The sequence below is a fragment of the Nycticebus coucang genome, chromosome 2, assembly GCF_027406575.1.
Source record: "Nycticebus coucang isolate mNycCou1 chromosome 2, mNycCou1.pri, whole genome shotgun sequence".
Taxonomy (NCBI): domain Eukaryota; kingdom Metazoa; phylum Chordata; class Mammalia; order Primates; family Lorisidae; genus Nycticebus; species Nycticebus coucang.
Genome location: NC_069781.1, coordinates 56,229,434 through 56,301,522, shown reverse-complemented (window position 1 = coordinate 56,301,522; position 72,089 = coordinate 56,229,434). Strand labels below are relative to the sequence as shown.

The 72,089-nt window shown below is 37.3% G+C and overlaps 1 protein-coding gene and 2 pseudogenes across 2 annotated transcripts in view; 1 reads left to right on the top strand and 2 right to left on the bottom strand.

The window, feature by feature from the left end:
• Positions 1-37,437: 37,437 nt before the first annotated feature.
• LOC128580061 (uncharacterized) lies at positions 37,438-37,537 on the bottom strand (annotated as a pseudogene).
• Positions 37,538-53,278: 15,741 nt separating this feature from the next.
• Positions 53,279-54,324, bottom strand: LOC128567194 (calcyclin-binding protein-like; annotated as a pseudogene). The gene has a single exon (XR_008374817.1). The product of XR_008374817.1 is annotated as a calcyclin-binding protein-like (transcript).
• Positions 54,325-68,100: 13,776 nt separating this feature from the next.
• The window catches only part of DMRTA1 (DMRT like family A1), a 5,897-nt gene continuing 1,908 nt past the window's right edge, over positions 68,101-72,089 (top strand). The window contains exon 1 of the mRNA XM_053571051.1: positions 68,101-69,067. Coding sequence (XP_053427026.1) covers positions 68,413-69,067 — 655 coding nt within the window. The 5' untranslated portion in view covers positions 68,101-68,412. The remainder of the gene's footprint in view (positions 69,068-72,089) is intronic.

Below are 72,089 nucleotides of genomic sequence, written 5' to 3'. Positions count from 1 at the left end.
CTTTGAGTAAACAGAAGCAGCTGGACCTTACTGAAGGAGTCAGGCAAGAGATGTGTTAGAAGAACTAGACTAATATAACGAGGAATCATGGGGACAGTTGGAAAATAGTATTCACAGCTTTGCTTTCTCACCAACTGACCAAACATTAAAGATGAAACCCAATATGTGGCAAAGGCTCCCTTTATAGCACTCTCTCCAGCATCTTCCACATTTCCAGATTATTTGTTTGAGGAGCACACTTTGTGCTTTTTATTAAACATGTGATCAGGCTGTATTAGGAGACTTAATTTGCCAGTGAACTATAGCTTCAGGTTGGCCATCTGGAAAAATAAACTTCTCAACAGCCATGTAATTTGTCTTTTGTCTGGTTCCAGGCGGTGGATTTGGGGGGATTAGTATCGAGCAAACAGCAAGCGGGTGCTTTTCTGGCTGCTTGAAGCCCTCTCCCTTCTCTTAGGGCATCTTGCTAAGTTACAAGTTAACAAATGATGCTTACTCCTATAATGCTTTTGTCAACACTATGTATATATGAACCTAATTTTCAATAAAACAAAACAGCTTTCCTTTTCTACTCAGGGAGGCAATGCCATATGGACCAAAGCCTGAGGTCAGAGAGAGCATATTGCCTGGAAGGCAGGCTGATGCACCAGCTGTGCCCTTGCACCAGAAGGTGAGGGGGTGACAGGAGGAGACCTTTCTTTCTCAGCTCATAATGCATACCTCCCATCCCCTCCCACCCTACCAAGTCACTAGCCTGGTTATTTGGGAAATGTCATAGGAGACAATTCCCATGTTTTCCTAAAACTAATTGTAATTTTCCCTCCATGCGTAAATAGCAGATAGCATTTAGCAGAGCTCAGCATGTAAAAAGTAGAGCTTAACAAGCCAGCGTCGAAAACCCTGTGTGCTCGGATAAACACCACAGTCCCTGATAACCTGCACTTGTTACAAGTCCAAGTATAGCTGCGGAATTATTCTCCCCTTTCTTTGATAAAAAAAAAGTAACTTAGCAGTGGTTCTCACCCTTCCTCATGCCTCCTAATGCTGCGACCCTTTAATACAGTTCCTCATGTTGTGGTGACCCCCAACCATAAAATTATTTTCGCTGCTACTTCATAACTGTAATTTTGCTACTGTTATGAATCGTAATGTAAAGATCTGATATGCAGGATGTATTTTCATTGTTACCAAGGGGTCGCAACCCACAGATTGAGAACCGCTGAACTGAGAGACATTCTAATTGCAGTTGAAACACAGGCACAGGGGCAACATAGACTGGGTTCCTTGCCTGGTTTTGCCACTTATCAGCTAAGTGACCTGTGCTGAATTATCCTATGCTCTAAGCCTCAGGTTTTGCCTTTGCATGATGGAGATAATATAACTAATAATCGTGGACTCCTTTTCAAAGGAGGTCAATGTAGGCATATAAAGGTTCTAACACAGGTCTGGTACAAGAAACTTAACACATCATAAAAGTAAGTAGGCCAGATTTACATTTGTTAGACTTTTACCACATATTCCTATACACTGTGCTAGGGTTTTAATCTAATAATCATACCTAGACTTTAAAGTTGTATTCTGTGTCAGGAACATGGCCAAGGACTTTATAGTTACTATTTCTGTAATACAGGAATTGTTGAAACTCAGAGGGGTTAATTAGTATTCCTAAATTCACTTGTGGAGGCAGGATTTAAACCCGAATGCTCAGCCTTTGTTTTTACCAGATTGCTAAACACTGGACTATAGGAAAAAATACATAACTACTTTCAATTGCATTACTCTTTAAACAGTGATTTAGTAATTTCATGATATTTCGTAGAGTCTTCATAGAACAATAGCCACAGGGACTGTAGCCAGTACCCCTTTTAATCTTCACTTACACTGTATGATGCGCATCTTTATCCAAGCATAGTGCCTAAGAAATCAGCTACCTTTAGATACTCTATCAAAGAGGTTCACCATCAAAGTCAAAATAGTTGTAGTCTATAACTTTGTATTACTGTACTAGGGCTGCTATCACAAAGAACCACAAACTAGTGGCCCCAATAGCAGAAATTTGTTGTCTCACAGACCTAGAGGCTAGACATTATGAAATCAAGCTGTTGGCGGGATTCGTTTCTTCTGAGAACTGTGAGGGAAGGATCTGTTCGGGCCAACTGTTGAGGCTTGTCCATGGTTGTCTTTTCTCTATGTTTCTTCACAAATCTCTGTGTCCAAATTTATCCATTTTATAAGGACAGCAGTCATATTATTAGTATCCATACCAATGACCATACTTAGCCTGATTACCTCTATAAAATACTATTCTCCAAATAGGGCTACATCCTGTGCTACTGGGGGTTAGAACTTCAGTATGTGAATTTGGGCGAGGGGACATACATCAATCTATAAGAAATTCATCAGTGGGAGTGTGTTTTGTCTGTTGCCAAGTTTAACGTGTGGATTAAAATAGAATGAAGGACCCCATCAGCCTCAATCATTAACTTCAGAGCCTATTTTTATTGCTTTCTTGCTCTTACTTTGTCACCTCTCCTCCCACCCAGTTTCCAAACTTTTCTTATTTCTATGCAAATTCTTTTTACTTGACACTTTCCATTTCCCCTTGTAACTCCTTAGGGAAGGCTCTCATTAAACTTTCTGGTAGAGAATGTTGGTTGCTTACCCTAAAGCCACTTTCCCCCAAAGTCTCTTCCTTATTGGGACAATTTGCCAAAAAATGCCAGATGAATGTTTCCCTTTTCCCCCCACGGCCTTTTATTTTGCAATATTTAGAGGTAAGATTTCTCAACCTTAGCACTATTGAAATTTTGGAACAGGTTGGTCTTTGTTGGGAGGGCTGTCCTGCGCACTGCAGAATGTTTAGCAGCATCCCTGACTTCTACTTACATAGCTAATGGTAGCAATCTCCTAGTTATGACAAGTCTTTGCAGACATCAATAAATATGCCTGCAGAGGTGGTGGTGGTGACAGGATTGCTGCTGTTTGACAACCACTGACCAGTGAACTAAAGAGTTAGAGTATAAGCAGGTGATACGATCTAGCAGCCTGGAAAGGACGTTGACTGAGATGTTTCTGGAAAGGCTTACATCCCTTTGAGAAGAACCTCATGAGAGGCAAGGCCCCTTTACGTTTTTGCTAGAAGAGGTCATGTCTGCCCAGGATGACTATAGTCGTCTTGCTATCCTAAGGGGAGACACAGTCATCATACTGGAGGTGGCAGGCTAGGAAGACAGAAAACACCTGTGTCCCTGCTGACAGTTGTCTGATGGCATTGTCAAACAACTGAACTAACTCTGTAACTGTCCTCTCTCTCGACTTCTTAACTATGGGACCTGATAAATGCCATTATTGTTTAAACCCAGCTTAATTTGAGTGTTCTATTAGTTGCAGCCAAGTACATTCTAAATGATATACATATATCCCAAAAGAGTAGTTGTAATAACTTCCTTTTGTAATCCATTCTATGTGTTTCAGCTAAGAAACTATATATTTGTAGCCATTTATACATAAAGATCTAGCAGAATGTGCTCTTTGCACTGATTTTTGAGAGTTGGTGATTGATTGCTACTTACCAATCCACAACATCTTACTTTTTCCCTTTAATCAAGAGCAAACATGGTCTTTGTGGTGAGCTTCAGGAGATTTGGTCTGTCTGATGCACTCAGCAGAGTTTAGTTGCCATAAATAGAAATGAAACCTTGGGCCTTGCTATGCGATATTATTCAGTGATATATTAATTTTATCAGGGATTCAATTGTAGACAAACCAGACTCCTAAAGTGTAGCTTTAACTCACTGTCTTCCTTTTGTAACATTTCTGTACCATTTGAAACTATTGATCATTCCTTCCCTCAGAATCTCTCTCACCCCTGAATTTCATGACCTTGTATTTTTTTGTTATTTTATTACATTTCTCACCATTTTCTCCAGTCTCTTTTGTTGTCTCTTTGTCCTTTGAAGCAAAAAGATAGAGGATAAAGACGATGTGTTTTGAGTAGGCTATGTATGTTATTGTTTAACAACCTATATAATAATCTGTATTATTACATTAAAGTACATATATGTTTGTCTCAACTTTGCTCAACTTTAGTTCTTCACTTGGTAACAAGGGGAAACAGCATGTCTCCCTATAGGTATTTTGCTTGGAAAGAATGAGGCAATACATGGTGATTGTAGGCACGCAATAAATATTTTCCTTTCTAATGTTTCCGTAACTTTGGATATTCTCCAAGTCTCTGTTTTCAGCTTTAATTTTCAATGAGTTTTTCCCCCTAAAAGTTAATAACATTGTAGATGTCCAACTTCATCCTCAAAGAAGAGCTGTTGATTTGTCCATGATGACTTCTCCATGCCCTACTAGACATTTCTAGTAGATTTTCTAATTATCACCTTAAACACACCTAAATGAAACTCACAATTTTACTTACTAAGAAATACTTTCTTTTTTTTTTTTTGAGACAGAGTCTCACTTATTAACGCTCTGTAGAGTGCATGGCATCACAGCTCACAGCAACCTCCAAATCCTTGGGTTTAGGTGATTGTCTTGCCTCAGCCTCCTGAGTAGCTGGGACTACTACAGGTGCCTGCCACAATACCCAGCTTTTTTTTTGTTGAAGTTTGGCCAGGGCTGAGTTTGAACCCACCACTCTCGGTATATGGGGCCGGTGCCTTACCCACTGAGCCACAGCACCACCCCAAACACTTTCTTTCTTTCCTAATCTCATTATTTTAAATAATGGAATCACTTTCATGGCCACATCAACTTATGGAGCCTAAATACACACAGCACTTTAAGAAATGTCACCTTTGGTGAACTTGGTTCCACATTCCACCAGGTGTTATGGCCAAGTCATGTAAGGTCTGAGCCCATTTGTGCATAGATAGCTATAGTTGTGAGGCATAGGAATAGTATATATTAAGTGAATGACACACTTATGAAAACATTAATAAATGACAGAACTCTTTTATTTTTAATAATGAGGCTAACAGTTTTATATATAATGGAATAATTTCCTGCTTATTGTCATCTAAAAGCTGATGTAATGAGCAAATTATATATTAAAAACATCAAAGCATGGAGGTAAATTCAGAAAGAATAAGAAACATTAAGTATGTGTGCAATTACATATACTGGTTATTTATCATACAGTTATCATGTGTCAGGAAGAAACTGAAACTTTACGTATAGGGTCTTGAAGCCTTTGGGGTAATGGAAATAACACTAAATTGGAAAAGCACACCTAGTGCTGGCAGTAGTTATGTGACCTTGGACACATTTCTTAGTCATTATGGGTCTTAGCTCATTATCCACAAAAATTGGATAATGTCACCTACTTCATCAGGTGTGGTCATGACGGAAACATAAGAAAGACAAAGCATTTTGTGCGAGTACCAGAGACTCACCTTTAGCTAAGTGGTATTCTGGCTGAGTTCAGAGATTTAACCTAAACTATGCTGTAACAATGGGCCCAAACACTTGCTATTGCCTATTTCATCAATAAGATGGTCATGGTAGCATATCTCAGATCCATCCATGTTAGCCCAGACCTGGGGAATCTTAAATTACAAATAAAATGTTAGAAAACACTCTCAACAGGATGTTTAACACTTGGTCTAAGAGGGTTTAGGGGCAACATATGTGCATTCAAGATAATTCACAAATTTTCTGGGAAAATCTTGAGTATCCCAAAAGCTGACTCTTCTTCCTCATAGATGAGCATGGAGCATGGAGCAAGCCCACCTCTATGTACCACCCAGCTTTGTTATTCCTTGTCACTCACTAGTATTAGTGCTAATTTGGTGGATGGAAAACCTGTTATTTCCTGCTCTAGCACTTGTTGAAAATTTTGATGTCATTTGATATTTCAATGTAAGTTCCACTTAAGTAGGAGAACTCCTCTCCTGTGAATTGTGTATCGACTCTTCTAATTCTAATTTAGTTCAGAAAGTACAATGATTGGACAACTGTTCCTACATTCTGAAGTTGGGCACCATCTGGAAGTGAGGCCACCATCTGGAGCTCTGAGATTCTCTGCCTAACTACTGATTCTCTTCATTCAATGTTGCCTGACATCTCCAGGGCTTCAAGATATTTTTAAACCCAGAAGGTAGTATTGACCACCCCATAGAGTGTGAGGAGGAACTCTTAGAAGGCCACTTCTTTTGTTTGAATAAGCAAGAGAACAACATGGGGTTATTGCCACCACAAGTCCCCCAGTGCATTTGGAGTGAATCTTCAGAGGATTTGCCAGCAGGAAAACTTCATCCTGAGCTGTGAAAGCAAGTTTCTGGAAGGAGTGAGATTTGTTTGAACCTATATGCTGATTGATTTCTCAAATGGCATAAAAGCTGGGGGTTGGTGGACAGCAGGGAGTGGGACGGTAGAAAGGCCGCCTTTCTGATACTCGAGAAAGCCTGTTGCTTAAGGGCATGTGCCCAATTATTTCTGTTTCACGCATCGGTGCCCTGTTTGCTGAAGGTGTTATGAAAAGTTGCCAAGAGATAAATTCAACTGTTTATGAGAATCATTATGTAGTTCAGTGTTTATTTCTCTGGCACCCTGCAAGATCTATAACTTGGAGCTGACAGCTGTTTTCTGGTGCTTGTAAACAGAAGTATTTAAATATATCTTAAACACATTGTCTAAAAAAATGTATATAAACCAGGATGCTTTTCTAGCATCAGGGAGTATATAAGAAAGAAGCAGGAAAGGAAACTTGATCATCTGACTACTGCTATCATTTATTGTGTGACTGGGATAGTGTTACATTCCCTCAGTGCTGGTTATAAAGATTGTAATTAAGTGGGCGGTCTCTGTGGGCCAACTGAGACACACTTCTTCTCAGGTTTCAGCTGGTGCCTTTCCTAAGTGGGAGTAGGAAAAGCAGAATAAGAAGACCTTTGAAGCCGCACAATGTCTGGTCTGTTCAAGCTAACTGGGTTGTAGTATAAATGACATACAGCAGGTAGCAAGATAACTCATGTCAGAAATAATACAATTCCATGTTTTATTTCTAACAGATAACAGAAGGCACATTGCCATATTTCTGGGCAACCACTTCCTCACTGAGTAGAGAAAATGATGGCTTAGTCAACTATTGACCTGAAAGCAGAATCAAAATAGCCGTTGTGCAGTCCTAGTTCATCAATGTAATATTTAAAAAGCTGAGCCTTTTAATTAAAAAGGTAAGCTTAGATGTTCCTCTTTTCCTTTAATAAGCTACTAGAAACCTGTCTGTGACTCCTAAAATACCATCCAGTCTGGTTCTTCAACATATATGTAAATGGGTAGCCAAAGCCTAGCAATCATCAGAGTGGGGGTGGGGAGCCTATGACTTACCTATTAAGGATGAATTTGTGTTTATCTGAGAATTCACTGTTCTCCCAAATTCTTCAGAGGGGAATATTTCTATGCCTCTGGCTAGTTGGAAAGATAAAGAAAGAAATGAAAAAAGGAAGTCAAGTTTGCCATTCTTTTGCACAAGAAGAAAAGGATTGCTACAACAATGGATTTGTGGAATAAAAGTATACAGACTCAATTACCTCTCTAATAAACTTATTAAACTCCTGAGTTTTGCCTCAGTGCCCCTTTTGAGACAGAGAATTTCAGTTTGGATCATTTAGCTGGATCACTAGATATAGGTAGGTATATAGCCTCCTCTGTATGGTTCCCAGTCTCACAGATTCTTGAGATATCCTGAGGGCATCAGATTATTTTTAGTCCAGAAGTGTTTGCCAGGACCCAAAGGAAAATTTGCTTAATGTCAGTGACCATTATAGAAGCCTCTGTACCCAGACCCATTTCAAACCAGTGTTCAAGTCTGCAAAATGGCAAATGCCAGCCTGACGATGTATTGTGCTAAGACCTAACTAAATCCTTTCATTCAAAAGGATGAAGTTAAAAGAAAGAAACCAGGGAAATCATCCCTTCCTCAAATCTAATAGAAGGTTGAGAGGAATAAAGGGAAATTTCAATAGCTTGGAAGCCTAGTCCTTAGGAAAACAATGGCTAGGATCTGGAATAAAAGAAAGCGAGCCTTGCTGATTAGCTCTCCCGTGGAGAAAGTCTCTGCCACTTGGCTTCCTTTGATGAGATTACAGACTTCTGACACTTGTTTCCACCATGAAGATAGATATGTTGAAAGAACATCCTTTGTAAGTAGGCAGGGAACCCCTTCTCCATGCTTGGGAAGCATAGGCTGCTTGCACTCTTGAATGACTTGATCATGTTTTCAGCCTTGAAATCAGAGGTGCGCTGCAGGAGGTGCTGAACCAAATTAGTCTAAGATGAAGTTTGGATTTATATGGGGAAGTTGCAATCATCCAGGCAGCCAAAATCATTGTATTCTTATCTTCATATAATTCATCAACAGGGTGAAGAGACCTTAATGGTTTTCTTACATTTCTTGTCCTTGATATCTCTCCAATTGTTATATCAGTACCATGCGCTAACCAATTACACCACAAGAGCACTCTCCAATTGTATTTTTCCATGACTTCCTCCTCCCCACTCTTCCACCCCTATTTGGGGAAATACCCAAGCTAACATTTTACGATTTGAATACTATAACCTAACTAATCATTTCAGTCGCAGGAGAACTTCTTGGGTGACCCTGAACCTGCTTTGGTACATATTGTCTATAATGCACCATCCTCCACACACTCCTCTCCTTGTTTCTCTCCTTATTCCCTCCTCAAACCTCTTTCAAAGCCTAATTTAAATTCTACTATTTCGTAGGACTGAAGATGGTAGTATAAATGTATAATTTAAATAGAATCATAAATCATAGCATCTTAGTTAAAACCAAAAGGAAGTGTAGAAATCTAGTTCAGTCTCTTTATTTTACAGCTGTGGAAACTAAAATTATGGAGGTCTTATTATTCAGTAGGCCATACCCTGTATTTTGACATCCTTTTCAATGCAGTCTTGAATAATATTTATTTTTTGAAACTGAAAGTATGCCTATATTATTTCTCTCAATTGCCATCTTCTTCAAAGCAAGGATTGTTGTTTCAGTGTTTATAATTTGCATGGTGGCTTATATATGCTAAGTTACTCCAAGTGCTGTCCAACAGAACTGTCTATGATGGAATCAATGTTCTATCATCTGCACTGTCCAATGTGGTAATCACTAGCCACAATTGAGTACTTGAATTGTAGTTAGTACAACTGAGGAGTTGAATTTTTTAAAATTGTTTCATTTTAATTACCTTGAACTAAATTTAAATAGTACCATATTGCTAATGATTACTGTATTGAGAAGTATAGTCCTCATTAATTTGTTGATTTACAGCAAGGAGTTAAAAATTAAAGTATGTTTGTTGATTTGATAATGCCCTTTAATATCTTCAACTTAGAATAATGTGAGTCTAAAGATGAAAGGGGCGAAGTCTCATCACTTCAATTAATACATCCACAAAGGTGAAGGCATTGGTTCAATGTCACATGTTAATTAGGAAAAAAGCTGGCAACAGGGCTCAGACCCAGCTATAGTTTTTTTTAATTCATTTTTTTCTTTTTTGTTAACAATACCTCAGGGAAAGTGGGAAGAGGAATCAGTTGGTAAGTGGAAGGAAAACATAAATTGTATACATATGTGTATATATAATTAAATATATATTTTAAATATATACATACATGTATTTGTCGTATATATATAGAGAGAGAAAGGTAGGATGAATGAGAATGGTAGAGAAGGAAGAAGAAAAGAAAGAAAGCCATGCAAGACTAGAGAAATTTGTCAGTACGAGGATACGAAGAAAGAAAAAAAAGCTTTACTTTTATCCATGAGCTTGGGTGTAAAGGAAGAATTTCTTTTTAGAAGCAAAACAATGTTACTGTAATAAATCAGGAAATATTGCAGGTTACACAATGAAGAGAGCTTAGTGGTAATTGAACCATAACAAAGTCTTCATACTAATGAATTACATTCCTCAAAACCCTTGTCAAATCAATCAAAGAACGCTCTCAGAATGAGCATGGAATGTTAACATCTGGTTCACCAAACAGAGATAACAGTTTCATCCAACTTAAAAGCCTTAGTCAAGGCTTTATCCTGCCGCGGACCGCCAGTCGAATGAGTCTCAGTCCGAGGGCTTTTCAGGGCGAACGGCTCAGGTTGATTGGAAGGTCGACGCAGGATGATTTGACAGACTACTAGACACCACAAGTGATGATGAAAGCAGCTGTACTTTACTGATTTTTAGGCATGGTATTTATACATTTTTGACAATGTCTTACAAACCACAAAAGATATTTTTATGACTTGCTGATGCTTACAAAGTTCTTATCGAGTTTTGTAGATGGGAGTAGTCAACCGTCTTTTCTTAGACAATGTTTTTGCCCGTAAGGGGGAACAAAGGACTGCTGCTTATCAGCAGTTACTCTTTTACTTCTCTTTATCTATGTTTAAACCTTCTTTCTTTGTAAAACTGCTTTGTTCACATATTGTATTTTTATATTTTTATATTTGATTATGATTTTTATGTTGTTAGTGAATTGATAGTGAATTATGTATATGTTTTAAGTGTATAGTGACAAAATTATAGAGAAAGCAATTTCATAGAAAACTTATTTCAAAGAAACAGTTTCAAAGGGACATAAGGTAGAGATAAGAGACCGGAGGGAGTGGGTATCTGGTAGGAACATCTTAACTTGTCATTCCTGCATTCTCTTGATACATTGTTTCAATTAACTGACTTTTATGGTGGGAACGTGTTCCCTTGGAGACATTTAGTCTCCATTGTATAGATGAAGTCATGGATTAGTAAGTCATTATGTTTATTCTTAGTTTCTGAGGACATTCAAGCAACAATTAACCATTCAACTCAACAAACAAGTTTCAAACAGGTTTCAGGGTAAAGGTTATTCAGGCCTTTATGCCGCACCTCATGAATTCTTACGTTCACTAAAAGGCATGCTAGGCAACTTATGCGCTGCTGTCGCAGGCCAGGGGGACCGGGGGCAACGCTCCGGGGAGCACTCACCGCCTTACCACAGTTTTTACAACGCGGACAGAGCCATCCCACCACGGCTTGATGCCGGGGGTGCGGCATTTCCCCCTTTTTTGTTAATGAAACGTAGCTCAAAGAGGTCTTGGCGAACAGCCTTTAAGGAGGAAAAGACACAACGAAGGAGACAAGGTAACAGTAAAACAACACAGAATATCAAGCATCCAATAATGACAATAAACACAATGTACTGAATCCAGGACACAGGATTTAAAGATTTAAGATTGTCAGAGAGGGATTGAGCCAGTGAATCAAGAGAAGTGCTAGGTAAATGAGCTTCACTGATGGCAGTGATATCTTTTTGAAGAGTATGTAAATCATGTGTAATATCATTGTCCTTCCAGACACCCTGTAGATGAGCTTTAGTTTTGTCCCAGGAAGTGGACATATTAACTGATTAACAGTATGTAAAACTTGTAAAGCAGAATTATCATACCAAGGATCATCTTGTAAATCAACAGGTAATAGTATAAGGTAAAGGAGTTACACAAATAGCAGGAAAGGCAGAATGACATCTGGTTTGAAGTTTATGTTGTATAAACTTTATATCTTGTCCTAAGGCTAAAACTACTTCTTCTAGGATGTTAAGTTTTGCTTCAAGTTTATTATCTATGCTGGCTTGAGTCATTAAAGCTAGAGTTATGTTGCTGCTGAGAGAATTAACAAAGTGAGCTGTGTGAACTTCTTGAACCAAAGCAGTAGTGGCTACCGCAAATGTTGTAACTATAGAAATTCTTTTAACAATTAAAACAGAATTAAACAAGCGTTCATTGAATAAATCAGTAGAAGTAAGACAATTTGTAACTTTACAAGCGGTACAAGAAATATGATAAGAGTTTTTAGATTGTGTAATAGTTAAGTACTTATTTGAAGCTAAAAGTAGAGCATACGGATATCCAACACAAGTTCTTACTGACATTGCATTTGGTTTTGGCATATTAGGTTTTTTTTCTAAAATTAAGTTGGATGCAGCAACAAGTCTAAATAAATCATAGTGTATTTGAGTTTTATTTTTGTCTTGAGCTACCCATATGGGCTCAACTAGACCAGGTGTGAACCATCGTCGTATTGGTTGGGGAGTACCAGACCACTGATACTGATGAAATTTATCTAATTGGTTCGAGAAATATTTATTATGATCAAAACAAGAAGTAGGAGAATAATCCCAGATGACTGTGTTTGAATTTATAGGAGAATGCTTGTTGGCAGCATTTGGGAATCCACAGGAAAGCCAAGTAGGTGTTTTAGTCAATGATGATTCCCAGAATTGATTTTTATCTCTATATTTTTCTTTACAGTTAGGGAGAGGTAATGAGTTAACAGATAAACAGGTTTCATTATAATTAGGACTTCCAATAGTTTGTAACTCATATTCCCAAACATAACGTCTATTTGCATCATGAGGATCTGGAGCATCAGTTAAAAATACCCTGTAGCTAGTAGGTAAACAAAAAGGAGGTGTGTTGCCTCTTAAAGTAAAGCAAATAGGCAAGGAGTCGGCTTTGCCAGTGAAATTAATCAAAGCCGCAGCATGATGTCTGGATTCTGAGTCAGTTAAACCTCCTAAGCGGATAGAATCATTAGAAAGAATTTTTATGGGGTCTGGATCTAGCCAGCCCACAGCGTGTAGCAGTGGAGGATTAGGAACATAAGACCAATAAGCTGCAGTTTCTACCTTAGGAGTAGAGATTAGTGATAGAAACGCAAGAAAGTACATTGTAGGAGTTAGAGGGTTTCCTTGAGATATGAGAAGCTGTTTAGCTTGTTTCACCAGGGCACGGATCTGTGTCCATGTGGTCTTGGAGGGTTTCGGTGAAACTTCCACAGTCGTCCTCATTTGTGCAGATAGGATCTTCATCCGCCGCAGGCGTTGTCTTCTGCGCCGGGGTCTCCGGAGGAGCCGGTTTGATGAGCCGGTCTGGAATCCAGATGGGAGAGTCGGCATCCTGTGGAAATATGCAAGCATAGCCTCGTCCGGAGGTTAACAATACATCAGGGCCTTTCCATTGGCCCGATAATAAATCTTTCCAAAGAACTTTAGGAAGGGTGGCAGCCGATTGTGGCTGCCAATGGGAGAGAGCAGGGGTTAAATTGTTGGAGTTTACATTAAGGTGATTTAGGACGAATAAAGCATGGGTTAAAATATGATGAGGAGAGAAATATTTATGAGCCTTTTGTAGGCGTTCAATTTGTAATTTTAATATTTGATTAGTTCTTTCAACAATTGCTTGACCCTGAGGATTATACGGGATCCCCGTAGAATGAGCAATTTTCCATTGTGTACAAAATTGTTCAAATGCTCGAGAGGTGTAAGCTGGAGCATTGTCCGTTTTTAATTGATGAGGAACACCTAGCTGCTGAAAGCAGTAAAATAGGTGCTGTACAACATCTTTATAAGCCTCGCCAGATCTCGCAGAGGCACAGATATAATGAGAAAAAGTATCAACAGTGACATGTACATATTGTAGTTTTCCAAAACTAGACACATGTGTTACATCCATTTGCCATAATACATTGGGGCGTAAACCCCGAGGATTGACACCGAATTTTAAAGGATGATGAGTAATAGGACAGGCTTTACACTTTAAGACTATTTGTCTTGCCTGTTCTCTAGTAATTTGAAACATTTTTCTTAATGCGTTAGCATTTTGGTGATGTAAGGCGTGGCTTTCTTCAGCTTCAGCCACTGATGCCACCATAGTACGTGTTAACAAATCTGCAGTGGCATTTCCTTGGGCCAAAGGGCCAGGTAAATTAGTATGTCCTCTTATGTGACCAATATAAAATTGATTATTTCTTTGCTGAATTAAAGTTTGTAGTTTCTTTAATAAAGGTAGAATAGTTGAGGTTCCTGTTAAAAGAGCAGTTTCAAGAGCCGGAAAAAGAGAAGCAATATATTTTGAATCTGTGTACAAGTTAAACCTTTGTTTGAAATTATTAAAGGCCGAGATTAGAGCCCATAATTCTGTTTGTTGGGCGGAGGCTTGTGTAACCTCCTTAATAAGAGGAGACAGACCTGGACTAAAAACTACAGCTCGTCCTGTAGAGGAGCCATCTGTGAACAAGGTTATTGCGTCAGACAGAGGCTGTTTGGAACACATAAGAGGAAATATAAGTGAAACTGTTTTTGTAAATTCAATTAAAGGATGTTTAGGATAATGGTATAAAATTTGACCTGCATAGCCTTGTAAGGCCAATACCCAATCATCATTATTTTGAAATAGTTGTTCCACTTGAGTTTTATTATAAGCAGTTACAATTACATGAGGATCTTTACCAAATAATTCCCGTGATCTTTTTCTTCCTTTATCAATTAATAAAGACACCAGGTATGGATAATCAGCAACAATCTTTGTCTGAACATGTGGTAAATGAATCCATTCTAAAATACCTTCCTGCCATAAGCAAGCTGTAGGAGTATACTCAGTAGAAAAAATGAGTAGAGACCATGGATTTTGATAATTAATTTGTTTAACCCTAGCTTGAGTTAAAGCCTGTTCAACAACTTCTAAAGCCTGCAAGGCTTCTGGAGTTAAATGTCTAGGGGAACGGGGATTAGAGTCTCCCTGTAAAATAGTAAACAAAGGACTAAGGGTTCCCGTAGTAATCTTCAGAAAAGGTCGAATCCAATTTATTTCTCCCAGTAATTTTTGATAATCATTAAGAGTTTGTAATTTATCTCTCCGAATCTGCACTTTTTGGGGTGCAATATAGTCAGAGTGAATCCATTGTCCCAGATAACTTAATGGTTTATCTCTTTGAATTTTTTTCTGGGGCAATTACTAAACCAAATTTAGTTAATTGTTCTATAGCTTTTTCCAGCATTAGCTGTACTTGTGGTAGCTCAGGATGAGCTAGTAAGATATCATCCATATAATGAATTATGTAAGCACTAGGAAATTGTTTTCTCAGTGCTGCCAATGCAGCCGCCACAAATTTTTGACATAAGGTAGGGCTATTTTTCATGCCCTGTGGTAAAGTTTTCCATTGATATCTTTTAAACGGTTCCTGTAAGTTTAGAGAAGGAACACTGAAAGCAAAACGAGGACAGTCATCAGGATGTAAATTAATAGTAAAAAAGCAGTCTTGTAAATCAATAATTATAAGTGGCCATTGTTCAGGTACTGCTACAGGAGATGGGAGCCCAGGTTGAAGGGAGCCCATGTCTTCCATAATGGCATTAACTGCTCTTAAATCTTGTAAAAGTCTCCATTTGCCAGATTTTTTCTTAATGACAAACACAGGAGTGTTCCATGGACTAGTGGATTCCTCTAAATGACCTTTATCTAATTGTTCTTGTACTAAAATTTGTAATGCCTGTAACTTTTTTGTTGTTAGGGGCCACTGACTAACCCACACAGGAACATCTGTTAACCATTTTATCTTACAGGCATAGTTTTCTGCAGTGGCCCCTATGAAAAACACTGATCGTTCAGCTGATCCCCTGTAACTAGTTTCATATCTAGAACATGTAAAAGATCTCGTCCCCACAAAGTATAGGGTAGAGAGGGTAACACATAAGGTTGAAAGTAAATTTTCTTATCCTTATATTCACATAATAAATGAGATGTACTCCGCATAACACCAGAAACAGAACCTAAACCAACTAATGAAGACCCAGTCCGATGTACTGGCCAGGATTTTGGCCAGTCAGAAGCTGCAATGCAAGTTACATCAGCTCCTGTGTCCATTAACCCTTTAATAGGCCTGCCCTCAACTTTCATTTTCAACATTGGTCTATCATATAAATCATGTATGAGAGCTACACAGTCCTGATCAGTAAATCCAAATTGACCCTCTCCTCTGGCATCATGTAAGTGATAGGTGGGAAGTGGTATATATGGCAACAACAATAACTGAGCAATTCTTTGTCCCTTATGAATTTGTGTAGTTTCTACTAAAGACTTTACCATGACTTTAATTGTATTCTCAGTGTCAGAATCAATAACTCCCGGAATAACTTCAAAATGTTTGGTATAATTGGAACTGCGACCTAAAATAACACCCACTGTGCCCGGTAACAATTTTCCTTTAATTCCAGTAGGAACTAGAGTAACACCATCATGTTTAGATATAATTATGTCTTTAGAGCTGGCAAGATCAAGGCCTGCACTGCCAGGAGTTCCACGCGGGAGGTCATGAATTGTCCATTCTGGCGGTATACAATTAGTGGTAGATGTAGGTTTTAAAATAGGTTGTACCGTAGTAGGCACAGTTATTTCTCCCTTGGGGTCGGGGCTGGGAGAATGCCCCTTACCTAGTTTTTTGACCTATTGTCATTATTAGCATTTGCACCCTTGTCAGACAAGGGGGTTCCATCTTTATGAAACTTAGATTTACATTCATTTCTCCAGTGCCTGCCCTTCTTACAACGAGGGCATGGTCCCGGGGGAAGCCCACGGGACTTACTATTATTATTATTAGCACCAGTGGATTTCTTACAATCCTTTTGCATATGACCTGGCTTCCCACAGTTATAACAAGTGGGTAAATCATGTGGGGGGTTACACCCAAAACATGTATTACTGGGGTCTCTATCAAAAGCACTTTTAACATATGAACTGAATTTCTGACCCCGCATAGCTGCAGCAAACGCCATTCCTTGTACGATTGCTGGTGAGGCATCCATGCATGCTTTAATATAATCTTGTATTGTACCCGTTTTTCTGAGTGGACGTATTAAGTCCTGACACAGCGTATTTGCATTTTCCCAAGCCAACTGCTTGAGTAATAATGCTGTGCCCTCAGACGGTGGGAGCATTCTATTAATAGCTTCTTCTAGGCGAGAAATAAAGTCAGGATAGGACTCTTCCATACCCTGTTTTATGCCTGCTAAAGTTGTGCCCTTAGTACCTGGAGGAGGTATTCTGCGCCAAGCAGAAACTGCATTGTGGTTAATTATTTCTAAAAATTGCCGTGGTAGTTTAATTTGATTTTCAGAGGTGGCAAATTCATCTGTTCCTAAAAGCATAGATAACGTGGGCTGTGCCTTTCTACCTACATGTTGATTAACGCTTTCTCTGCATCTATCCTCATATTCTGTTCTCCATAAAATATAGTCACCTGGGGAAAGCGTGGCCTTGGCCGTTTGTTGCCAATCATACGGAGTAAGCCACTGACTACTGATTGATTCTACAATTTGTAAAGTATAAGGGGCAGAAGCTCCCGATGTACGGACAGCTTGTTGCAATTCTTTAAGTGTCTTTAACGACAGAGGTTCCCAGGTGGGTGGTGCCCTTTCCTCGGTAGGAAAGCGTACCGGGAAAGCGAAAGTAAAATCTCCCTGCTGACGGGCTTCTCGCACCGCCGCCTGAAAGCCTATGGGCGGCGGGGGGAGACAAGGAGGCACACGGGGAAGTGGAGCCCGCAAAGTTGGCCTGGGTGTAGTCATGGGAATACGAGCCGCCGGATAGGCTCGGCGAGGGTGAATACAATCATCCATTCTGTCCCTCTCATCTGGTTTAGTAAATTCATCGACCACATCCCACTCGTCACTGTCAGAAGAATTATCAACCGGCGGGAGTGGCGGTAGAATGTCCTTAAGCGTTGGTGCCGAGGGAATTACGCTCTCAGCATTTAATGCCGGCTCAGGATCTTTAAGAGCCTCTGGGGAAACCTTATCGTAAATGGGTGCCACCTTAGTTTCAGGGCTTTCAGCCTCCGAATCAGTTTCTCTTATAAATGCTTCTAAGAAGGTATTGTCAGCCAAAAGTTCTCTAACCTGTAACCATAAAGGAAAAGCTTGTGGGGGCAAAACCTGCTCCCCATGTTCCTGCATGTAATTCCGCATTTCGCGTCCCACTCTCTTCCAGTCGGAGAGAGAGAGAGAGCCTTCCTCCAGAAACCAAGGACTAACCAACTTTATGAAATGCATAAGCTCCTCCAACCGTTTGAGAGACACATGAAAACCATTTTTCTCTAACAGACGCTGTATCATGACACTGAGCATGTGTTCCTCTTTTGCTAATGTATGCCCCATGTTGTCCTGCGGATTACTCACACTTAACCGGTCAGCCTTTACCGGCGGGACTCGAGCTCCCTGGTGAGAGTCGCCTTCAATCTGAAAAGAGAGGAAAGAAAGAAAAAGAAAGATCACCTGTCCTTCAGGTCCCTGTTCGAGGGCGCCAGCTGCCGCGGACCGCCAGTCGAATGAGTCTCAGTCCGAGGGCTTTTCAGGGCGAACGGCTCAGGTTGATTGGAAGGTCGACGCAGGATGATTTGACAGACTACTAGACACCACAAGTGATGATGAAAGCAGCTGTACTTTACTGATTTTTAGGCATGGTATTTATACATTTTTGACAATGTCTTACAAACCACAAAAGATATTTTTATGACTTGCTGATGCTTACAAAGTTCTTATCGAGTTTTGTAGATGGGAGTAGTCAACCGTCTTTTCTTAGACAATGTTTTTGCCCGTAAGGGGGAACAAAGGACTGCTGCTTATCAGCAGTTACTCTTTTACTTCTCTTTATCTATGTTTAAACCTTCTTTCTTTGTAAAACTGCTTTGTTCACATATTGTATTTTTATATTTTTATATTTGATTATGATTTTTATGTTGTTAGTGAATTGATAGTGAATTATGTATATGTTTTAAGTGTATAGTGACAAAATTATAGAGAAAGCAATTTCATAGAAAACTTATTTCAAAGAAACAGTTTCAAAGGGACATAAGGTAGAGATAAGAGACCGGAGGGAGTGGGTATCTGGTAGGAACATCTTAACTTGTCATTCCTGCATTCTCTTGATACATTGTTTCAATTAACTGACTTTTATGGTGGGAACGTGTTCCCTTGGAGACATTTAGTCTCCATTGTATAGATGAAGTCATGGATTAGTAAGTCATTATGTTTATTCTTAGTTTCTGAGGACATTCAAGCAACAATTAACCATTCAACTCAACAAACAAGTTTCAAACAGGTTTCAGGGTAAAGGTTATTCAGGCCTTTATGCCGCACCTCATGAATTCTTACGTTCACTAAAAGGCATGCTAGGCAACTTATGCGCTGCTGTCGCAGGCCAGGGGGACCGGGGGCAACGCTCCGGGGAGCACTCACCGCCTTACCACAGTTTTTACAACGCGGACAGAGCCATCCCACCACGGCTTGATGCCGGGGGTGCGGCATTATCCCTCCCTGCTGGCCGTTGATCCCACTTTATCCTTGCTTTTATTTTGCAGCTGCTCAAAGGAGATACCTCACCTAAGAATGGTGAATTCAGTACCATTGAAGAGATTGGGGAAGTAGAGCGTGCCCAAAAGTGAGTAGTTTGGAAGAACAAAAAGGGCTCCAGATACCCTTTTTCCCTATTGGGTTCTGATTATCTTAATGGCTTCAACAGTTTCCCCAGAGAAATTATTTGTGTGGAGACTATAGCTTATTTTGAAGTAAGAGAAGCAACTAGTTCCCAAAAGCTGAATGATGGTCAAACCAGGATGCCACTTTGTTTGTTTCCCAATATTTTTGATTCAGAGAAGGAAGGAAAAACTAAACTGAAATTTGTGAAATCATGATCTGTAACATGCGTTTCGTTTCCTTATATTTTTTCCATTTTGTCAGGGGAGCGAAATGACACTGGGATTTTCTCAGAGTGCGTGGCTATTTATTTTCTCACTAATGTAATGGTTGTTTGGATAGGTCAAAGGTATCACAAGTGTTTCTTTCACATCACGAATGCTACTTTATCTGTTGATACAGCACCATTCTCAAAGTTACAGACACAGATTAGGGTTTATTCATTTAAGATTGTAAGGTGAGGAGCAATCAGAAGTACCTTTCAAATCTCATTTTTTCTCCCCTCCCTCTACTTTCTTCTGAGTTCCCATTTTCTTATTAAAATTCCCACTAATCCTGATCAACTATGGGGTATTTGGCTGTCCCTTTCTCTTAGGTCCTACACTGATTTCTCCATCAAACTTTCTTTCAAACTGTTTTACATTTGTACCCCTTTTGATTTAACTGCTATCCTGAATCATAATGTTGCTCGTTTTCTATTTTGTTCACTTACAAGTTACATGTTGTGACTTAATAAATTATTCTAAACAACAGGATTAATTGTATTACTCAATAGCTCAAAGTGTCTCAGTGGTGTCAGGTAATTAAAAGGAAGGAAAGAAGAAAAAGAAGGAAAGGAAGAGGAAGTGAAGGAAGGGAAAAAGAAAGAGGAGGAAAAGGAGGGGGAAGAAGAAGAGGAAGAAGAGGAGGTAATTACTAGAATAGAATAGAAAGTTAGGCCATTTTATTATATATAAGAATCAAATACAAAGTGCTGATGACAATTCAACTCAATGGGCAAACTATATTTAATGCAATAGTTGTGAATACTCTACTTGCTTTAAAACAGTTAAGTAGGATTCTTACTTTTCAACATATACCAAAACAACTCTTTGATTAACTAGAATGCTATGTGTAAAAAAGTTCTGAAAATACTTGAAAAATGTCAGAAATAATTATCTAATACCAAGATTAGACTGATCTAATACAAAAGAATGGTTAATATCACTAACCACCAGTGAAATGCAAATTGAAACCACAATGACTTACCACCTTACTCCTCTCAGAATGGCCATTATTAAAAAATTAAAAAACAAGAGGTGTTGGTATGGATGCCATGAAAAAGGAACACTTATACACTGTTAATGAGACTATAAATTAGTGTAGTCTCTATGGAAAACTTTATGGAGATTCCTCAAAGAACTTAAAATAGACCTACCATTTGATCAAGCAATCTGATGACTGAATATTTATCCAAAAGAAAATAAGTCATTTTATCAAAAAGATACCTGTACCCAAATGTTTATCACAGTACAAAATACAATTGCAAACATATGGAATCAACCTAAGTGCCCATCGACTGATGAGTGGATAAGGAAAATGTCATATGTATATATACACACACACACATCATCGAGTACTACTCAGCCATTTAAAGGAGTGAAATGTCTTTTTCAGCACTTGGATGGAACTGGGTATCTCAAGAATATAAAATCAGATATCATATGTTCTCACTTATAAGTGGGAGCTAAACAAAGAATATAAATGGTCATAAAGAGCCATATGAACTTAAGAAGGGCTGAAGGGAGGTGATGGATAAATATCTACCTATATAGTACCTGGTGCCAGGTACCCCAAAAGCCCTGAATTCAGTTTGATACCATTTATCAACATAACAAAAAACACTTGTATACCCTAAAGTTTTAGAAATAAAAAAATGTTTGACAATTAAAGCTTGTAAAATAAAGTAACTTAATCACTTGGAAAACAAGTCATCAGATTTGCACATTTTTTCTCTGTGTTTTTCTGATGTTTTATACATATAAAATCTCTCCTCATTTCAAGATTAGTCATATTTTTCTAGCTCATATTTTTTTTTGCATTCAATCTTTTAATTCACTTGGCATTTCTTTCAATGTATGCTGTAATATAGTGGACTCAGTTCAAAAATAATCTTTTCCTTCCTTCCTAGATTGCAAGCTTCTTGAGGGCAGGATTGATGTGCTATGTATTTTCTTAGACCCTGTAGCAGGTAGTAAGCGTATGGTACACAATCACCAAGTTAGGAGAGGTAAGTTTTAAGATAGGAGTTATCTTTTGAGGTTAGCCTAAAATGTCTAAAGTATATTAAGTACTGGTTTTTAATTTTTTAATTTTTTTTTTCATTTTGTGTGTCCTTTTTGGGTCAAACATGGCTTAGAACCAAGGTAGTATGACATGAGAAAAGGAGAAGAATTCTGAAGAAAGACAAATAAAGATTCAAATTCTGGTGCTATCAATCATTTGTGTTGCTCTGAACCTTGTATTCTTCTTTTGTAAAATAGATATGCTGATTGCTGCTAGCAAGGTTGTTAGGAAGGTGGAAACAAACCTCCACCTATAAAGCAATGAGCATATTGATTGTCATTCTCTCCTTAACTACTTAACTTTTGTGCTCTTCTCAAGGAACACTTTGCATCCCTTAGCCTCTTCTTTCTGTACTGAAGTAAATGTATGGTAATGGATGAGAGAACATGTAGCCACTAGATGGTTTCCAGTAGCATAAAATACAATGAATTTAATATTTTGATATATTTAAGTATAAATTTCTTGCTATGGTTTTGTTAATGATAGATTGAATGGAAATGATGTTTTGATGAGAAGATTTAGAATAGATCAATAGACATTAGGAAACAAATTAGCAAAACTAAATGTGAAAAACAGAAATTAAAAAAATTCTACTGAATTGGAATCATGTAACAGAGATGGCCTAGACTTTGGAGTTATACAAACATGAGTTTGAGTCTCAGCTTTGCCAACTCTGTGAAACATTGGTGCAGTTACTTGCCCTTACTGGGACTCAGTTTCTCTACCTGTCAAGCTGGGATTAATAACATTCCCACAGCAAGGGCCTTGTGGGGGCCAGTTAGATAAGTAAATAAAATCATATGTCACAAGTCCAATATTTGATGAATGCTTCTTTTGTGCTTCTTTTCTTTCCTCTCAAACTAAATGGCCAGCCTGATTCATCATAATACCTCTGGGTATTTAGGTGTTTAAAAGACCTAAATATGATTTGTTAAGTGCCCAACCAACTACCAGTGACTGACTTAGGCCTCAGGGAGAATAGACCCTACTTTTAAAGATTCATTCAGACTTGATTTCTAGTTTACAAAAGGATTTTGGGATCTATGTATGTCTTATGACAGTCAAAAGCTCTATGTGTATCAGTTAATCACCCCAGTTGTTCTTTCAGGTATATGGCTACCATTTTGCTCCTGGGAAGCCTGAGAAAATCTTGTCCCAGTTTCTTTGTTTTACAGGGCTATCATTCCGTCTTATGAGTGCCTGCTTTGTAAATTTTGTGAGCTGTAAAATGAAGTACTATATATTCCTGGGAAGTTTTTTCCCACTGAGAGCATTTAAGTTGAATGTCTTTTTAATAGTCTGGGAGGGCAGATTCTGGCAGTAAGAGAAAGCATTTGAAATTTAACAAATAAGAAGTACATTTATAACAATTGTATAGGGATCTTACTAGTAATTAAATATATTATAGAATACTATATCTAGAGTAAAGCTTGCTAATCATTATACCCAAGCAATTTTTTCTAGTTCTTCTGTTGTTTTTGTAGAGACAGAGTCTCACTTTATGGCCCTCAGTAGAGTGCCATGGCATCACACAGCTCACAGCAACCTCCAACTCCTGGGCTTAAGTGATTCTCTTGCCTCAGCCTCCCGAGTTCTTCTGTTTTTTAATGAAAGAATGCTTATATTTTAGGATGAATAAAGCAAGACTTACTACATTTTCTTTGGTTTATTTAGAATAACTGGATGTAGTGGAGTGCTTACATTGCTACTGTGTCATTCAAGTTGTTAGTTAAGAAATCTGATTCCAGCTTCTTTGTGTATTCTCTTTAGATGTGGCTTTGAATGAAAAGAAGTAATGCCCTTTTTATCCAATGATGAAAACACACTCTCCATACTATTTTCCCTTCCTTTCCTAGGCTTTGGAGATAGGGGTTTGCTGTTTCCTTTACCAGGGTCATAACGTTTTCTGTCTAGGAAGAAAATTTTATAATTAGATACCTGTTTTAATCTCAGATTTGTTTCTCATTAAAAAACAGTTTGTTTTCAGTGTAGAAAACAGTTTATAGAAATTATCTCATTTAATTACTTAATTTAATTAATAGGAGTTTGATTGTCTTCATTTCATAGCTAAGGAAAAAGAGCCCCAAAGAGTTTTTTCACCAATTATCCCACATTCTTATGAGTAAGTGAGCTAAAATTATAACCTGGAACCGGCTAGCTAAAAACTTAAATTATTTCTAATATAGTAGGCTATTAGAATTTTACATTTATTTGCCAGAGTTTTTAAGTGGTTATTTTTGTGATGAAAAGATTTTGTAAGGTTGATGATTCATTCTTCTTTTATATCCTATAATAGGAAACAGAGATGGAAGAGGAGGCTGTTGAAGGGAGAGATGAGAGCTTGGTTTTTAACATGTTCCTCTTCAGGTTTCTGTCATGTACAAGGTAGAGTTGAATACCTGGGACCTAATCTCCAGAAAGAATGACTAGAACTGGAGAGAGGAGTTTGGGAACATCAGTGACATGTAATAACAGATGCAAAGCACTTGTAATTTGGCTTCCTTTTCTCCTGTTTGAGTTGTTGATGGGATTATGGAACTAATCTGCATGGAGGATCTGATTCATGAGATCTATACTGTTGGAAAAAGCTTCAAAGAAGCAAATAAGTTCTTATGGCCCTTCAAGTTATCATCTCCATAGGGTGGAATGGAGAAAAAGACAACCCACTTTGTAGCAGGTGGAGATGCTGGTAACAGGGAAGACCAAAGCAATAGGCTTATTAGAAGAATGAACTAAGGTATCTTCCCTGATTGTTTTTGTAATCTGGTCAGTTAATAAACAGTGACTGCTTTCAAAAATGAAATGAAATGAAAAGACTGGTTTGATAAGTGGGAGGCTCTGCTCTCAAGACAGATCAGCCAGGATATCTAAGAGGCTATGCCATTATGAGATGTGGATACATGTCAGCCATGTTCTTAAAGATTCTAAGTCAGAGATTCTCAAACTTTAGTATGTATCAGAATCATCAGAGAGTAATAAAGAATAGATGCCAAGTAAGGTAAGGACAGGATCTCTGTGTTTTTAACCAAGTTCTAGAGAAGGTTCTGATAGTCTTTGAAGCTTGAGAAACACTAATCTAAACCATAGTTTGAAACTCCTATCTCATAATAATGATTTATAAAAACCATTATATATCCTTTTTTGTATAACTTTGAGAGATCTGTTGTTAATTTGAAACTTGAATTGAAAGCTTTTAAAAACATATTCTTTGCAGTTATTTGAGCCTGATAAATACATTGACACGATAAAGTCTTTCTGCGATAATTCTACCTTGGCCCTTTTACAGAGGGTGAGGATGAGCATGTCCAGGCCATCTAAAAAAATTCTTCTTTTCAAATTTGGCTTTCCCTATGGGAGAAAAGGTAAGGAAAAGAAAATGAGTCCCAATCCTACCTGGAGGGAATGCTTACATGCATTTTGGAATCTGAGGGACAGCTGCCAATTTCACCTTTGGGCAGGAAGTACACACCTGTTAGTCACGTGGTTTTTAGAAATAGAGTGTACTTGGCCAGATTACAAGGAACACTTGTTCTGCCATCAAAAAAGGAAGCTGACTTACATGCAAGTAATCATTATTAAAGGGGATTTTAGGAAGCTGGACACTTGAGAAAAGCAGGCAACTATGAAAAGAATATCTCCTGCTTACCTTTGTGCAAACCAACAATTACCCCCAAATTAGGTTGGGATTAGATAAGGCAATCAGTTGTAATAGAGTTGATATCTGGAAAGGGGGAAGTTTGAGTCATTCGGAGATAAACCTCTTATTATCCTCTTCCTTGATGATCTTTATCCTTCCACCCCACCCCTACCTTTATGCATAGTGGTGGCTGGAGGGGTGAGGAAGGAATGACTTTGGAAGTGCTCCTTAACCAGCTTTTGTATGCATTGTCCAAGGCTCCCGGCTTTCTCATCAGCAGGCTTTTCTGCCCTGTCATTAAGCCTAGTGGCAAAAGAGCCCCATTGTCATGAACTGACCCATGCTACGAGTAGGTCACCTCGGATGGAGGCTCGCTGCTTATTCAGAGGTTTCTGAGATTCCCAGATGTTGAAACAAGATGCAAATATGGAGAAACGCTCTCACTGCTCCTCCATTTGAAATGGGGTTCTATCTGATGCCCGAATGCGTGGTTTCATAGGGGCATGGTGGAGTCGTACCTTTCACAATTGCAATTGCAATAAGCTTTTCTTTGTGAGAGCAATAGTTAATTCTCTTTGAATGTTACTACGGTTTAGGGAGAATACGTACTTTTCCCTCTCCTTTATATTTCCCCTTCACTTATGCTTTAAAACAGATAATTGGAGCAAAGCTTGGAAGTATAATCTTGCCCAAAGGCTAAGCTTGCCACCTAATGACACACGGGGTTGTTCTTCTGTATTGAAGCCTGTCTTGCACTCATTATCTCTACATTAGTTCCTTTTCTCCTTTGCTTTATTATTCATTCAGCTCCTCCTTTTTCATTTGGATTTGAACCATGACAAAGTGTGTCTTTGTGAGGTGTGTGTCTATGCAACAGTGCATCTGTGTGAGTGAGTGTGCCCCCACCCGTGCCCCTCGTTTACATGAAGTGTTTATTTAAGCTAAGGCGGTGGAAAATTGACAAAAATCTTTGGCATTGATTGCCTCATAATGATCCCACATCAATCTGGGGAGAAAAATCTAGCTGGAAGTGGAAAAAGCGAAAACTCACTTGCAGGGTTTCCCTTGCCAAGACCAGATGCAAGCAGCTCAAACTCAGAGAAAAGAAGGGAAACAGTTTTTAATGACATCTATGAGGGCATTTGGGTAAAAGCATAATTAAAACTTTAACATCTTGTTCTATCAAAAGAAAAGTTTTATGTATCATTTATATGATATGATATCCAATTGGACATATAAAGTGAGATAAATACAAGAAAATACTGGAGTGGCTTTCTTTGTTCAAATATGGGTTAGAATCCCGAGTTTACCCCCAGGTAACCTAGCAGTGCTTAGCCATTCTGAGCCTCAGTTTCCTCACCTAAGATAGGGATGATAACCCTGACCTCACACGTTTGTGGTGAAGATGAAAGGAGATGATATTACGAGTGCGGGCTACAGTGTAATAACAAATTAAACATTGGCCATAGGTCTTATTTCTCTTATAATAAACTGAAATGTAGCTTAGAATGTTTTGGCTTAATAGTCTGAGAGTAGGGGCTAAGATTTTTTTTCCTTCTCTGGGATCATTTCTTTCTTCAGTATGAAAGGTGACTGGCCATTTCTACTACATGCCTGCCATTCTACTTGGCAGTGTAATATTATCTATTACTTGAACAAACTCCGCAAAGGCTTAATGTTATTCCCATATCACAGAGGAGTAAGTTCGGAGAGGTTTATAACTCATCCAAGGTTTCAGATGGAGCAGGAAAACAAACAAGGATTTGTCAAATCTCCAAATGGGTAGTACCATTGAAATTAGAGTCTCTTTTATTGGTCTAGGTCTGTTTTGAGTCAGTTACTTCCCAAATAACAAAATCTTCTGAGTCAGAGGGTTAGTGGACTTCTTTATTCTTAACAGAGGAGGGAATACCAGAAACTTTCCTGACTGTTTGATTACTAGGGTAAATACGTGGATATGTGATATGTTATATATATATATTTTCAAGATATTGAAGTTACTTTTCATATTATTGGATAGATTCAATTACTTCCTCTTTACCAAGATGAGTTCCTCCAGAGAAGCATCTATTTCAGTGTAATCTTATCAAATACTGTACAATCTCTGCAAAGACTTGTCATTTCCATCTTGTATGGGAGGTCCGCATCTCATAATCACATTTTATCCCCACTTCTTTATACTGCTTTAACATTCCAAAGGTAATCATCTCTCCTTGCCTTCACTGTGTTATAGCCCAAACCTCCTTTCTCTTCATTGGCCCATGGGTTCCTTGGTGTTCTTCACCCTGGATAGCACTGGTAACCCTGGGTTGTTGCTGTGGTCTATTACTCCGTACACATTATCCTCTTTCTTATCCTCAAAGTCACGTCTTCCCCTCCACTTTTTATCCTTTTTTGCATGAAACCAGAGTTAGCTGGGAGAGAATGCTATAGAGTATCTGGGTATAGGGGGAAATATCTATATATTTGTAGATATTTGTGTCAAATACAAATATCTATATATTTGTATATATTTGTGGTCACCCAGTTCTAGCTGGGTGACCTTTGTAAGCAACTTAATATCTCTGTGCCTCAGTTTCTTCACCAATACAAACTAATGATCCCCTTGTAATTTTCTGTGATTCTTTCCTTGCCATGGTTCAGAAGGCTGCAGATATAGCCTTTGTGCTATCATGATAATCCCCTGCTATCAGAGCTATGGCATGTTACTAAAGGACAGAGTTGGTAGAATATATATATTTGTTTCTTCCAGCACAAGGACTTGGGCCAGGTCATCTAGCCAGTCAGTAACAGAGTCAGGGCCTGAATGTGGTCCTCTCCATTCTTAATCTTGCATTGTCTTCCCTGAACCTACCTTAGGTGCAGGAGGTAATCTGGGGAGTGGGGAGAGGAACTCAAAGGTTTTTGTGTGTGTCTCTATGTGAACTGTGCAGGAGTTTATGGGTAGTGTGAACTGAGAATAGAAAATTTAAAGGTAGAAATGATATAAAATTTTCAAAAAGGAAAAAACCCTTTCTGATTAACTATTGTTTCAGGCCTTATAAATATCTACTGGACATCAATAAGAAGGGAGTACGCTAAGAGTGAAAGAGAAAACACAACTTCAGCTTGAAAATCCGAAATATTTAATTTAAAGAACTCAGAGTCACAGAATGGGTCATTAAACAAACAAACTCAACACTAAAAAACACAATGCAAGCTACCATAGTGGCATAGGAGATTTTCTATGCTTTCTGGATGGTATTTTTCCTAAAATGAAAAAGATTCCTTATTTTAAAAACCATTCTATAGTTTGTTCCAAGATTAGTTTATACGGTCCCTTGAGTTACAAGGCTGCAAACATATAACTTTTTTTTTTTTTTAATGTCAAGATCAATAGCTCCTGTCTTGCCCTTGTGAGATAAATCAAATTTAAATCTGTCTATTGTGTGTTCAGTAGCCTCTTTTGGTCTTAAAAGAGTTCATTCTCCATTAAAAGGACAGTGACATTCTAGATTCTTTCTGAAAGAATCAAATATATCTCTCTTTGTTCAGGAGATAATTTGTTAGTTGGGAATGTGAAAGGGGAACAGGGAAATGCTGGGTGGTTTCATCATGTGTCATAGAAGTCTAGGGTAATGCATGTGGCCCAGCCCTTTCTCATTTAAGATTTAAACCAATATTTATTTTTGAAAGGAAATTTAACCCACATATATCTGCCTCAGTAGCCTTGCTGGCTTTTATAGCTAGGAATCAGGAAATTACTTTTGCCAACCTTACAAAAGGCCTAAAGATCAAATGAATTTTAATCTTGGCAAATGTAGCTTTCACCCTGAAAGGTGGAACACAGGTTCAGGGTAATAACAAAAGAAAGATAAACATCGTCCTAAGTGTCTTCCAAGATAAGAAGGGCAGAGAAGATTGAGCAAGTTCTAAGAATTACTGATTGTTTCATTTTGTCTTAAAGCCAATGTAATTTGTTCTTTAATTCAGATTCGTACATGTGTAGATGTTGGTACAATTTGTCCAAGCAATTTCGACTATAAAGGCTAAAACCTTAGTGTAAAAATAAAAAGAAATTACTATCATAACATCTTTGATTTGGATTATTTGTGCTTTTCACAATAAAGTTATATACACATGCTGTTTTTCCTGAGGAGACTCAACTGTTTTGATTTGTATTTTTTAGGTAAAGTATAAGTTTTGGGGAACAGAAGGAGATTTATATCACCCTGAAAAACAAAAAAAAATCTGCCTTATACTGTCTTTTAAGTTGATTAATTCAAGAAAAAATTGTGTCACAGAGCATATGCACTACTTTTTCTCATCTACTGTATAGATTTGATGCTGTGAATTGTTCTGATTTTGTGTTTTGCTTTTTCAGCCTAAGATTAATCCATGGAAAAGTGTGCTCTTCAGACTGACTGTCCTTGGCCTAAATAAGGGACCCCAGGAGTGATGGGAATATTGAAAACAGACTTATGCAGATCCAGTGCCACACTGATTATCTAGTGCAGAGAGACAGGCAAAAAATTCAAAGCTTCGCAAAGGCGATTTGTGGCATTCAGTTGGAGCAGGAGTCCTACACCAGAGGCAGTTAGAAGGCGAGGTGCATGGTGAGAACTTGAGCATACAGTAGGTCTTATTTCTGGTTGGAATTTAGCCAGGATTTGAAAGCCCACTTTCCTTATGTGCTCTGCCCAAGTAGACTATTCTCAGGATAGTACCTTCTTTGCAGATTCTAGAAGCATCTAAGCATCGAAGAAAAAAATTCACATTGTAATAAGACTTTCTTTGGCTAAAGATATTTCTCTAAGAAGTCTTTCTTAAAGTGTAGTTGTTCAGACCAGTAACATCAGCATTATCTGAAGAGCTGTTAAAAATGCAAAATTTTGGCTGGGCATGGTGAATCATACTTGTAATGCTAGCACTCTGGGAGGCCGAGGAAGGTGGATTGCGTGAGTTTGGGAGTTCAAGCCCAGCCTGAGCCAGAACTCATCCCATTTCTACTAAAAATAGAAAAACTAATGAGGCATGGTGGTGGGCACCTATAATCCCAGCTACTAAGGAGGCTGGGGCAAGACCACTTGAGCGCAGGGGTTTGAGGTTGCGGGGAGCTATAATGCCACAGTACACTATCCAAGGTATCAGAGTGAGTTCTGTATCAAAAAAAAAAAGCAAAATATTTAGGTTTCACCCAAAAAATAATCATAAACTCTGGGAACTGGGTTCAGCAATATACGTTTTAACAAGCCCCTCATCCAGGGAATTTCAGTGCATGCCAGAATTTGAGAATCACTTCTTTAAAGTAGTTGACATCTTTAGGTCTTTGGTATAAAACTGTAATGTAACTCACTTGTCAAAGAGAAAGTGAAACAACATACTAGTGTATAGTTGCTTGAATATGCAAATTTCTATGAACTTAAGCACCAACTCTACCTGGGCCATTAGTTATCAACCATGTTTTAAAGTGATGTATGACATAGTTTTTCCCTGGGGGCCTTAACTTCTGACTCTTTGGTCAGTTTAATCAGTTCAACCAGTGGTTAGTTACCATTTATGTGGGATTAGGCTGCTTAGATACCGCCTGCCACATCATTCCCCAAAACAGTCACACGAGTTTCAGGTGGCCCAGCATGGCAAGGGTATCTGATGATCTCTTTGAGGATGTTCTGAGGCAATAGGTCAGGTGGTTATGCTATTGCTCCTGCTGTACCTTCTTGGATTCCCAATGGAAGTTCTTACTCTCTTTAGGTAAGAAAGAGCCCAGATTTTCAAGAACTCAAAACTCTTGGAATAAAGCTCAGCTGCTTCTCCACTACCAGATTGTAGAGTAGATTGCCTGGAATATTCAATAGAACCTGTAATCTTTAATTTCCTTTTCAATAAAATTTCACTGAAAATTTCTTTTTGTCTATTTGAGGTAATGGCAAATGGCTTTCAACTTTCTATTTGAGGGCATATTCTGTGCGTCTGTGCTTATATAGAAAAGCCACTCATCTAAAGAGGCATAAAACTATTCTCACTACCACGCTTGCATCAGGGTCACTCCTGACACTGATGGATACATATTCTTCAGATTGTCACTCCAGGAAGAGGAATTCTTCATGGCTAGTTGGGCCTTAGTGCCAAATTCCTATATAGCCGTGTGGCTGCACAAGAAGGGCAATGCCACCTGTGAGCTCCAGGGATCGATTCGGTGGTTCTAGCCCAGGTTTTTCTCCTACTCTCAGAACCCACCTTGGCCTCCAGTTCAGCTCTTAAGAGGAGAGAAATCACCTTTAAAAAATGTGATCTGAGCAGCAGCCAGCCACCAAGCAAGACTGCTATAGGGTAACCATCTGATAGAAGTATAAACTTCCTGCTGGAACAAATCCCACCAGCAGCCGTTTTAGGCAGAATCTACTCAGTGGGCATACTTAGTTGGAGTGGATATACTCAGAGAGAGATCCAGATCCAAATACTTAATGGTGATACTTAATGGTGATTTTCAACCATAACATAAACTCAAAGAATTGCTTGTCAAGCATATATACTTTATATGAGTTATTTAATTTAACCCTTGCACCAACCCAACGAGGTAGGAATTATTAGAACCTCTGCTTTGCCAGATGAGTAAACTGAGGCTTGCAGAGGTTTGGTGACTCACTTGTCAAAGAGAAAGTGAAAAAAAACTGCATTCTAATCTTGGATTGTTCTTTATAAATCCTGTGCTATTAACTTCTATAGCAGTGGTTCTCAATTTGTCAAATCAAATACTCCCAAGTCCTTTAGAGCAAGTATTTGAAAGATCCCCTTTACTGTCCTGAAATAAAAGGTCACCTATCCACATGTAAAATTTTAAAATTTATAGAATACCACTCACAATAAAAAAGAGCAAACTACCTACACAAAGCAACTTGAATAAATCTCAGAGACATTGTGCTGAGTAAATTTTGACATAAGAGCACATTCTTTGGATTTCATTTGTATGATATTCAAAAACAGGCAAAATCGATCAATAGGATTAGAAATCAGAACACTGATTACCTCTAAGGGTGGAAAAGGGAGAAGATTGATAATAGAGAAGCACAAAGTGAGTCGAGTGAGAGAAATGCTTTATTTTTTGATGGGTTATTGAATGTATGATATACTTTTTTCTCAAAGCTCATCAAAATGTGCACAAAAGCCTGTATTTTCTGTTTGTAATTATAGCTCATGAAAATTAAATATAAAACTATTAATAGTAATTTACAAGAGAAACAGAGGATTTTAAAATGATATATATTTCAATATATAAATGTTTTGGCTAATCTACTTTGAAGACGCAATGAAATTGTCAGATATTCATATCTACTACTTTGAGAAAAGTTCAAAAAAATTTTAAGCCTTTCCTCAACTTACCCAATAGTTTTAATTCTGGAAAATTCAGTGAATAAACTATGCACTAATTTTTGGCTTATGAATAAAACAGAATTGAATTTAAACATTAGATACATTGGGTTTTTAAAATGCTCATCATCCCTAATCATCAGAGAAATGAAAATAAAAACCACCATGAGATATTACCTACCCCTAGTAAGATCAGCTCATATCATAAAATTCCAAAGCTGCAGATGCTGGCACGGATGTGAAGAGAGGCGAACACTTTTACACTCTTGGTGGGACTTCAAACTAATATAGCCTCTTTGAAAAGAAGTATGGAGAATCCTCAAAGATCTAAAAATAGACCTTCCATTTGATCCTGCAATCCCATTACTAGGTACCTACTCAGAAGAAAAAAAAATCATTTTATTATAAGGATATTTGCACTAGATTGTTTATTGCAGCTCAGTTTATAATCACCAAGATGTGGAAATACCTATATGCCCATCAACCCAGGAATGGATTAATAAACCGTGGTACAGTGGTACATGGTGTGGTACACCATGCAATACTATTCATCCATAAACAAGATGAAGACTTTACATCTTTTGTATTAACGTGGATGGAGTTGAAACACATTCTTCTCAGTAAAGTATCACAAGAATGAAAAAGCAATTATCCAATGTACTCATTACTAGTATGAAGCCAGTAGATAATCTGATGCATGCCCATATAGGAGAAAAACACATTTCAATTCAGGTTGGGGGGAGGGGTAATGAGAGGGGAAGAGGCTTGGAGTGCTCTCACTGAATGGGCTTGGGTTGGGGGTGTTTGGCACACCTTTTGTGTGTGGGCCATAACCATAAGAGGGACTTTACCTAACAAAATCAAATATTTTGACCTGGTTGTTTGTAACCTCACATTAATCTGAAATAAAATTAAAAACATATACAAAAACAAAGAATTTCCTGATTTTAAAAACTGTGTGAATTGCAGAACACATCGTCATTGTGTGGAATCTCCTCTCATGATAGAATGTCTGATATCCCTAGTCTGTCAAATGCAAAAAGCACTCTGGCTAATCACTGGGACGGTTCCAAACCCCACATATATTCCAAATTCCATAGGTGGAGTGGTACTAGCTGAATTGAGAGCTCTACCCAGACAGTACTACAAATGTAAAGATCCTTCTCAAGCGCTACCTCTTGTGCTAAGTCGTCGTTAGCTTTTTCAGGCTCACTAATACATCCTTTCCCATTCTTGCATAATCACAAGGATATTTCTATCTTAGAAGTAATCTTTTTATTGTCAGTAATTGTTAGTCTACTTTTCTATGTATTTTCCTAAATTAAAACACTGGAATTGTTTTTATCTCTAGCACCAGCATAGTTCATGTATGTGTTTGTTCAAAGCATGCATGATAGATTAATATAATATGAACACAGATATCAAATTACTGAGTCCACATGATCCAGAGAAATGACTGAATTTATTTTCATTTTATTTTATTGTTTATTACTTATATAATGCCAACTATTATGCTCCAAAAGCTTTTACAGGATTAGAAGAAACTTAGATTGAGAAACAAATAATTTTTTCAATAAGATCTCTTTTTAAACATGGTACTGGCGTTTAAAAGGTAAGTGAGTAGGTATATTTTATATAAAGACATCATTCTTTTCATTTCCTTTTACTGAAAATTAAGATGTGATGTTAAGTTCTGTATCTGTTTTTAACCCCAAACTACCTCACTATTATGCACCAAACAACAAATGAGGCAAGATTTCATAAAGAAATGTTATATGTATTTGAAAAAACCAAATGTGATTGTTAAGATACTTCTGTGACCAATGGAAAAGAGTCCTGCACAGATAAACCCAGAAGGGCAGCTCTGCTCCCTCTGGAGCTGAAGCCTTATCTGTGTTCTTACTTGTTGTTATTCATAAACAAATTCAAACAGGTTGGCATTCATAGGTGCTAGGGATATAGATATGGGACCTTCCTACTCATGAAGTGGGCTCTAAAATTGTGATTAGACAGACTTGCCTGATTTCCAATCCCTCTCACTGTTCGGAAGACCAAATGTCTTTTCAGACCTCTCAGCTTTACGGAAACAAAGAGGTACAGTGTAGGTATCCACTAAATCTCAGGCAAGCCACCATGACTTCACTCTACAAATAGGAGAGTTGGACTGTGTATGTTTATTTTTCTCATAATAAGGTCTAATAGAATTAAGATTCCCAGAAAGACCCAGGCTTTGATGTATGTTTTACTATAAATGTGAACAAAAATAAAACACTGGAGAAAGATCACAGTTATACTTCTATACAGTTTCTTCAGAAGATTTTCTTTTTCTTTATATATGATCTGGCTTGGGGAAGCTAAAGGCAAAGGCCACCTTGTTTACAATCTTCTATATCATTGGAATGGTAGGAAATTACTGCATGTTCTTGAATATAACTGATAAAGTCTTGTCTGGGGGCATTTTGGGAACAAATTTAGTGGACCCTTTGGAACATATGCATATTTGTACTCAGAGCTAGGATATTCTAATTTTGTAATTGTATTTGGGGCATTTTACTAAGAAGGAATCTTTAAAAATAAAAAAAATGACAAAATGGAAGGAATCGTTAGAAGTCTCTTGAGGGGGTCGTGCTAGGGCCAACTGAGAACTTTAACAAACACTTACCATATAATGAAAAGCCAAGCCTCTCCTTCCAAGAGTTCAAGACAGTCCTTGTTCAGGCATTTCATTTTCTGTGCATGGGTTCTTCACCCACAAACATTTGTAAAGAGTTTCAGAAGGTAAATTGAAAAATATATGTATGGCATCTCTCAAACAAGGGGAGGCATTCTTAGAATATCTTTTTTCATATACTTCATATTAGTAATGAAACTTGTAGGAGGAAGAAAAAAATGATCTTATAAAATTAAATAAGACAAAGAGTTGTAAATATACAATCACAGGATGAAAAGAAGAAAACAAAAGGTACTACAAATTAACTAAGAGTAAAATAGACATTCCAGAATGCTCTCCAGTGACGTGACAAACTAAGCTGGTACAGATTTAACCTCTCCATCTATACTACACTACACATAGTCAGGCTCAAAATAAAAAGTGGGCAAGTCACAGGAACCAGAAATTAAAAATGAGCTCAGAGCCAGAGCTCCAGGTGTGCAAGTTGGTGCCATAACAGCCTAAGATGATGCCCATGGTCTCTGTATACCACAGCACTAGAGACTTGGGGTTTCACTAGGGATTTGGTCCTGGTCAGCAAAATGTGGGGAATTGAAACTAGGACCCATGTATAAAGCTGGAAGCCTAAGAAGTTTCACACTTTTAAAAAGATTTCTAAGAAAGGCTCTTCACTTGGAGAGAGAATTAGGGGGTTGGGTGTTGATGGGGAGAAAAGAATTTTTCCGCAAACAATCAAAGCCCAAGCACAGTCCACAAAAGGAGCCAAGTTCACACTACTTGTATTGTCTGGGAGTTGCAAGCCAAGAAATCAGCATTCATTCCTGAACCAGTGAAATCCCTAGGGTTTCAAACAGAATTAAATACAAAATGGGGATGTTTACATAATTCTAAGTCACAAAAATTTCATAGAAGAGGTAATCGGAACTGAAGATGAGTCCAAACAGCAACAACAAAACACAATCCACATAAGGAAACACTTTAATATAAAGGAGAGTGAGTAGACACAAACCAGGAAAATTAGCAACTCTGAAAACATGAGGAAAATCTAACTTGGCATTGTGGCAGGTGCTTGTAGTCCCAGCTACTCAGGAGAGTAGGGAGATCATCTGAGCCCAGGAGTTTGAGGTTACAGTGAGCTACTATGATGCTATGGTACACTGCCCACAGAGTGAGACTCTATCTAAAAAAAAAAAAAAAATTCCTATGTTTCTATTTCTCAATAAAATATTTATGGAGCACATTCTATGTGCCAGTATTCATTAAATGAGAGCCTCATTACATGGCTACATTTCCACTTAGGAAAGGTAATTCCTGATCCAATCCCCACAGGTGGGCAGTACATGAGTAACTGTTGTTAAATTAGTAAGACTGTGCTTTTTATTGGGAAACGTATTATAGAGGGCAAAGTTAGTCCACCCCCCCAATTTGGGGGAGGTGGCTCATTTCTCATCTCTGGATTTATAATAATAACTCTAGTTGCAGTAGGTAAGGCAAACATTTCTGCTTCGATCAAGTACATTGCATGTCTTTTAGATCTAGACCCTCTGTGTTGGAAGAGTGGCAGTCTCTAGAATCTCTTTCAGACACTGGAAAAGTATGTCAACTCACTACCTCCATGCTGCTTTCCACAGAGGGTGTGCTAGTTTGCAGTCCCACCAACAGTGAATGAGTGTTCTCTTTCTGCACCCATGCCACCATCTGCTAATTTGGGGCTTTCTGATGTGAGCTATATTCACTGGAGTTAGGTGATAGCACCTTGTTTGATTTGCATTTCCCTGATAATTAGAGAGGTTGGGCAATTTTTTCACATTTTTCTTGGCCATTACACTATTTTCAAATGCAAAATTTCTGTTCATGTCTATTTCCACTTTTTAAGGGAGGTGTTTGATTTTTCCTTGCTGATTTGCTTGAATTAGGGCGCCAGCCCCATATGCCGAGGGTGGCGGGTTCAAACCCAGCCCCGGCCAAACTGCAACCAAAAAATAGCCGGGCGTTGTGGCGGGCGCCTGTAGTCCCAGCTGCTCGGGAGGCTGAGGCAAGAGAATCGCGTAAGCCCAAGAGTTAGAGGTTGCTGTGAGCCGTGTGATGCCACGGCACTCTACCCCAGGGCGGTACAGTGAGACTCTGTCTCTACAAAAAAAAAAAAAAAAAAAATATAGAACACTTTATGAATTTGTGTGTCAGCCTTGTGCAGAGGCCATGCTCATCTTCTCTGTATTCTTCCAATCTTAGTCTCAACAAATTTTTATTAACTATCCATTACATGCTAAGTGCTAACAATACAGTGGTGAATGAGCTAGGTTTTCTGAAAGATTAAAAACGTTTGGACTCCCCCGCCCCCCAGAAAATTAAAAGTAGTAAAAATGGAACAAAGTCAAGTGATACTGAGTGTCTGGGAGCTCTTGAAATTGCACATTTAAGGAAGAACTCTCTGAGTAGTGTGACATTTAAGCTGCATCTTGAATGAATATGGAGGAAATATATAAGGGAAGCTCTAGAGAAAGAGTAACATTGGTAGAGAAAAGCTCTATCAAAACTCAATGAGCTTAATGTAGTAGAAAAGGTGACCAACAAGTGTTTAGCTGAGTACAGAGATTTAAGGGCCCCCCTAAAGTAATTTGTAGTATTATTGTTCTCTTCCCTTTATATTACCTTCCTGTATTTATTTCCTGTTATTACCTCCCAAAACTGATTTCTTTCTTTGTTTTGAGAGTCTCAATTTCTACACATACAATAAAACTCCCTGATATAACTATTTTTTATGGAATATAATTCTTGTGCATTGAGTCAGAATGAGTCATACTTTTCTTTCCTGAAGGATAGAGTGTAATAATACGTATTTTTGGAATTCAATACTTATTTTCTTCCATATTGCTGAATTCAAAGTCATTATATCTGATATTTGAACGCCAGATGTTCTCTGTTTTAGAATACTTTTTAAAAGAAGTTCTAAAAAGAGCTACACATTTTAAAAGATCTATGGGCTATTTTATGAAACCCGCGCTCTTCCTTGTACTTTCTATTATACATAACATTTTCGGCTTGCTTTCTTGTCATTAGCTTTCTCTGCGTTTTACTGTAGTTCCACCAATAGTCATTCTTCTCAACAGTCACTCTGCCACACAACTGCAGCAACTGATCCTTAACAGATTCATAACATTTACAGAATAATGGTTCTTTATCCAATTATTTCCCAAAAGAAAACTAATCCTTGGGTGTGGAAGTGGGATTCCTCAGTTCAATGCAGGCTGGGCATAGACAGGTACTTAGACAGTTGTTCCACGACTGAACATTGTCTGAGTGCAATGCCTCAGCATTCACGGTGGTCTTAGAGAAAGTAAGAGGCAGCTGTCAGGATCTTCCAAGCAGTTCAGCTTTCTAATCTGACCATCTAAATTCCTGAGCAAAAGATAAGAAAAAAATCCTGCCCCACAGGGCAGTCACTCATCAGTAATAAAGCAGATGTTTAAACAAGGTACACTTAGTCATGTCTGTCAGTCTGTCATTTAGTGAAGAGGTGGAGGTGCGGTGGGGAGAGGAGGGGAGAAGGAACAGATGAGGGGCAGGAAGCAGACAGTCCTCCCAGACTCCAGTTGTCAATTGATTTCCAGACACAGAGGCAAAAACTTAAAATAACAATGTGCCGCCTAAGACATTGTTGTACTCCGAAACAGTAGCTGCGATTTATTTATTCTGAAAGATGTTCAGAGAAAAAGACCGAGTCAGTGCTAGTTAACCTGATGGAGAGAGAGGATATTTTACACTTTTTCTTTCATATGCATGACTTTGGTGGGCACTAAGGGCATTTGGGGATATAAGTTTTTGTGGTGAATATCCAGAGAATATCCTAAGGAGCTACTTTTATTTATTTGTCTGTGGTGTAATGAAAATAATCCATTTGGTGTTTGACAGTGGGAAAAATCACTCTGTCTTTCAGAGGTTCAATGTTCTCATCTGTAAAATTGGTGGCAATAATACTTTGCTGTAAGAACTAAAAGTTAGGTAGGTAAAATGCAGGACAAAGATAGCCATCATGAGTTTTGTTATGTGTTCCTCTTGGTAGTTGAGGTTGCTATTGATGTCTTATTTTAAGGATAGTGTGGGAGCCTGGGACCCTTAATAGGAGGAATCCTGGAGCTCTACTCAATATCTCTGGGATAAGAGATTGTAACTATAGAACCACTGCCCACTGGAGTGTCTATTAAGGTTTATTTGCCTTTAGGGATATCTAAGCAATATGCTGGGCTGCTTCTCAGTTCATTTTTCCAGGGGGATGCTCGTGTTTTCTAAGTTGATGAATACGCATGAGGAGGAGGCTGCATCTGCCTATATACAGGCATCTACTCTATGCAAACTACTTAATTACCTGTAGGAAATTCCAAATAAAAAAGACATAAGAAAACTTTTAGGTGTATTGTCACATTCAAGTCAAGCTTTTACAATTTGCTGTTATTATAGCCTTAGAGGATCCACAGGAAGGCTTCAGAGGTTCCTTGGAACTCATAGAAATTCTTTTATATTTGCATTTGTATAGTATTGAATTTTTGTAGTTTCTATTTTCAAAAAGTTTTGTGATCATAAAAGTTAAAAATGTCTGTTTTATGTTACAGAATTAAATACAATAAAGAAAACCGACTTCAGTACTTTTAGATGTTTGATGTTGGTGGAGAGGTATACTCCTTCAATTGGATCTGTTGTCTCTGAATCATCATCCCCAGCAAATCAGTAGCAGTAACCAAATTGTAACATACCAACCTGAAATTTTCCCTACAGTTTATACCTACTACTTTACTTTTTTTTTCAGACTCCTTCCTTTTTGTCTGATTCCTCTTTGATTTCTAAATTTTAAAAATTCAAGTATGAATTGGGTGAAACTGAAGATGAGTCATATAAGAGCAATTGGAATAAAAAGAGAGTTAGCTGGATGAAAAGATCTCTAGAGAGTTTTGTGGGAATTTATGAAAATAATCTGTGACATTACACATTAAAATAGTTCGAGGGCTGATGAAATAGGGCTGACTCGCAGAATTACTCTTAAAGAAGCAAAAGAAGTCCTTCCTACATTATGATCGTGGGGGAACTAGCTGGGCATTGTGGTGGGTGCCTGTAGTTACAGCTACTTGGGAGGCTGAGGCAAGAGAATCACTTAAGCCCAGGAGTTAGAGGTTGATGTGAGCTGTGATACCACTGCACTCTACTGAGGGTGACATTATGGGACTCTGTCTCAAAAACAACAAAAAACAAAAAGGAATTTAGCTGCCATGTTTAAGGACCTGCAATTTTTTTATTGCCTTGAGAGGCAGTAATACCCTGTTTCCCCGAAAATAAGTCAGTGTCTTATTTTAAGGTGTGCTCCCAAAGATGCACTAGGTCTTATTTTCAGGGGATGTCTTATCTTTCCTGTAAGTAGGTCTTATTTTCGGGGAAACAGGGTATAAGACATATATGAAATTATCTTATTTAATTGTCACAAAAACACTTGATTTTATCCTTATTTTGAAGTTGAGGAAATTGATAACTGAATAGATGAGGCACCTTGACAGACGTCCCATCATAAATTGTGGAATCTGAAATCAAACTCGGTTGGCTCTTTACCCACAAGTGACTATAAAACCTTAAACTACATAAATAGCTAAGAAACATAGTGTATTACATTGACAACTCATATCAGGAATGCCAATGGATAAAGTATTAGCTGTAAGATGGCAATAAAATTAAGAAAATTGTCTAGCAATATGATGTTCAAAGCAAAGAGCCATTAATGACTCTGTGCCTTTCTATGTTTACAGCTATCTCACCTCCCAACTGTGAATACCATATTTATTGTTTCTAATTCTCTTCCTGGATTTAAATATGATTTTGTTAATTTTAATCTGCTCTAACAGTGTTTTTGTAAAACACATTTTAACAAGTTTACAGGTAGCTGCAATAAATTTGGCAGGTCATTCTAACCTTTCTTTTTGGTCTTGGGAGGCATGTACTCTGAAGTCTGTGGGAGTGACTGGAATCACAAAGCAAGAGACCTACACCTAATGAAATACAAAGGTAGTGAAGTGTCACATTGTTCCATTAGAGAATACTGGAGAAACTATTATCCTTTGTGATTGGTACAAGGGATATGGACATCTTTCATAAAGAAATACTAATGTATTTTTTATGGAACCAAAATATTGATTCAGAAGAGTATTTTGAAGCTTTATTAAATATGCAAAAAACCCAATATATCTGCAGACTCCAAGCAATAAAGCAGAGTTGAATATTTCATTGACTATCTTTAATATCAATGACATCTGCTTAATTTATTCTTACACTCACAAGTTCATGAGCACATGTTAAATGGTAAGACCTTTTCAAGAATATCTCCAACCTCTTTTTTCTTTCTTTTCTTTTTTTTTTTTTGTAGAGACAGAGTCTCACTGTACCGCCCTCGGGTAGAGTGCCGTGGCGTCACACGGCTCACAGCAACCTCTAACTCTTGGGCCTACGCGATTCTCTTGCCTCAGCCTCCCCAGCAGTTGGGACTACAGGCGCCCTCCACAATGCCCAGCTAATTTTTTGTTGCCGTTTGGCTGGGGCTGGGTTTGAACCTGCCACCCTCGGCATATGGGGCCGGCACCCTACTCACTGAGCCACAGGCGCCGCCCCTATTTTTGTCTCTTACTTAACCGGTTTTCATAGGGTATCCAATATCCATTTACAACTAATCCAAATCTATTTTCAAGCAACACTATGCCACTTCATTTGTAGTGCAAGTACCTTATGATAGCCATACATTTCTAATTACTCCCTCCTGCCCTTTGCATCATTGAGCCATAACTTTCAAATACATAGCAGCTGTTACAACTTTGAACAAGTTATTTCCTGTTGGATTAAATAAGAAAAATTAGAAATAAGAAAAATAAAAGTTTTTATTTTACCTTTACTTATACATTCTCTAATATGCTTCCTTTTTGAAGATCCTAGCTTCTGATGTATATAATTTTCTTCTCTATTGAATAACGTCCTTTGGGATTTTCTTTAAGGTAGATTTATTAGCAACAAATTTCTTTAATTTTTGTTTGCCAAAGTTTTTATTTCTCCATTTTTAAGGTTTAGTTTCACAAGATACAGAATTCTAGGTTGGTGTTTCATTCTCTCAACATTAAATACTGAAATCTGTTCTCTTTCTTGCTTACAACGGCTTTTGAGAAGTGAGATATGATTTTTATCTTTGCTTCTCTATAGGGAAGGTATTATTTTACTTTGACATATTTTATGATTTTTTTCCTTTAATATTATGGTTTTAAAATGATGTAACTAGGTATGCTTTGTTTTCTTGCTTGTTTTGGGGAACAATTTTCTCTGCTTGGTATTCTTTGAATTTTCTGGATCTGTGGTTTGTTATCTAGTATTAATTTGGGATAATTCTCAGACATTATTGCTTCAAATATTTCTTCTGTTTCTTTTCTCCTTCTTTTTCTTCTGGTATTCCAATTGCATGTATGTTGCACCTTCTGTAGTTATCTCATAGTTATTAGATAGTCTGGATTTTCTGTTCTATCTGGAAAATTTTGTTTTACCTTTTTCTCTTTGCTTTTTAGTTTTGGAAGTTTAAATTGATATAACCTCAACTTCAAAGATTCTTTTTTCAGTCACATTCAGCCTACTAACAAGTCCATCCAAGGCATTCTTTATTTTTGTTACAGTGTGTTTGATGTCTCTTTTTTATTCTTTCTTAGAATTTTCATCTCTCTGCTGACATTATCCATCAATTTTTTCATGTTACCTTTTTTTCCCATTAGAGCCCTCAGCATATTAACCAGAGTTGTTTTTTTTTTTTTTTTTTGGCCTGGGCTGGGTTTGAACCCACCACCTCCGGCATATGGGACCAGCACCCTACTTCTTGAGCCACAGGCATCGCCCAACCAGAGTTGTTTTAAATTTCCATCTCATAATTCCAACATTCTTGCCATATCTATATTTGGGTCTGGTGTTGGTTCTTTTTCTTCAAACTGTTTTTTTTTTTTTTTTTTTTTGCCCTGTAGTATATATTGTGATTTTTTTTTTTTTTTTTAACAGTAAGACATGATATTCTGGGTACCAAGAACTTCAATACATAGGCTTTATTAATGTAGTAGTTAAGTAGTGGGGAAAAGTGTTCTGCAGTCCTTCAGTTAGGTCTCAGTCTTTTGGTGAGCTTGTGTGCCTGAGTTGTGAATTTCACCTGTGCTTCTCATCTTTCTCCCCTTCCTTCTGAGGTAGAATAAGATGGCTAGAGGTGCTGGAGTTGCATATTTCTTTTCCCCCAGGTTGTTTAGGCATTGAAACCCCAGCAGGTTAGGTGCTGGTAAAATATATAGTTTCTCTTTAGGGTAGACTTTGTTAATAAGAACAGAATGCTCTATTGTGTTTCAAAATAGGTATGCCCCCACTCCTCTGGAAAAAGCAACAGAAGATTTTTCTCAACTATTCCTTGTGTGAACGTGATAATGCTCTTGGAGGTGAAACACACAAAAGTGTGCTGCCCTTCTGAGAGTGTTTAACTCTCAGACTTGTGTACATTGAGCCTCCAGCAACTCATAAACTAGAATTCATGTTTTGCTATCTCCCCACTGATTTCTAAGAAAGTTTCTACTCCAGAGCTATTTCTCTATTAAGTGTGATTCTCTATATCTGCCTGTCTCTCTAATTTGGGGAGCAGCAATGTACTCTGTGTTTTCACTTCACTAATGGATCTAAGAAGGTACAAATTTTTCAGTTTGTTCAGCTTTTTTAACTTGTTTGGATAGAGTGATGACTTCTAAGCTGCTTACATGTCAGACTGGAAACTAGAAGCTTCTCAAAGTACTTTTTATTTCTTCACATGTATTACTCTTCTGTGATGCTGATGTTTATAGTTTTGCCAAACTTTTAGCATCTTAGGGAATATAGCAAAAAATTCTCTATGTTTTGAAACGTTGTACAGAAAGAACAGAATAACTAGCACTGTTGACATAATAAAACCAACTCATTTTCTGAATGTTCAAACATGTCAGCCATTTCTCTAGGTGTTTTGACATAAGCTATCTTATTTACTTCCCATGTACACTACCCATTTTTACATCAGAAGAAAATAGGTTGAGATGCTAAGTTAATGCTACTGGTGGATGATAATTTGGATTTGAACTTGGTCTTTCTGACTTAACGTTACTCCACTTGATAATCATGCTTTAAATCTGAATACTTTCTTTTCCATTTGCTAAAACAGCCACAGTTGTCACTGATCTTTCAAAGGAAAAGGGGATTTTCTTCAGAAGCTTAAGTTTATAGAGAGACACACAGAGAGAAGATTCTTTGTTATAATTCTTACCTTTTAACATTGTTATTAGAATTAAGAATTACACGGGTACTGAAACTACCAGCAAAATTTAGAGGTTATTTTGAAAATATCATATTAATGGCCTGTGCATCCTGGGAGACAACTATTAAATTATTCTACATTTATCAGTGATAAATGACTCAAATAAATCACTGAAGAATTAATTACTGTGTTTTGTTTTTTATTATTTTATTTTATTTATTTTTGCAGCTTTCGGCCAGGACCAGGTTTGAACACACCACCTCTGATATATGGGGCTGGCGCCCTACTCCTTGAGCCACAGGCGCCACCCCTGTGTTTCGTTTTTTAATGGATACTGATCTCTGTTCTGTAAATGTCCTCTACATTTTCAGAGACTGTAGGCTAAAGAAGTTTTATTCTGAGGTTTATAAGAACTCAGAAGCAAAGTGGGCAAGAAAATGTGATCTTCAGACTTTTAGAAATCATATACCAGTTTTAACTAAAACAAGATAATATAAATTATTATATTCATAGATGTAGGAATATTTTAATGGATACATCATTAAAAGGCAGATATACAAGACTAGGTTGATATTTTGACAGCCAGATTTCATTTTAACTGGTCTACACCAAAATAAAAGTTTGGTCTAGTTTCAAAACTAATGGAGTATAAAATTAGGGTTAAAATTGAAATCACTCTAAGTAAATCTACAAAATGGCTATTCATTTTATTTTGGTGTTACTGTTATTCTAATAGAATTTTATAAGGTTTCATTGTTGTAAAGTGAAAAATTCAGGTAAATATCACAATCCTGCCATCATTATGTTCATCACTCTTTGTTGAAATTCTGAACGAGCTATTCAAGAAACTTTGTTTATGGAAAATTCTCTTGATATTTGGGACCAAATGGTGAAGAACCAAGAAACTTGAAATAGAAATATCTTTCTAGTCCCAGAATCTCTCGTTGGCTTTGAACTGGAAAGACGTATGCCTTCTAGCACACATATTTGCTTCCATATTTGCTAATACATGGACCTGTTCAAGTTGTTCTCCTTATCATACTAACCTTCAACAAACAGGCAGGTCCAGTAGAAAGAAAATGAGCTTTGACATGAGGCAAATCTGGACTCCTATAACAACTTTATTCATCTGTTTTGTCACTTCAAAATAGCAGGCATGGTAACTATCTCATAGGAATATTGGCATTAAATGAGATTCGGTAACTAAATACTTCCCAGCATGGTTTTTGGTATATAGTACGTATTTGATGTTTTTTTTTTTTAAACAAATAAATGATAAATTTATATAAAAAGTAACATAGCCGTCTTTCTTTTAGCAAGGAGAAGATACAAGGTGAAGAGTTAAATTGCAATGTTAATCACAAAACAAAATAGTATCTTGAGAAAGGCAAAGATGGGCATATCGACTAAAAAAAATAAAAATAGTACCAGAAACACTCATTGTCAAGTTCACAGGATAGGAAGCTTACTATTTCCATCTGGAATACCAGAATTCTTTGAGAAACAACTAGTCAGAGAGGGCAGAGATTCTGCTGTATCTTGGGGTTTGGTGTGATTTTTGGCACACTGATGCTCCACAAACCTTTGAATGGACTCTTAGAATTAAAAAAAAATAAACAAAAACCCCACATTACCGTAAAGATAGCTATTATATATATTTGTTGGTTTTGAAAAAGTTTATCAATGATTTTGACAGATAATTATGAGGTCAATCCTGACAATAAGGCTATTAAAGCAAAGTTTATCAAATAGAGTGATGTCAGCTCCCGGCGCGGTGTCTGCCCGGATTCCTGACATGGTGTAGGGCGGGCAGGGTGGGGAAGGCAGTGAGTGGAGCTGAGTGCGGCGGGGTGGGAGAGCTGGGGCTTTCAGCTCCGGGGCGAGGAGGACCAGAACTTTTGGAACTAGTGCGGGCAGCTCTCCACCCCCCAGGCCCACGTGAAAGTAGTTCACCAGGAAAACTTCGTTGGACTCCCATAGCGCAGCCCACGAAAGTTCGCAGGACATCAGGAGGCGGAGCAAGGTGGCAGCCGAGTAACAGCTTCCTTGCATCTGGGCACCGTGAGTCTGGGGATATAGGACTCCAGGTATCTCTGGCTGGTGGGATCTGCCTATCATCACCCCTGAGAGGATACAAGGAGTCAGCGAGAGACTTCTGGACCCCAAGAGGAGGACTAAAACAGTGGAAAACCCTCCACAGGCACGAGAACTTAAAGAGCAAGAGGAAGTGAAAGGAAAATTAGGGCAAGGAAACAGATAAAAGAAATCACCCATGAGGAAGAATCAGCAGAAAACTCCAGGCAACATGAAGAACCAGACCAGAACAACCCCACCAAGGGACCATGAGGTAGCTACTGCAGAGGATTCCACCTATACAGAAATGTTAGGAATGACAGAAAGGGAATTTAGAATACACATGTTGAAAACAATGAAAGAAATGATAGAAACAATGAAGGAAACTGCTAATAAAGTGGAAAATAACCAAAAGGAAATCCAAAAACAGAATCAAATCAGAGATGAACGATATGAAGAATATAAAAAGGATATAGCAGAGCTGAAGGAAATGAAACAGTCAATCAGGGAACTTAAAGATGCAATGGAAAGTATCAGCAACAGGTTAGACCATGCAGAAGAAAGAATTTCAGAGTTAGAAGACAAAGTTTTTGAGATAACTCAGATAGTAAAAGAGGCAGAAAAGAAGAGAGAGAAAGCAGAATGTTCACTGTCAGAATTATGGGACTTTATGAAGCGTTCCAACATACGAGTTATAGGAATTCCAGAAGGGGAAGAAGGATGCCCCAGAGGAATGGAAGCCATACTAGAGAATATTATAAAAGAAAATTTCCCAAATATCACCAAAGATTCTGACACACTGCTTTCAGAGGGCTATCGGACCCCAGGTCGCCTCAACTCTAACCGAGCTTCTCCAAGACACATTGTGATGAACCTGTCCAAAGTCAAGACAAAAGAAAAGATTCTGCAAGCTGCCAGGAGTAAGCGCCAGTTGACCTACAGGGGCAAATCCATCAGAGTGACCGCAGATTTCTCTAATGAAACTTTCCAAGCAAGAAGACAATGGTCATCTACCTTTAATCTACTTAAACAGAACAATTTCCAGCCCAGAATTCTGTACCCTGCTAAGCTAAGCTTCAAAATTGATGGAGAAATCAAATCAGTTACGGATATACAAACATTGAGGAAATTCGCCACCACAAGACCAGCTCTACAGGAAATACTTCAACCTGTTCTGCACACTGACCACCACAATGGATCAGCAGCAAAGTAAGAACTCAGAAATTAAAGGACAGAACCTAACCTCCACACTGATGCAAAAGATAAAACTAAGCAATGGACTCACAAAATAAGACGAATAGAATACTACCACACTTATCAATCATCTCGATAAATGTTAATGGCTTGAATTCCCCCGCTGAAGAGACATAGATTGGTCGACTGGATTAAAAAACACAAGCCATCCATTTGCTGTCTGCAAGAAACACACCTGGCTTCAAAAGACAAATTAAAGCTCCGAGTCAAGGGTTGGAAGACAATTTTTCAGGCAAATGGAATTCAGAAGAAAAGAGGAGTTGCAATCTTATTTTCAGATACATGTGGATTTAAAGCAACTAAAGTCAAAAAAGACAAAGATGGTCACTTTATATTGGTCAAGGGAAAAATACAACAAGAAGACATTTCAATTCTAAATATCTATGCACCCAATTTAAATGCTCCCAGATTCTTGAAACAGACCTTACTCAGTCTGAGCAATATGATATCTGATAATACCATAATAACAGGGGACCTTAACACTCCTCTTACAGAGCTGGACAGATCCTCTAAACAGAAATTAAACAAGGATATAAGAGACTTAAATGAGACCCTAGAACAACTGTGCTTGATAGACGCATATAGAACACTCCATCCCAAAGATAAAGAATATACATTCTTCTCATCACCCCATGGAACATTCTCCAAAATTGATCATATCCTGGGACACAAAACAAATATCAACAGAATCAAAAGATTTGAAATTTTACCTTGTATCTTCTCAGACCATAAGGCGCTAAAGGTGGAACTCAACTCTAACAAAAATGCTCGACCCCACCCAAAGGCATGGAAATTAAACAATCTTCTGTTGAATAACAGATGGGTGCAGGAAGAAATAAAACAGGAAATCATTAACTTCCTTGAGCATAACAACAATGAAGACACAAGCTACCAAAACCTGTGGGATACTGCAAAAGCAGTTTTGAGAGGAAAATTCATCGCTTTAGATGCCTACATTTGAAAAACAGAAAGAGAGCACATCAACAATCTCACAAGAGATCTTATGGAATTGGAAAAAGAAGAACAATCTAAGCCTAAACTCAGTAGAAGAAAAGAAATATCCAAAATCAAATCAGAGATCAATGAAATTGAAAACAAAAGAATCATTCAGAAAATTAATGAAACAAGGAGTTGGTTTTTTGAAAAAATAAATAAAATAGATAAACCATTGGCCAGACTAATGAGGAATAGAAAAGTAAAATCTCTAGTAACCTCAATCAGAAATGATAAAGGGGAAATAACAACTGATCCCACAGAGATACAAGAGATCATCTCTGAATACTACCAGAAACTCTATGCCCAGAAATTTGACAATGTGAAGGAAATGGATCAATATTTGGAATCACACCCTCTCCCTAGACTCAGCCAGAAAGAAATAGAGCTCCTGAACAGACCAATTTCAAGCACTGACATCAAAGAAACAATAAAAAAGCTTCCAACCAAAAAATGCCCTGGTCCAGATGGCTTCACTCCAGAATTCTATCAAACCTTCAAGGAAGAGCTTATTCCTGTACTGCAGAAATTATTCCAAAAAATTGAGGAAGAAGGAATCTTCCCCAACACATTCTATGAAGCAAACATCACCCTGATACCCAAACCAGGAAAAGACCCAAACAAAAAGGAGAATTTCAGACCAATCTCACTCATGAACATAGACGCAAAAATTCTCAACAAAATCCTAGCCAATAGATTACAGCTTATCATCAAAAAAGTCATTCATCATGATCAAGTAGGCTTCATCCCAGAGACGCAAGGCTGGTTTAACATACGCAAGTCTATAAACATTATCCACCATATTAACAGAGGCAAAAATAAAGATCACATGATCCTCTCAATAGATGCAGAAAAAGCATTTGATAAAATCCAGCATCCTTTTCGAATTAGAACACTGAAGAGTGTAGGCATAGGTGGCACATTTCTAAAACTGATTGAAGCTATCTATGACAAACCCACAGCCAATATTTTACTGAATGGAGTAAAACTGAAAGCTTTTCCTCTTAGAACTGGAACCAGACAAGGTTGTCCTCTGTCACCTTTACTATTCAACGTAGTGCTGGAAGTTCTAGCCAATACAATTAGGCAAGACAAGGAAATAAAGGGAATCCAAATGGGAGCAGAGGAGGTCAAACTCTCCCTCTTTGCTGATGACATGATCTTATACTTAGAGAACCCCAAAGACTCAACCACAAGACTTCTAGAAGTCATCAAAAAATACAGTAATGTTTCAGGATATAAAATCAATGTCCACAAGTCAGTAGCCTTTGTGTACACCAATAACAGTCAAGATGAGAAGCTAATTAAGGACACACTCCCTTCACCATAGTCTCAAAGAAAATGAAATACCTAGGAATATACCTAACGAAGGAGGTGAAGGACCTCTATAAAGAAAACTATGAAATCCTCAGAAAGGAAATAGCAGAGGACATTAACAAATGGAAGAACATACCATGCTCATGGACGGGAAGAATCAACATTGTTAAAATGTCTATACTTCCCAAAGCAATCTACCTATTCAATGCCATTCCTATCAAAATACCAACATCGTACTTTCAAGATTTGGAAAAAATGATTCTGCGTTTTGTATGGAACCAGAAGAAACCAAGTGTAGCTAAGGCAGTTCTTATTAATAAAAACAAAGCTGGGGGCATCACCATACTGGATTTTAGGCTGTACTACAAAGCCATAGTGGTGAAGATAGCATGGTACTGGCACTAAAATAGAGACATAGATATTTGGAATCAAATAGAAAACCAGGAAATGAAACTAACATCTTACAACCACCTGATCTTCGATAAACCAAACAATAACATACCTTGGGGGAAAGACTCCCTATTCAATAAATGGTGTTGGGAGAACTGAATGACTACATGTAAAAGACTGAAACTGGACCCACACCATTCCCCACTCACAAAAATTGATTCAAGATGGATAAAGGACTTAAACTTAAGGCAGGAAACAATAAAAATCCTCCAAGAAAGCTTAGGACAAACACTGGAAGATATTGGCCTGGGGATAGACTTCATGAAGAAGACTGCCATGGCAATTGCAACAACAACAAAAATAAACAAATGGGACTTCATTAAACTGAAAAGCTTCTGTACAGCTAAGGACACAATAACCAAAGCAAAGAGACAACCTACACAATGGGAAAGGATATTTGCATATTTTCAATCAGACAAAAGCTTGATAACTAGAATCTATAGAGAACTCAAATTAATCCACATGAAAAAGCCAACAATCCCTTATATCAATGGGCAAGAGACATGAATAGAACTTTCTCTAAAGACGACAGACGAATGGCTAACAAACACATGAAAAAATGTTCATCATCTCTGTATATTAGAGAAATGCAAATCAAAACAACCCTGAGATATCATCTAACCCCAGTGAGAATGGCCCACATCACAAAATCTCAAAACTGCAGATGCTGGCGTGGATGTGGAGAGAAGGGAACACTTTGACACTGCTGGTGGGACTGCAAACTAGTACAACCTTTCTGGAAGGAAGTATGGAGAAACCTCAAAGCACTCAAGCTAGACCTCCCATTTGATCCTGCAATCCCATTACTGGGCATCTACCCAGAAGGAAAGACATCCTTTTATCATAAGGACACTTGTACTAGACTGTTTAGTGCAGCTCAATTTACAATCACCAAAATGTGGAAACAGCCTAAATGCCCACCAACCCAGGAATGGATTAACAAGCTGTGGTATATGTATACCATGGAATACTATTCAGCCATGAAAAAAAATGGAGACTTTACATCCTTCATATTAACCTGGATGGACGTGGAAGACATTATTCTTAGTAAAACATCACAAGAATGGAGAAGCATGAATCCTATGTACTCAATTTTGATATGAGGACAATTAATGACAATTATGGTTATGGGGGGGAAGCAGAAAGAGGGAAGGAGGGAGGTGGGTGGGGCCTTGGTGTGTGTCACACTTGATGGGGGCAAGACATGATTGCAAGAGGGACTTTACCTAACAATTGCAATCAGTGTAACCTGGCTTATTGTACCCTCAATGAATCCCCAACAATAAAAAAAAAAAAAGGAAAAAAAAAAAGTTTATCAAATAGAGTAATGTGACAGCTATCTTATTTCGCATATTTAAATGTGAGTTACAAAAATCTTCAGACTCTGGAAGTTGCAAGAATGTGCTACTGAGCTCTCCTTTGAGAGTGACTTGATGCACCGCAAGAGTCATACTGATTTACACTTTCCCCAGGCATCTCAGAAAATGACTAGAATCAGGCCATTTCTGCTCAAGGAAGTAGTCCTCTACAGAGTCTTCGAGGATCCCTACTAGCCTGGTGAGACTTCTTTCTCAGAGCTATGCTATAGTCAAAGGTTCTTTCTATCCAATAACCCCTCCCGTTTTCTGCAGGTGTCAGACCTGCGTCTGGTAGAAGGTCTGATGTTTTTCTACCTACTGTTGTTCCCACTTCCCTTTATGCTTCACAGGTGTTACCCCAAAGAATGTCTTGCCCTTCTAACTCTGTCTTGATGTCTGTTTCCCAGGGGGTCTGAATTAACCACAGACAGAATAGGAAACAAATATGTTTCTATAGAGTTAATTATTGCCAAGTGAAATTATTGTTCCATTTTTTAAAAAATTCTTTTCATGTATACCTTTTTGTATCAATAGTCTTCATAATTAGTAAATTTAAGGTGTTTCTTCTAAGCTCACATACTTGAAACATTCTGTAGTGAAATAAATGGCTTTTATTTTGTCCCCTAAAATGACCCCAGACGCCCATGAGGACTGTCACATCTTGATTTTTTCTGGGCCTTTTCCTTTTTCTTAAGAAAAATTTAACTTTATTGAACACAGGACAGACTTTAAATTCTTCTTTTGCTTTATGGTTATTACTTTTGTAGGCTATCTGACCTATGGCGAGACTTGTTAATTGGTACTTTAAGAAGATGTTTATCTATGCCTGACTAGTTTAGTTTCTAGTCTATATTCATAAACAAATATATTTGTATCTAGATAGAAATATCTGTGCGTGGATTATTAGTGCATGATATATACATTGCTTAAGCTGATAAGGGATTAGCCAGTCTACAGTGACCGTCAAGTACAGACAGAGATTTGTATTTTATGTAAAAATTCAGATTTACTCTTAACTTGTTCTTACGTTGGTTGGAGCTAATGTCAGTAACTCAAAGGTAAATACTTTCAGTTTTCTACCTCTTAGCTGAACAAAAATACGTAGAATGTAGCATTTTCTTTCTTTTTTTTTTTTTTTTGCAGTTTTTGGCCAGGGCTGGGTTTGAACCCACTACCTCTGGCATATGGGGCCGGTGCCCTACTCCTTTGGGCCACAGGCGCCGCCGAATGTAGCATTTTCATTAGGCAGGACTTGCTTTTTACATTTCACATGATAATGCAATATAACCCTTTCTTCAAGAAAATGACCAGTATACTAATGAAACCATCTTTTCAGGAAATGTTTAATAAGCATATTTTATTTAAATAAATCCTCCAGTAGGAAATGGAGGTTTCATTGCTCTTATTTAGAAGGAGGTTGTGTAAATAGTGACCTGTCAAATTTATATATGCACCTCATTAACATTCCCTTATTGGAAACATCAATATATCCACGTCACAGTTCCCAAAAAGACTTTGAAGTCTCAAAATTCTGTGTCTCCTTTGGCTTGCTTCTCTCTTGATTCCACCCAAGCTTTATTAATGGTTCGCTTCATATCATCATCCCCATCTTCATAAATTTTCTTTAGGACATTCATCAGTCCCTCACTAGGATCTGTTTCAGTGTCATAGGAGGGCTTTTCTCTTTCTTTGCATTCTTTTTCAACCTGACTTAAGTAGTCCCATCGTGTATTTTCTGTTTTCTTTCTGCATGAGATAAGAACTGTATCAGTCTTAACTTTTTGAACTGCCTTCCACAGAGCTCGGTTTCAAGAGATTGTTCACAATCATGGAGTAACTCTTCCCATTTAGATTCTTAACCAAAAGATCAAATGACCTCTCTGTGAAATGCACCTGCACATTTTCAGTGGGAACTTGATGAACACCAGGTAAGGTAATGTAGATTTTCACAAACTTATCTGACTGATCCCATCCATAATTACTGATTTTCATTGCATATCCCATTGTAATGGGAGCAACCACAGCAGCTTGCTTTTTGTTGTCAAGAGGTTCTGCTTTCCTCTGTGATTTCTGTTGCATCTTGTTCTTGATTTCTGTTTCAGTCTTGGATTTTTCAGCTGTAAGGGCATCACATACTCTTTTCCTAGTGGCTTTTTCCAGCAACACCTTTGCTTCTTCTAGATCTTTCTGTAGCTCTTTCAAAGCTGAAGCCATAGTGGGGCTGGGTCAGACCAAAGGCCCAAGCTGCAGCTACGCCAAGGAGGGAGCAGGAAATGCCACACCACCCGCCCTCCTGGGCCTTTTTCATTTATTTCAGTAACTCACACATTGAGTAGTTATTTGTTAGGTGATCAAGGCACTGACAGGACAGTGGGAGGGAAAACAGTCCTGTTTCCCATTCTTATGGGAGAAGGAGGATATTAAATAATCATAACCACACAAAGGAATATCACAGACCTATAAATGAAAAAAAGGAAAAAGATTGAGTAAACAAGATTGAGAAATAGAGAAGTAGGAGGAAAAATATAGGAAATTATGATGTCATGGAAATTAAGGGAAAATTCTAAGTACTCTGAACTCAGTTGTGTCAAATGCTTGTCTGAGAATATCAAGGGCAGTTATTCAGTATTCAACACAAGCAAAATGAAGACTTTGATCTGACAGCATGGGAGTTATTGGTGACCTTACCAAATGTGTGTTGGTGGACAGAGGGATTAGAGACTTAAGCTATGAGTGGGGAGTAAATATAAGATGAAGAAATTGAGACAGAGTATGAAAACAATTCTTTCTGAGATTTGGCTGTAAAGGAGAGAAGTGACAAGGGATGATATATCAGGGTTGAAGGAAGACTTTGCAAGATTTGAGATAACATGTTGGTGGTGAATGGCAAGGAGTCAATCAGAAGCAAGAGACTAAAGAGATCGTAAAGAGAGAGGCTACCTGTTTTCTTTTTTCGATTAGAATCTACCCTCTTTAATTTCACCCCAAATCAAATTTCAAGTGTCCTTAGTTTTGATGAGAACCAAAAAAAAAAAAAAAAAAAAATCAAAAACTGTTGACATAAAGACCTGGCTCTCTATCTGTCCCATGTGTGAAGTCTGATAGGCTTTTCATTTTGTTGTAGAGATGAGGAGGCATTTGACAAGGCAGAAACTGCCCACAGATAAAATGAAATTGGCCACATTTTAAAAAATACACAAGCTTGAAATAATTCAGAAATAGTCTTAAAGTTCATACTCCTTAATTTGTTACTTTTAATTCTATAGATAAGAAAACATTTTGAGAATCTTTGAGAAGCTTGGAATTTGAGACTATAGCATTTCTCCTGACTGATTCTAAAATTTCAAATGGCTATAGCCATTATTGATAATAATGTAGATGTTGCCTTTAGAATTGAGGCTTTGTGCTTTTGGAAGTCTTTATCGATGCCTGAAAACTTGAGTAATCTCTGAGGAGTTCAACATTTGCAATGTGGTGACTACCAACTAGGAAAAACACACAAGTTTTGTCTCCTTAGTCATTGAACTTTTCACAACTCAATGAGAATTTTGAGGATGATATAAGAAGACTATGAACTTAAGAATATGAATTATTTTTATGGAGCCAAAATGGGCGTGTTGCCTTTATTTTAAGGCTTATTTTCTCAACTTGATTGAGACTATTGTTTTTGATAAAATACAGATGTAAGTGTTATTAATTGTAATCTAGCAACAGAGAAAACTAACACATGCTAAGAACACTTTGAACTCTGATACACCATGATTGAATTGAACCATAGCAGGTTTCAGATACTTGGACTCAGTTTTGCATATGTGCTTTATTAGTCAGGAAGTTTTGCACTGATAGAATCTTGCAAATTTAAACCAGGAAGGGACTTTAGGAATCCTTTATTTTATGGCTCTCAGTCTCAAAGTAGACTTAAAATTCTATGTAAAATTTTGTTCGTATGTGCTTGTCTTCAGATTCTCATGGCTTTCATTAGATTCTTAAAGTTATTGATGTTAAAAAAGCATCTAAAAGTACATTTTACAGAATAGAAAATCAATACCTCAAGAACCAAGGCTTTTCTCCAAATCATACAAAGCTTTAGTTGAATGATTAATGACATAAATTTTACTCTTATGCCCATAAAATCAAACCAGACATATGAAGACTTTCTTTACTACTCAAGTCATTTATCAGGTCCAAATTGCCAGCTGCACGCTCTCCTCGGCTATTTAGGCACTTTTGCAAAGCTTTAATGTTTTTTATGAGACAAAAATTAAAATTAAAAAGTTAAGAAGGGATAGACGTCTTTGCCTTTACTGGGAAAAATAAACAAAGGCTATTAAAAAGAGATTGATCAAATTATGTACTGAGATGAGCCATTCACATTGTTCATTGCACTTATCCCATACTAACGTGATCAGTTCAAACCTCAGAAGAAATGGAATGTGTCCACTATTTTTCTGTTTTTTTTTTTTGTTTGTTTTTTTTAATTTCAAAGTGGAGTGAATAGACATCCTGACAGAGTCCAGCTGGTATTCCCTTTGACTTAATGAGTTTCTTAACACATCCCATTGTAACGCAGTACTGGAGAAACATATGGCACATGTAATTTTTAAGCATGAATTATTTGAATTTTTATTGTGTATTTTTCCACCTATGATTTCACAGTTTCTTTAATAAATTACATTATATATATACACATAAGTTATAGACAAATATATGTGCCAATTGTGCTCTTGTCATGCATATATGAATGAAATAACTTCATCTTCTTAGATACAATCAATAACTTCATGTTCTAGAAGCAAATAACTAAAAAAAAAAACAATATAATATACCCTAATTTTAACATAATTATAAATATTTAAGACCTTTTGGTAAAGTACCACAAAAAAAGAAACATCAAAAAGTTTAAGATCAGTAACTTTACCTTATCATTATAAAGATAAGATATACCTTAAGATGCCACTAAAAGATGTCTTAAGGGAGAAATACAATCAATTAGATATTCAGGGAAAAAATGAAAAGGAGAAACATCAATAAATAGATAGGCATCATTCTTTTTCTTCTGGTAATGATTTTTCTGAACTCCATTTAATAATGAATTTCAAGTTATATGTCTTCACATAACCTTACTACACTATTATAAGTGACTAATGATGGTAAAGCTTAACATGAGAATTAAACCATTCCCTGGGGCCTGAAACATTGGACCTGAAAGAGTCTAATGTTAACTGCATTATGGCACTGGGTTTTGATGTGCAGCTATTATTTTCCAAGCTTTGACTTTGAAGACATTGATCAAAACCTACCACCTTCTACCATGCACAATAACCCTGTCAGAGGCTTGAAAACACCTCGTAACAACCACCTTATGCTCACAAAGAAATGGATTTCAAAACTAAAAGATGTGTGGCAAGGAGCCAGGAAGGAACTGATTTACCAAACTTACCTCTTATTTAGAATCCTTGTTGTGAATGGAGGCAATTTTTTACTCACACAGATTTTTAATTGGGATACTTCTAATAAAAGCTTCAGAAGACAGACTCTGTCATGACAAAAGGTAGAAGACAAAAGGACAGAAATGTGTAACATCTTTCAAAGTCAGCTTCATCATATTTTATAACAAAAATGAGCAAAAATTATTGTTTTAGCTCCTGAAGAAAAAGGGATTTGAAGATACATCAGTAATTAATTTACATATCTTGCTTGTCTATAATCAATAAAATATGGTAGGATGCAACCATTAGCATACATTATTTTGCTTTAAACTAACGAATTCAGTTTCTAAAATGGGCATTTAAGAACTTCTTTTTTGCAAATTTTTATTTTATAAAAGCCTTTAACTATTTTTCTGATGCTAAATGGCAGGATCTCACAACAGTTGCAATAGTTACCTTGAGAGGGAAAAACTATCTTTGACCCAATCAATATTTGATTTGAAAGGAGTGAAATGTATCTAATCTGGCTTTCTTTCCTCTTGAGAGTAAAAGGAAAACGTGTTTCAAATTGCTAGTGGCATAAATGCCTGCAAAAATATTGATCTCCCCTTTACTACTATTTACATGGAGTGTGGAGAAGAAAGAGAAAAATGGAATAAAAACCCTATCGTTTACTAAGAAAAGATGTGCACATATAGAGTTTTGAATTTCTCTTTCCTTTTTTAAAAAACACTTGATACATTGTTATAAAAATGGGACTGTTGTTAAGAGAAAGAAGAGTTGCATTTTTAACCAACAAGTTAAATGAGTTAGCCAGCAAGTGCCTTTTCTGAGTAACTCTATCATAAACAACACTGCCTAACTTGTTTCGTTGTGACTGTTTTATAGTGGGAGCTAGCCTGACTTCTGAGGAGCATAGGTCTAATGTCAGACTACCTTGAGGACTTACTCTGTGAAAATCTGCTTTCTCATTTGTGAAATCAAGATTATATAATTTTTTTCAGTAAGGTGAATGTCAGGATAGAATGATATAATGTATCTAAAGCCCCAAACACAATTCATGATCCATAATAAGCAGATCTTGTAATTTAGCTACAATAAGTAGAAAGAGGAATGAATATATATGTGTGTGTCGATAGATAGATAGTTTTTTAAGGTGGTAACATTTTATGAGAGAAGTTCGTTGATTAGTGATTATTATTTTCTCTTTTTAATTAATTTACCTAGGATGCCATTTTTAATTAAACTTCTTAATAAAATACTTCACTGTTTAATATGTGCTATTCATTCTGTTACAACCTTTAACAGCCAAATAAAGGCCTTTCACATAGGTTCTGAATGAAACTGTGCTGTGGCCTGTTTGTTTAAGGACTGAATTCAGAGGAAATGTTTTTGTATATATTAATTTATGAAGGTGGGTCCTATTCAGTGTAAGACAAATCACAAATCTTATCTCAATGCCTAAGCATGAATTTACTTTAAATATCCCACAAGTTAAAAAACAAAACAAGCATTTCATAAGGCCTGAGTCCTATTTACACAGTAGACATAAATCCATGGGAATAAACTAAAAAGAACATAGCTTTTGAATATAGGGATACGCAATTAACTACAATGGCCCCAAGGTTTCTTGTGTAAGTCAGTAACACTCCTTTATAAAGAGCTGTTTAAATCAGCAAGTTCACAATAGTCTGTGTAATTTGCTCAAAGAAAGATCAGGATATGTTTTAATGACTGGCGCTTTTGTCATGCTTTACTTCAATTCTTCAATTCTCTTTACTTCAGAAAATGACAAAACTGTGATTATCCTTCTACAAACTTTATTTTGTAAAACTGTTTTCTTTATGCAATGTTAGGTTACCTCTGTTATTTCAGAAGGCAGTACCAATTTCCTGTAAGGAAACCACTGCCATTTAAGTGAAGAAGAAAGAATACGTGGGGGTAATAATGAAACAAACTGCATGTTAGAATTAAAATTCATTCAACTCTTTCAGGAAAAAAGTAAATACATAAGTTAAAAGCTTTAAAATATTTACAACCTTTAACACAGCATATGTGTTTGTATGGATTTATTACAGAGAGATAATTTGAAATACATAACATGTTTTATGCATGTCTATTTATCTCCTTTTATTTAAAACAGGGAGAAAATAAAACAATATAGATTTCCAAAGCAAGAAGAATTAGAAGAATTAAGTAATTATGATATGACTAAATAATAGAAAATTAGATAGCTATTAAAGCTGATGTTTGAAAAAAACCGTTAAAAATGAAAAACATTTATGTTGTAAAATTAGCTTAAATGTATTATATATGACATTCATATAATACTTTTATATGCAGAAGAACTGCAGAAGTAAATACACCAAAAGGTCAATCAATCTTATTCCTAAGCAACTATATGTGCTTAGATCTAGACATTCTGAAAAAATACTGGAAAGTAATCATTGGCCTGAAAAGTGTAACTATAAATTTTATAAGACTCTTGCTTTAAGCAAAAGATTATAAAATATCTTATTTAACATTAAATAAAACAAAATATATGACAAGCCATGTTTTAAAAGAAATCACATTCCAGCTCACATAAAATCAAAGGAGGAAAGGTAGTAAAAGATTAAGTAGTAGTACACTGGAAATTACTTCCCATCCATTTTCAGAACATAAAATAAAGTAATGTGATATTAGTGCCTATTCATCCAATTTATAAGTCCTATGATATCCACTCTTATTTTCAAAGACATATTGAGCATTTACTATATCCTGTATATTTAGAAATGGATACATAAAGAAATGGTATGTGTACATTCCCTATACTTGTTAGTTACTTGTGATTCTAGGTACCATCTTCCATTTGTGTGCAAAGAGCTTGTAAAGCAACAAGATAAGATACATTCTGCTCTTTTTTTTTTTTTTTTTTACGTAATTTATATCCCCTATTAAGAGAAAAATGTATCGGGGGTCCTCAAACTATAGCCCGTGGGCCACATGCGGCGGTGTGATTGTATTTGTTCCTGTTTTGTTTTTTTACTTCAAAATAAGATATGTGCAGTGTGCATAGGAATTTGTTCATAGTTTTTTTTTTCTTTTTTTAAACTATAGTCTGGCCCTCCAACAGTCAGCGAGATGGTGAACTGGCCCCCTGTTTAAAAAGTTTGAGGACCCCTGGTCAGTCTTCAACTAGCGCCTAGCCATCCTAAAGTGGAGCATCAGAGGTGATGTCCTCCAAGAAAGTGCTGTGTTCTAAGAGCCACAGTGCTGTGTTAGTTGTGGCTTTGGTATAATGAATTCTCTCTCCTCAGCCTCACGGTATCCTAGGAACTGGTTCTTGAGGAGCGACATTTTTTGACCTATTTTATATACCATCAAACATTTTCCTCCTTCCTACGACAATACCCCAGGAGAGGATATGTCCCAGAGGAGGCCTGCTTCTTCCAGGACCTGCATACTTAGCCATCTGATGAACCATAGTCCAAGGGCTAAATTTTATTTCATCAAGCAGACTATGGCCTCCCAATCCTGATGTTGCTACTGCATCTTGAAAACTCCTAGGAAAAGAGAAGTGTAGTCCAAAATTGTTACAAAACTGACAAACCATGACTTCAGCATACCCATTCTGGCTCTGGGAAGTCTGGCATTAAATGGAGGATATAAGGTGAGCACTCATATATTGTGAAGCCGGTGAGTGAACTGTACCCATTTATGTTTGACAGAATAGGCAATATAGAGTCATGCTCTCTAAATCCTTAGTCCTCTTGCTAAAACCTTCCACCAAATTAAGCTTATACAGGTTATCTGGGAATAGTCTACCATCTTTCTTCTCCAGTCTTCTGTCAATTGCCTTCTGAGCTCAATTTCCTCTAAAATCTTGATTTCACACTCAGTTATATTATCGATAGGCCTTCTTTCTATCTAGGCACATTTTCATCTTCCCAAGGTTGTTTATAATTCGCTTTAAAATATTCCCTAAATCTAAAATATTCCCTAAATCTAAATCTAATCTATTTGGCAAGTGATCTGGGAGTTGAGCAACAATGAAGTGAAGAAATATCAGAAGAATGTTTCTTTGCATTTCATTGCAGATTATGGAGATAGAACTAACCTTAGAAGTCTTGGCAAATTATTATGAAAACTTTATAGGAAATCTATACGCAGAGAGAGAAAATAGAAGTCAGGGTGTTTTGTCTTAAATGAGGCCCTTACTTGGGAAGGAATGAACCCTTGATAAGAACAAATGTGGTTGAGACATTTTCTCCCGGGAGACCAGGATATTTCTAGTTGCACTCGAAGTTTGTGTAGCTATAATGACGGATCCTTTGAGTCTGTAGAGGGGTGGTACTGAGGTTCTTTAGAGCATCAGAACATTAATGAAAAATAATTCTGGACTAGAAAAATGAAATGAACCACAGCCTTGGAGCTTTCCTTGAAGACAACTTAAATGTTTTTACTGGCCAAAGGAGAAAGAAAAGCTGAGAATAACTGACTTGGCTAAAATCTAATAGCTAGTGAGCATCAGAGGCCTTCCTATGCATCTAGTGCTCAAATAACTCATTTCATTTAATGTTGTTTCCTTGTAACCTTGATGGAAAAAAAAGAGTAGATTCTTAGTCCAGGCTAATTTCTGTGTGAATTTTGCACATTTTCCTCATGTCTGTGTGGGTTTTCTCTGGGTACTCCAGTTTCCTTCTAAGTCCCAAAGATATGACATCAGGTGAACTGGCATGTCTAAATGGTCCCAGTGTGAGTGAGTGTGGGTGTGTGTGCGAGAGTACCCCTTGTACTCTCCCTTGCAGGATTGGTGTCCTGTCGGGAATTGGTTCCCACCTGGTGCCTTGAGGTGCTAGGGCCTATCTGGCCACCTGAGACCCTGAAGTAGAATAATTAGCTAAATAATTAACTTGTCTTCATTAATCTTTATTAAATATATGTATAGCTCACATTTAAATTTTTAACATTAGAAGTTTGGGGGGTTATTTAAAAGTTTTGTGATAATTTTTTATGACCAGAAATATACTGTGGGTATTTAACTATTGTTTATATCCATTTCATTATACACTGTTTTGCTTAAACTCCAAGAACCTATTGAAGATGGTGAGAACTTACGGTACTTATGAATGCAGATTCACACTTCCTCTTCTCTATGGTGAAAGGTTGGTGTGGTGGACCAAAAAAAACCATGGCAGTTGATTCCAAGAATCTGATGGACAAGAGGTTGGAGTAGAAATGAATGATAATTTTTTTTTTAAAAGGCAGTGCATAGATGTTTTTGTGCTTGTAAAGAAATGTATTCATTAGCCTCCTTTCTTTCCTTATGATACACCTCTACATTTCACATTTATCAAATGAGAGTCTTTCTTCTTTTATTTAGAACAAATTTGAAAATCATGTATTTGTGATACTTGCATACGGACTAATTAAAAATGTTCTTCCTCCTCAATACTTCTCTATTTGATGAAACAGTTGCTACCACTAAATTGCTGCGGTTAACATCTTCTCAGTGACTTTTAAAAATAGTCATGGTGGTTGGTGCTTGTGGCTCAGTGAGTAGGGCACCGGCCACATATACCGGTTCAAACCCAGCCCTGGCCGAACTGCAACAAAAAAATAGCCGGGCGCCTGTAGTCCCAGCTGCTTGGGAGGCTGAGGCAGGAGAATTGTGGAAGCCCAAGAGCTGGAGGTTGCTCTGAGTCCTGTGACGTCATGGCACTCTACCGAGGGCAGTAAAGTGAGACTCTGTCTCTACAAAAAAATAAGTAAATAAATAAATAAATAAATAAAAACAGTCATGGTTTTCAATGTTAGATGGGGTAAAAAGAGAAAAAAGGTGTACTTTGAGAAAAAGAGAGTACAAATAGGACTATTATTAGAAGAGATGAGATTCAGGCTTTCCATTGTGGCTGAGAAAAAATACAGGTGTTAAGAATCATTGCTTCAGCTTTAAGTGCTGAGATTAAAATTATTTTTGCTCAAGATGTCTTCATGTTATTCTATGCCATCTTCCTCCAGAGATAACAAAGTGTTTAATTATGTTTATAGTACTTTTGTCAAAGTATAATTGATATACAATACACTACATATGTTTATTGTACTCAAATTGATAACCTTTGGCATATGTATATCCAAGTAAAAAATCATTACCACAATTAACTGACACGTTCATCATCGGCAAATATTTGATGGGCTTTCTGTCACTATCAGTTTCACGGGTTTTACATAAATTAAATCATGAAGTATATATTCCTTTTTGTCTTGCTTCTTTATCAGAATAATAGATAAAGAATAATTTTAGGTGCATTCATGATGTTGCATGTATCAACAATACTTTTTCATTGCTAAATGATATCCCACTATATACTGGTAGCTACATCATGGTCTGATAGTCCATTCATCTGTTGATAAATGTGGGCATCTTGGCTGTTTGCAGCTATGCAAATAAAGCAACTCTGAGATTTCATGTTTTTGTATGGAAACTTGCTTTATTTCTCTTGGGTAAATACTTAGAAGCAGAATAGCTGGATCATATGTTAGGTCTATGTTTAGCTTTTTCAAGAAAGTATCAATCTGTTTTCCAAGATGATTGTACTATGTAATATTTTACATTTCTACCAGCAGTGTACAGGAGTCCCAGCTGCTCCTCATCCTGTCAATACTTGGTATGATTAATCTCTTTAATTTTAGCTATTGTAACATGTGCATAGTGGTATTACATGGTAGGTTTAATTTGCCTTTCCCCGGTGACCAATGATGCATAGAATCTTTTCATGTGCTTATTTACATCCATATATCTTCCCTGGTGATATGTTTATTCAAGTTTGCCCATTAAAAGGATGAATTGTTTTTCTCAGTGAGTCTTAAATGCTCTTCATACATTCTCTGTATGAGTTATGAGGTATATGTGTTGCAGCTATTTTCTTCTAGTCTATGTTATGACTTTTCATTCTCTTAACAGTGTCTTTTGCAGGAGAGAAGTATTTAATTTTGATGAAGTGCCGTTTGTCAATTTTTTTCTTTTATGGATTATATTTTGTGATGTTATTTCTAAGAAATATTTGTGTAACCTAAGGTTACAAAAGTGTCCTCCTGTGTTTTACAGTTTTATGGTTTACATTTAGGTCTAGGATCCATTTTAAATCCATTTTTCTTTGTGGTATGAGGTATGGATCAAAGTTTTTGTTTTGTTTTACATATCGATATCCGATTGCCAGAGAAAAAAAATTTTGGAAGAAAATTATCCTTTCTCCACTGAATTGTCTTTGCACCTTTGTCTAAAATTAGTTATGTATCTATGTGTGAGTCTATTTCTAAACTCTCAATTTGATCATATTGGTTGATTTTTCTATCTTTACATCAATACCACACTGTGTGATTACTATAACTTTGTAGTAAATCTTTGAATAGTTTTTTACAGGGATGTTTTGGCTATTATAGGTCCTTTCTTCCATTTGTGTATGAATGTTAGAATTAGTTTGATGTTTTCTACAAAAAAAATTGCTGAAATTTTTATCAGGATTGCATTGATCTATAGATCAATTTAGTTAGAATTATCATCTTAACAATGTTGAGTCTTCTGACTCATAGATGTACTATCTCTCTCTTTTTATTTAGATATTTTCAGCATTTTCTTTCTTTTTTTTTTTAGTTTTTAGGCTTCACACAATTTGTCAGATGCATCCCTAAGTATTTTATATTTTGAATGCTACTATTTCATAAGTTCAATTCTTGAATGCATGATTTTATTTTAGTAAATGGAAATGTACTTTAATTTGTGTATTGATCTTATATCTTAAAACCCTAAAAAAATTACTTCTTAGTTCTAGCATCTCTCCTCCCCGCTGATTCCATATTATTTTATACATAGATGATCATGTCACTTGCAGATAAATAGAGTTTTATGACATGATTTCCAATCTGAGTATCTTTACCTTACTTTTCTTGTCTTATTGTACTGGTCAGCATTTCTAGTAAAATATTGAATTGATACTGTGAGAGTGAATATCCTCGTATTGCAGGGGTGTCCAATCTTTTTTTCTTTTCTGTCCCACATTGGAAGAATAAGAGTTGTCTTGGGCCACACATTAAATACAACAACATGAAGAAAAGCAGGTTAGCAAAAAAAAAAAAAAAAGAAAAAAAAAGTCCATGCATGCTTTTCTTGATATCTGACACCAACAATAAGCAAAAAAAGTTCTCACAAAAGTCCCACAGGCTGCAGGTTGGGACATCCCTATACATTGCTTCTGATCTTAGGAAGAAAGCTTTTAGTCATTCACCCTTAAGCATGCTGTTTGCTGTTTACACAGACACAGACACAGACACACACACACAGAGAATGCTATTCTGTCATCTTAATGAATTGATATCTTAATATTATGAAGTGAATATTATCCCTTGTAATCATCTTTGCCTTGACACCTACTTTGTCTTGTAGTACTACACAGCTACTCCAGTGTTAGAGTAGATAAAATAATTTTTTAAATTTCATTTCAGCATGTCCATTGCTCTGTTTATTTGAACCTATCTCTTGATTTCCAGAGCAATAAGCTTTCCTCTTCAAGGCAATGCCACTATTTATATCAGTAACACAAAATTTAAATTGGGATGCTCACTATTTATGAAAGAAATACTTACATTTGTTATACCAATCTAACTTTAATTTATCAAAATTTTGGATACTTATTTTACCTTCTATATTAAGGTAGGAAAGTTTTTCTAAAATAAAATAAAATTGTAATTTAGCATTTGAAGAAGGATTACTAAATATTTATTTCACAAACATTTTTATTACTGAAACTAATAACCATTTTATTTAAATACATTTACTTAAAATTATTTTCACTCTCTTGGGTGGAAACCAATTGCCATAATTGTAAGACGACTTGAAAAATCAATGAAAACAGAAAAATACTGCTAAATTTCTAACTAAACACTTACTTGCTGAGGCTCTTTGTTGTTGTTGTTGGAAAGCAAAATCTTACAAAAAATTTTAAAATATACTTGCACCAAGCAAATATTCTCTTTATGTAACCAGAGGATCTTTGAAAAGAATGGAAGAGGGAATTGCTTTTCTACTACCCCATTTCCCCGAAAATAAGACAGCGTCTTATTTTAAGGTGTGCTCCCAAAGATGCGCTAGGTCTTATTTTCAGGGGATGTCTTATCTTTCCTGTCAGAAGGTCTTATTTTCGGAGGATGTCTTATTTTCAGGGAAACAGGGTAGGTAATTCATGGTACTTTAATGATCATGCATTACTGAAAACTCATCCCTTGTATGGTGAATGTAAGTTCCACAGTCAGACAATCATTAGATTTTAGGCAAGGGTGGCTTGAACAAAGATAAATGTGAAAAACTTTGTGTTAAAATTCACAGAGGTTAGAAATTCCTAAAGTGGTAGTTCTAAACCTTGGTTGCATGTACTCACCACTTGAGATTTTAAACTTAGACCAAATGCATTATATCATAGGATATAGTGTGTAGATTGGAATATCTTTTTTTTTTAATTAAATTATAGCTGTGTACCTTAATGCAATCATGAGGCACCATAGACTGGTTTTATATACAATTTGAAATATTTTCATCAAATTGGTTAACATAGCCTTCCTGGCATTTTTTTAGTTATTGTGTTAAGACATTTATAGTCTACATTTCTATAGCTTTAAAAGTTCTCTAGGTTGTTCCAATACTTGGGAAGGGTAGAAAACTTCTACAATAGGATGTCTGTATGGGAATATGGGAGAAAGATCAGATAGATTAGCAACGTCTGCTCTGAATGTGAATTGGTGGAATGGCAAAAATATTATTAACAATTTTGGTCTAGAATATGAATTGCCTGTCAAGGCCGTTAGGCGTTACCTTGAAGAGCTGATGGCTCTTCCTTCCATTAAGAATACAAACCCATGAATTTTCTGCCTCAGATGCCTTTTTGGCTTAAAAACTTTATGATCTTTTCTTACAATTAAAGGCAATGAATACATATTTCTACAACTCATTTTAACAGCATATTTAAAGAGTGATCTAAAGGACATTTCTAAGTACTTTTGAAACAGCTTTAACACAACTGCTGCCTATAAATAGTTCCAGAAAAGAGATTAGTAAACACTTCTTTAAGCAGCACCATTTCAAACCATGATAAACACAATCCAAATTTGCATGTACAAACAGAATGCACTAGAGAGGAAAATATGATTGTGAATCAGTCCTTTTAATTATTTATCCATTGTTTTGACACATTCCTAAAACCCATTTAAAATAAGGCATCTTTTCGATGGGTAACAAATTTGTAGCCTGCCATGCTGTGGTTATGAAGCCCTCCCGTGGGAAATCGAAGGACGGGGAGACCACAAAATGCAAATCTTCGAATTTGCTCAGAAGCGTGGAACTGGGGGAAAGCAGAACTTCAAATCGTGCTTAATTTAAGAGCGGCAGTAAGAGAGACTGGGAAGACTATTTTATAACAATACAATCAAGGAACTCAAGAGGAAGCAAGTGGGAGAAAACGGTATCTTTGGGGTAAGAGACGTTTGCAGCGCAGCAGGACCGCTTCTGGAGTCTCCCCCCTCCCCGACCCCCCCATCCCCCACCCCCTCTCCGCCCCAGGTCCCCCAGGGCTTCAGCATTTGGCCAGTAGACTGGTGGGCGGAGTAGCCGCTCCTGCCGCACCTCCTCGGCTCGGAGGACACGTAGACACAGGAGCCTCAATGTAGCGCCCCGGGACTCTAAGAGGCTCACTAGACAGCTGCGCCTCTTGGTGTCTCCTGCTCCCGGACACCGCTGTCCCAACTCTGGGCAGGAAGGCTGTCAAACTTTTGTCCGTGTAGGAAGCCCGGCGGGAACACGGCCAGCCCTTCGCGTCCCCTGCGCCCCCTCGGCACCCCGGCTGGGTTAGCTGCGGACGGCGCACCTTCCAACTGCTCCCCTCGCCAGAAACTTATCGGGAATGGAGTGTGGCGGCAGAGACAGCGGCGGGAGCGGCCGACCCCACCTGGCCCCGGGGCTGTTGGCCGCGGCCCCTCCGTCCTCATCCCCGGCGCTGCCGGTGCCTTCGGGGATGTCCATTCCCCCGGCTTTCCTGCGGCCGCCCAGCCTCTTTCTCAGAGCAGCAGCCGTCGCAGCCGCAGCGGCCGCGAGCTCCGGCAGCGGAGGCTGCCCGCCGGCCCCCGGGCTGGAGAGGGGCGTGGGGTCGGTGGGCTGCGGCTACCCGCGGACGCCCAAGTGCGCCCGCTGTCGCAACCACGGCGTGGTGTCGGCGCTCAAGGGCCACAAGCGCTTCTGCCGCTGGCGGGACTGCGCGTGTGCCAAGTGCACGCTGATCGCCGAGCGCCAGCGTGTCATGGCCGCGCAGGTGGCGCTGCGCAGGCAGCAGGCTCAGGAGGAGAGCGAAGCGCGGGGCCTGCAGAGGCTCCTGTGTCCTGGGCTCCCCGGGCCCGGGGGTCCGGGATCCGGCGGCTGCAGCGGAACTGAAAATCCCCAGGCCGCGGGCGGCTCTGCTGCAGCTGTGGCAGCGCTGGGGCCATGTGGCCTGCGGCAAGCTTGTGGTCTGGAGACCCCCGCTTTCGAGATTTTCCAGCAAGATTATCCTGAGGCAAGACAAGGTGAGTTGGTCCTTTATTTGCTCTTTGCACAAGCAAATGGTTGTTCCGAAGCGAAGTTCTTTGAAATAAGCGTCGGTACGGTGAAGGCAGGTAGGAAAAGTTTTCTTTCTTTCTTTTTTTTTTTAATTTTAAAAGAAGCACTAATTTCGTTCTGGGAAACAGTTATGTGATGTGGGTGTTGATGAGGGTGTTAGAGACCCATCCCCTTCGCTAGGGAAGGGCTCCCTGTTTGTTTCCTTGGGCGACAGGATAAGATAATGTGAAAGGTAAAGCCCGGGTGATCACAAATGAGCAACTCGCCAGAGGAACGGAGTTATTTATGCACAAGTTGATTTGCCTTTCTCAGTGTGCATAGAATTTAAAGTTGGCATTGAGCGAAAAGCTTAGTGAAAGGAGCTGTGTGTTTTGAGCTCTGTACTCTTTTAAGCTCTAAAACTAGAGTTAATCGGATCTTGACTAGGAAATTCACTGACAGTTGGGGATGCAGTTCTTTACCTTTGGGGCAAATCTATGTCGCCAGCTAAGTTGGGGAAGAGAATGAAATCTATCAAAGTGTATTTTTCCGCTTCCTTTTCTTTTAAACCTTTTTGTAAAATTTATTTTGTAATACCATTGATAAAAATTTCAAAGTTCAATACTGGAGATTTCTTATCCAAGGAGTTTTAGTTTGACTCCTTTTTATTGACTGTAAATCAACTGTCTATATAAAAACTATCCCAAATTAATTTTTCCTGCCAATGGAAATTCTACTGTATTTTAGTGAATTTCATAGCTTTCCACAGGGCCTTCTCGCTGTGAAAACATCGTTTCAATATTTTCGTGTAAGTCCAATACAGGTTGTATTATATGAAATTATATACAATGATACATTAAATTATTAATTTCACAATATGAATTGTGAAAATTGTAGGTCTGAACATTACAGGATGTAGTTTTAGAAAAAAATACTATTTTTGTATCGAAATAAAGCACACCTGTATATCATTTTGCGCTTGCCTATGCCAATTTTATACATGCGTTTTAGTTTATTTTAGTAGACAAAACAGACTTTAAACATTTCTCATGAAAGATCAAGGAATGCTGAAGAGTAAAGTTTTAAGGAAAACCTCTGTGAAAGGGAAGTAAAAGTTTGAATTCCTTAAACTACACCAGTAATGAAATTTGGCTGACAAAACAGTGATGTACGTGGTACTTCTGGTACTAATGTGTTCTGGTTTATAGAACTGATTATTTTAATCAGTCTCAGACAAAGAACATAATAAAAAGCAAACCAATTTTTGAAAGGCTACTTCAATGGCTTTTTAAATTCACTGCCTCCTTTTACACAATAGCTGTGTGTAAGATAGCCTGTTTATGTATTCATTAGAAAAAGACTAGCAGTGATTTAGAAGTGAATATTCCTATACAAGAGAACATCATATTAAAAAAAGACAGACCATATGCATCCAAAAACTATAATACATGACACATTATACAGTGATAAATAGAAGAAACAAAAGCAGTTATAGGATTTTAGAGCACAGAGGATCTAACTGTTATGTCACAATATTTTAAAGACACCTTATTTTCTAAACAGTTGTTTGTAATTAGTGTTCCATTACAAATATTTTACTATACGTGCAATATAACAAGAAATTATTCTATTCTTAAATTGTCATAGAGATGAGATTTCGATACTTCAAAGAGCATACTTAGTGAATCATATTTTTAAGTAAAATGTAATGGAGGACCAGTGCCAATCTAGCTCCACTTGGCACACTTTCTTAGGGAAGTTTTATTGTGTTATTTAAAATTGAAAATACTTTGTAATTTTGCAGAAGCAACGGCCTTTTTGTCATCATATACTTTATAGAGTGGCATTATGTGCCACTCCTTGGATAAGAAATCTCCAGTATTGAACTTTGAAATTTTTATCAATGGTATTACAAAATAAATTTTACATAAAGATTTAAAAGAAAAGGAAGTGGAAAAATACACTTTGATAGATTTCATTCTCTTCCCCAACTTAGCTGGCGACATAGTGACCCTCAAAGGGCCAAATAGTACACAGTTACTTTAGTTTTAAAATAAACTGTGGATGTCTTTAGAAGTTAGGACTGCTTCTTAAGGAAAAGTGGAGAGAACATGATACTATTGCAAATCATGGTAAAAAAATCACTACTTTAGGAAGTATTTGTTTTTCTTTAGCCAGTATTTGTACAAAAAACATTGGACAGAAATACCAAGAATACCCCATCGTCACAATTTACCCTTAATTCTAGATATATAAAATATATCTATAAGGTAAGAGGAAATATATAAATCAAAATATAAATTATTTAATGAATATATGCATTGTTATTTTCCTGGTGTTAGCCTGGCAAAGGGGTATTAAAATATTTTTGTTTTATTGGTATGCTCAACATGTTGGGATAATAAAACCAGATCTTTGTGTAAAAAATTTTTTTAAATTGCCCATAATATTGGAGGGTGTGTGATTGAACCAAATGTCTAATATGTTGTTTTTAATATACTCTGAGGATCCATACAGATTGTAATAGTGTAGTTTATAATTTTATTTTAGAAACAGTATTGTTCAAAATCTTTTCTTGACATTTCTTAGGGACTGTAAAAGAAAGTACATCCTTCATGAAGGCTTATGAAAAAATATCAAATGTATATCATTTCTCACATAAAATGAAATATGCAAGTTCTGGTATGATTTGAGATTGATACATCAGTAGTCATTACTGGTTTAAATTTGACACGAAATGAGTTTTTTTTTACATTATTCAAGTAACTTAATTGGAACTTCAAATATGAACATGAAAAACCAATTGTTGCAATTTAGCATTAGTGATTAAGTAGAATATTCATTTTCAAACTAATGTTATTATTTTCTTAGATTTATTATTTAAACCTAACCATTTTATTTAGTTCTTTTTTTAATTTAAGTAATAATTTTTTTATTTTCAATTATACATGTGTTCATTAGGCTTCCACTTTTCGCCTTCACAAAATTAAAAAGGATTAAAATTTAACA